Genomic DNA, 72,089 nt, shown 5'->3' with positions numbered 1-72,089 from the left:
AACTTGTTATGAACTCATTATTGAAACAAATTCACCTAGTAGAGACATCCGTAAAAGTATCAAATTAGTCATGGACGTTCAATTCTGCTATTCATTATTTGGGACAATCTATGCGTGAGAAAATCTCGCATAATATCGAAAAAGTACCAAGATGACATTATTTCCACCATTCATCCGTTTTGAACAAAGAATTGTAACTTTATAGAATGTAAATTTTTGTATAAATAATAGTAGACTAGATAGGTCTAGCACCACTTCTTCCCGAGCTGATGATGCGAGGTCCCTATGCTGACGGAGAGGACGATGACTCTACATGACGACAGAAGACTCTAATTCTTCTACAGAGGACCAGTTCTGACTTAGGATCTGACATTTAGACAGAATAGGTAAATATGAGAGAAATGAAATTTGCATTTAATTGGCTTTTCCTACAAATTTTAGATAAATGAACAATCTGTTTGAATTTCTGTCTCAGGTGGTTATTTCTTGTCATGTTTATTGAATTTATTTGTGTATTCTATGAAATGTTCTCGTTAGATCTACAAGCAACTAGCTGGTCGCATTGACCTCAAAGTACAGGCAGATTGGATAAGTGTTCAGGAAAGGTGTTTCTCTTTTACAGGGCACGGATAGAGTGATTTAGGGTGAATGTTGGTGTAATGGGCCCCACCAGCGTGTGATGTGTGTATGTGTGTGACTGTGAAATCATTCCGTCCGTGGAAGTAGAGGGGATTCGGAAGCTCTGATCTGCACCAGCATCGCCCGCACGGCCATAATGTTGGTGCTGTAACCTTCTGCAAGCATATCTTAGAAACCCCTCACCTTTGGTTGACTCCATCTATAGAATCCTAAAGATCATCAACAGTTGTGATGGTTTACTTTTTTCTGTCTCCTTTCTAGAAAATACAATAAAAAAATCCTAAAGATATAAACTCCATGTCAGAAAAACATTGAGGGGCAGATTTATGAGGGACTTGCGCCCCTTTTACGCCGCCGTTGCGTCACTTTTGTGATGCAGTGGCGGCGTAAACCCTGCGCCATGTTGCGCCCCATTTACGTCGTGACGCATCTATGGAGGTGCGTCACAGTGTAAAGCCCAGCGCCACATGAAACCTGCGTCAGGTTTCATGTGGGCGTTTCAACTCAGGGGGGGGTGTTCCGTCACAGGAACGCCCCTGAAAAGTGACTCAGTGAAATCTATAAGATTTCACTGAGTTACTTTCCCAACGCTGATGCGTTAAAACCCTGCGCCTGCTTGAAGCACCATGTTAGGGATAGGGTAGGTTGGAACAGTGCTGGAGTTGCGTTGCGCTTGCGACCTTACGCCGGCAGATGTGTCACGTATCTGCTTGTCCTTGCACCACGATGCACCGCATTGTAAATGCGGCGCATCTGCGGTGGCGCAAGGGCAAACTTGCGTGACGCATCTTCCCTGGCGCATCCCTGCTGATTTGCAGGGATGCGCCAGGGAACATAGATCTGCCCCTTAGGCTTTTACCATCACCAAATAGATATGTATAAAAACGATGGGGCAGATTTATGAGCCCCTTGCGCCACTTTTGCGTCACTTTTCCCATGTTAAAAGTGACGCAAAAGTGGCGCAAGGGGCTCATAAATCTGCCCCGATGTACTTTACCATGTTGATCTTTAGCAGGGAGGAACATTGGAAAGTTGTTAAAAATGGGTGAGGGTTTGAGTATTATCAATTTTGTAATTCCAGACTAACATCTCAAAATCATCACACCTCTCTTGCATTAAATTACAAAAAAAGGATACTGCCCACCATAAGTCAGTGGGCCTCCTGCCTCGATAAACTAGCCATTTCTCTGCTCAGTTTTGAGTCGAAGGAGACTACCTGTTTACACTAGTGGACCTGCCACTTGCTCCTCCACATACCCTTTAACCTGGTGGGTCATGTGTCAAAGGAAGGCTATGTCAGAGTGACAGCCATCCCATCCTATTCAGAGTGGGGCAACCATCACTGATCTTCTTAGCCACCATGCCAGACAAGTTGGATATGGGCATGGAAAATGGATAATGGCCCCTCATGCACAGGAAGAAAACGTTCTGCTTGTTAGGTAATTTAACATTTCCACTGAGAAATCAAACTCATGCTTTGGGAATGTATTTCCTCAATGCAAAAAAGTTTGCTATGTAGTTATTTTAAACTTGGCACTCACTTGGGACGTTTATAATGCTGGGAAGGGAGCCCTTCCGCAATCGCGTCCTTCACAGTACAGAGATTTCTCACAGGCAGACGACTTACGCAATGTTAGCGCCTCCGCCACCTTAGTGGGTGGCAGGCTGTCCACCAGTGCCTCCTTGACTCACTAAGTTTTCTTTTTGTCCAGAAATCAAAATGCAAAATTATTTATTCCAGTCAAAGAGCATTTGATTTGCCACAGACTGAACTTACCTGCCCTTTGCTTTGGAAATACAGAAGTCAGGGCTAAAGTGATTGCGTGTGTGAGTCTTGAGACAGGGCACTACAATGTTTTCAATGAACCAACATGGGCAATCCCAAGTATTGTGAATTTGTAGAAAGAGGTGGACTAATCACAGAGCTGGGGGTTCAGTATTAAACTCGGTACAGATTAATGGGAATCTCAGATGTGAGGCTAAGGGCCTGATTTATATATTGGCAGAGATGGTACTCTGTCGCAACTGTGATGGAGTTCCCCCCAGGGGCGTAACACAGGCCCCGCATCCCCCGCGGTGCGGGGGGCCCCCAGCTGCAGGGGGCCCCCTCAGAGCAGAACTACGGTCTGAGGCCTCCGGATAAAATGCGGAGTGGGGGCCCCTCTGTGCACATTGCAGGGGGGCCCCTTAAACTTTCGTTACGCCACTGGTTCCCCCACCACCAATATAGTGGCCACCCACCAAATTTAAGTGAGGGCAGAACTTAAGTTTGGCCATGGTGGAGAAATGGCTACGTGTCCACCCACTCAATTTAGATGGGCAGACATGTAGTCATTTTTTACTGTAAAATCTTGCGGTAAGGAACAGTAAAACTATTATAATGACCCCCCTCCATTATGGGAGAATCTTCCCATGGCAAGGTGAGGATTATTTTTTACTTTCCAGAAAGGAAAGCCCATTTCGAGATTTACTTTTTGAAAAGAAAAACAAGAATACTGTTAGCTACAAGGCTGTGTCCTTCCAACACAATCCGGAAGCAAGCAGTAAAATGCATTGACATGAACCACCGCCCCGGCAGTTGCTGCCAATTCCTTGGTGGTCGTTTATAAATTAGGTGGGGAGCCTCTCTACCATGAGGATGGAGTAATTTACTCCATGCCCATGGCGGGATGGCATTCCACCAACCTAACTATAAATAAGGCCTTAGTACTTGTATTTTTGTGAGTAAATTGAGCTGACCTGATTCTGAAGTAAAGTCCTAAATTGGAACCTGCAAATGTGTGCTTTTATGTTGTAGTTGGTTTATTAATTTCTTGAGTTCACAAATGTTTCCAGAAGTACATTTCGAAACATGCAGAAGTTACATACATACATTAGGAAACTTGCATAATTCACATACAAACTGCACACTCTTAAAAATCTGTGGTGAATTCCATTTTTGCATGAAAACATATGGACATGTATAATTGCAGATGCAAAAATGCTCTGATTAAGTTTAAACAGGAAAACTATTTTTCTCATAATGAAACGTATGCATGTACACTCTGCTATTTGTAGGGTGTTTGATCATCTTGTTAGTTTATGGACACCCACAAACTTACATATTTGTGGGTATTGACTAAGTCCTCTCCTGCACCTTTCTCCCCTGGAAAATTTCCCAAACAGATTCCTGACAAGAGAAAAAATCGGCCTCTCAGCAGAATGGAAAGGCAGCAGCGACCACAACCCTTTAGATGTACAGTGTAGTTGTTTTGAGGTGGGGGCAAGTCAAATACGGTCTTTAAGGAGACCCTGAAACTGAAGGCCAAAGGCCGTAAGTTTAGATGGGGTAAAACTGTTCCGGATCATTTGGCTTCCAATTGTGACTTCCAAGAGTGAGGCCGCTTTCTTCCGGTGAGGCCTGGACAGAGTCAGGGGTGTTCTCCCTTATCTGTGCCCCCACCTGCTCGGAGACATCGGGAAGTCATGAATCTCGCTGTTCTGCCACCCACTCTGAGGCCTGTGCTGAAGTGTCAAAGAAGTAGGTCGTAGAATTGAAAAGTATCTTTAACTGGGCTGGGAAGAGGAGCTTATACTGGAGTTTGAGTGTATGAAGCTTCTGTTTAACGTTCTTGAAGAAGTGTCTGAGCTGTTGGACTGCGTGTCTGTAGTCTGGTAAAATCATGATTTTGGTGTTTTGGAAATGGAGGTCCTGATGATGTCTGGCCTGGCAGAGAATGGCGTCATGGTCCGGATGATTGAGGATGGGAGCAACAACGGGATGAGGAGAGGCGGTTGCTTGGAGAGGCAGTGATGTACCCTCTCCACCACAAAGCAGTGAGACAGTTTGTCGGCAGGAATCCAGGACCAGAGCCACTCCTCCAGGAGGCAATCTGCACTGGATGTCTCTATCCCCTGATGAATTGCAGGTTATTCCTTAGTGAGCGGTATTCAGGATCTTTGACCCGTTCCTCCAGGGATACCGATACAGAGAGCATCATTGAGACCTTGAGTTTCAGGGCCTCCATCTAGGGTCTCCATCTCGTTCTGTACAGCTGAGACCCTGGTTTCACACAAAACTATCATTCTTCCAACATTGATTTCAGAATTCTTGGATCAGCGTACAACTAAAATAGGTGACTTGCTTTTAGACAGTGACTTGCATTAGGGCTCACCCCAATCTTAACAGCATGCCACCCAATCGGTGGTTTTCTCTCACAATTACTGGCCTGTGTGTAACACCTGATTTCAGGCACCCATCAAAACAATTTTCCTTTTCCCCTTTTGCTACCTCTATCTATCACGGGTTGCACTTTCACCCTACCCCTCACTAGTGATATACACTTTGTGATACAACATGATTTTTTTCTGGTATCGCATGTAGGTATCACATGTACCGCAAAACTTAATAGATTAAAATTCACTTTATTTTCACGTCTCTTTTACCTAACACAGCATGCAAACACAATCACTGTTTTTTGTTGCAATGATATGTTGGTTGAGAATTGTCTAAATATTGTATATGATTTCGCAGCCTTGAAGAAGTCCTGTGGACGAAACAAGTGTCGGCTGCATGTAACATCAAACTATGCACACTATGATATTTTATGAAACAATAAATGAAGAAACTGCATTGAATCGTCAAACTTTTCAAAACCCCTTCTTTTCAAGGAAGACTTTAAGATACAAGTGTATGTCCCGAGTTCTAGTGCCCAAAGGTTTGTCCCACTGTTTTTACACAGGAGGGTGTACTGCTCCCTGGATGGCTGGGTGTTATTACCGCATGAGCACCATAATTGGATTACCTACATTTTCTTCTTTTCCTGATCATCAGCCTTTACATATGTCACTTTAATACACTGATCTGTTTTGTATAACCTATTGTATACTGTTGATGGTTATGCTGACATTTGGTATAGCCACTACATATTGTGTATTTGAGACCCTGGTTTCAGCTTCTCTCATCTGGCCAGCCACATTAAGAAGATCATAGTGTAATAAGAATACGTCCAGTTGGACCTCATCCACCTTAGTCTCGACCGCTTCCTTAGCATCTTGGATAGGATGATGGCCAGATACACCTGCACCTGGGTGCACGGCACCCATGGAAGCGAGAGCATCAGCAGCTCTATGGGTGTTAGCAGCAAGCCACAACCCCAGATTTTCAAAACTTTAAAGTTGTATGAAAAAATTGGTAATGGAAACTGGTACAGGCAAACATGTAAGAGCTAAATTCAAATGGGATTACCAGTAAGATAAAGAATACAGTGTGAAGCTGTGTACTAGTAATGCACTATTTCTAGTCGGATCTGGATACTTCTAGCCCCATTAGTTTACAACTTATAGAGGATTGCTCACCTCTTTTAGTAATATAGCATAAATTGAGACAAGTTACATGATCTACTGAGTTTCTAAAGTAATTTTCTTTCTTACACAAAAGGCCGGTTTCTCAAAAAATACTCTTAAATCTGTACCTGTAGGTTTATTACCTTGCAAAAAGGCTGGAGAGGAGTTTGCAAATTCACACAAATTCTTGAAGGTACAGGTGTTCTCAAACACGACCATTCATTGCTCACTTCCCACCACTTTTATGGGATTTACTCAGGTACACTATTATACCATCATAGGCAATACTGTAAAAGAGTAAGGGGGCTTGCGGGGACCTTTTTGTGAATAATCTGCACTTGTAAATTGAGACATAGTTTCCTGGTTATGCCAAATTTATGTGCACAAACGGCTCCGTGAAGCAGGCCAAATGAGTCTGAATGCTTATACAACACACACAAACATTTCTGATGTACCTAATCTTAATGGAAGGAGCATAGATGATGTAGCCAGAATTGCCTAGTAAAGTTAAACAGAAGCAGAAAGTAGAGGTATGTATGGGAGGAAGAGCTCAAGGAGGAATCCTAAACGTAAAAATTGCAGTGTATAAAAATAAAGCTAAAGACCTCCCAAACGGATTAGGCGAAGGAGATTGAAGACGCCGAAGGAAACAGGAGTCAGCTCGAGTGAGAGTAAATCAAAAGCACAAACCCGGCCATCCGTAAGTGTGGATAACACGGAACTGGAAAAGTATTGACAACCACAGCATGAGTCAAAGTGAATGGCAATCAAAATGCTGTCCAGCTAGAAAAAAGCACTCTTAATTGGAGACGACGCAGAGTATACAAAAGATCTGATAATTCCAGCATATTTGAGACTCGTATGGTAATAGCTTCACCCTACCAGTGAAACTCTCCACAAATTAAGAAAAGCGTTCTATGAGCCACATCATTTCAATTCCACATTTACGCCTAAGTCCCTAGTGAAAACAGGAATTCTACGTAAGCTCGTTCCAGGTCCTGATGAGATCACGCAAGAAAGCAGTTGTTTTCACGCACATGCGCTATTTAACAGAAAGTAAAACTTTCAACCTCCTTCGCTGTTGGGGGACACGCCGACATGTCGAGTGAAGTCATTTGAGAAGAGGTTACAGCAGAAATCTTCTAGCTAGAAGCTGAGGAAGGCAAAGTGAATTGTATTGGACGTTCAATTTTGATGCCTTGTGGCCGCTGCATAATTTACGAAGGGGAAAGAACAGAACTACTGACTGTCTTTAGGGATAGAAATGGTTGTGCATTTGCACATTTGGTGACATGCACAGAGTCACCCGAGATGGTTGATCCCCTGTATGCCAATATACCTGTGAAATAAATAAACTGAACCAGATTAACACCACCCAACACAACTTTTGAAATCAAAATGAACTATGACTGGTCCTGATGAAGGTGGTTTTTACTTATGCTCCACCGAAACGTGCGTAGACCTACTTGATACAGACAGGAATCCAACCTGAGATACAAAAATACAAAAACAAAGAAGAAATTGCTGTGACATATCAGCACATCTCAGCTACAAAGTTAATAATTGCATTCACTGGATCCCTCATATGTTTATGAATAGTCATATGTATTAGTTGTTGGTGTAGTATGTATGATAGTATGGATGAGGCATGTGATGTACTTGAATGTATGTTTGATGATTGAGTGTGGGGTTATTTTCATCTGAATACTTAAGTTGATGCTATGTTGTAATTACTTCTTTCTATGTGTATGGTTATTTAGTGATTTATATTGAAAGTGTTATGTTTGCTTTAATTAATCATGTTACAGTAATTGAAATATTAAACTGTTCATGAAATTAAGTATATGAACTGTATTGAGAAAGTGATATAACAGGACTATTTTGCTTGCGTGTCTTTTGTTAAACTTTGTGCTAATTTATAACAATGAACTTTTTTGAAAAAGAGAAAAACCAAAAAAAAAATCTTTACTAACAATAAACATGGTTTTATGAAATAATATGGTTGAGTAAATATTTTGGGGACATGTTTCATGCATGAGCCTGAGTGGCCAGCTACTAAAGTGATATAGGTCAGCTTAGAGGTTTTGCAGTCCTAAAAATAAAGCTAGTGCCAGAATGTAAGTTATTGTTTTAGAGGCACGTTAAAACCATTGCAAACATTGCACCACTTTGTCAAAGGAACTTTCAAATCCTGTAATGATATGAAAGGGTGGAGTAGTAGTCTACGTGTCAACATACACAAGCATGAATGAGGGAACATATGTTGTTAAAGAATGCTGAAGAAAGCTCCTAAGATGTAAAAAGGGCCAACTCCTCTGTGGGAGCTCACCATGTCCGATTTTTATCTAAACCAATGTAAATGAGCTCCATTAAGATTAATTATATAGCAATGTATTACATGGTGAACCTTAAACTCCACATTTATGCCTAAGTCCCTAGTGAAAACAGGAATTCTACGTAAGCTCGTTCCAGGTCCTGATGAGATCACGCGAGAAAGCAGTTGTTTTCACGCACATGCGCTATTTAACAGAAAGTAAAACTTTCAACCTCCTTCGCTGTTGGGGGACACGCCGACATGTCGAGTGAAGTCATTTGAGAAGAGGTTACAGCAGAAATCTTCCAGCTAGAAGCTGAGGAAGGCAAAGTGAATTGTATTGGACGTTCAATTTTGATGCATTGTGGCCGCTGCATAATTTACGAAGGGGAAAGAACAGAACTACTGACTGTTTTAGGGATAGAAATGGTTGTGCATTTGCACATTTGGTGACATGCACAGAGTCACCCGAGATGGTTGATCCCCTGTATGCCCATATACCTGTGAAATAAATAAACTGAACCAGATTAACACCACCCAACACAACTTTTGAAATCAAAATGAACTATGACTGGTCCTGATGAAGGTGGTTTTTACTTATGCTCCACCGAAACGTGCGTAGACCTACTTGATACAGACGGGAATCCAACATGAGATACAAAAATACAAAAACAAAGAAGAAATTGCTGTGACATATCAGCACATCTCAGCCACAAAGTTAATAATTGCATTCACTGGATCCCGCATATGTTTATGAATAGTCATATGTATTAGTTGTTGGTGTAGTATGTATGATAGTATGGATGAGGCATGTGATGTGTTTGAATGTATGTTTGATGATTGAGTGTGGGGTTATTTTCATCTGAATACTTAAGTTGATGCTATGTTGTAATTATGTCTTTCTATGTGTATGGTTATTTAGTGATTCATATTGAAAGTGTTATGTTTGCTTTAATTAATCATGTTACAGTAATTGAAATATTAAACTGTTCATGAAATTAAGTATATGAACTGTATTGAGAAAGTGATATAACAGGACTATTTTGCTTGCGTGTCTTTTGTTAAACTTTGTGCTAATTTATAACAATGAACTTTTTTGAAAAAGAGAAAAACCAAAAAAAAAACTTTACTAACAATAAACATGGTTTAATGAAATAATATGGTTGAGTAAATATTTTGGGGACATGTTTCATGCATGAGCCTGAGTGGCCAGCTACTAAAGTGATATAGGTCAGCTTAGAGGTTTTGCAGTCCTAAAAATAAAGCTAGTGCCAGAATGTAAGTTATTGTTTTAGAGGCACGTTAAAACCATTGCAAACATTGCACCACTTTGTCAAAGGAACTTTCAAATCCTGTAATGATATGAAAGGGTGGAGTAGTAGTCTACGTGTCAACATACACAAGCATGAATGCGGGAACATATGTTGTTAAAGAATGCTGAAGAAAGCTCCTAAGATGTAAAAAGGGCCAACTCCTCTGTGGGAGCTCACCATGTCAGATTTTTACCTAAACCAATGTAAATGAGCTCCATTAAGATTAATTATATAGCAATGTATTACATGGTGAACCTTAAACTCTGAAATATCTACATAAGATAACTGGATCTGGATCTACATTTAACACACCAGCACTAATTGTTAGTGCTTAAACATAGTATAACCGAAAAATTGATTTGTTTAAAAAAAAGAATGCCATTTACATTTCCAATACTTAAAAGTGGTGGGTATGTTACGAAATAAATACAATTCTTGGATTTGGCATGTGGATGACACCATTAAACCTTTGTCTGATATCCATAGCATCTTTGCTCAGATCCTGATAAATCAAAACGTTTCTGATCTCGGGCCCCAAAATAGCTCTTCTCTTCTCTTCTCTGGATATTCACAAGGCTTTTTTTTTACATAGAATCTCTAATTCGGCCATAATATACCTTGATTTCACTTATTTTATAGTCTTAGAAAACCTGAGATTCATTCTTAAATTATTTTGCGTATAAAAAAGATTTACATGCACTAATAGCCTTTTTCATGAATGCAAAACTAATTAAAAATTTTGAAAAGTGTGCTTTATACTTGTAAATGGATTTACTCACAGAGTTGTGTCCATCTGAGTAAATGTACTACTACGGGTGGGGAGCAGTTATTCCAGGAAGGTATTGGCCTGGAATGTGTGCACGCCCATGAACATACATTTCTGTACGTATTCAGAAAATATTTTCTGATTCTGTCTGCCTTGTAAAAAGACAGAGATATACTCCTATAAAAGGCAGGAGTAAATCCCTTTCAAAGGTTTGAAGGGGAAAGGAACACCCTCCCAAATCAGGCGATCCAGTAAAATGCTTTTTTCCATGAGAGAAAAATATTTTCAAAATGTAGGAAACAGTTAGTATATGCTTGATTAAACAAACATATAAAAATGGGGTTCGCAATACTTTTCCAGACTTATTCCTGGAAACTAGCAACTGGGACTGTCAGTCAGTTAATTCACTTAATTATATACTTATATTGTAAGATCATAAAAGTACAAATGTGCACAAAAAACATTCGTCCAAGTACAAAATTTAAAAGATCATATAAGAACATCCATTAAAAACATACAGAACGTTCATCATAACTAAGCAATCAATTTAGAAGAATTGCTAAAAATATAGCATGAAATTCTTGAGTATTATACAGTTGCCTAGTTTTCCATGATAAGGATAGAAAGGACGCCACAGTGTAACAAACAAGGGGATCAGGCAGTGATTGTAAAAAATACATTCCTATACGGCATTGTGTGAAGTTATATTGGCGCATGAGGGGCAATATAAATTGTTTGCTGTGTACCACATAAAATTTAGAAAAGCAAAACATTTGCAAGTTTGATTCTGGGGACACACTTTCACAGGGAAAAAATTAAAGATCATGGATAGAAAACATTTCCGATGGATGGGCCAACATACAAGGGATGAGATTCAGTCAAAACATAAGTAAGAGAAATTTGTGACGTAAATTTGACACAGTAAATAAATATGAGGATTTTCCTTCCTGGACAATCAGTCCCTCTAAGTAAGAATTTATTGATACCTGTAGACAGTTAGTTTTGAATCTTTCGTTTGCCCTATGTGTGAGAAAATTAGTTTTAATCTCATGTTTTGAAATTTTAGAGCAATCACTTGGCAAGACAAATAGGTGCTCTAAACCAAGGGAGGAGAGACTATTTTTGATATATGTTGTCCATGGAATCCTGTTGACATGTTCCAGAGAGAGACAGTTTTCTATTAACTTCTGAGTGATGTGAACAGATTCGCTTCTCCAGATGGAATGCCAGAAAATGATTGGCACCAGGCTAATTATATCATTAATATATGGAACATCGATTTCTGGGTGACATATAAACTTTTAGCAACTTACGGGGAGGCCCACTAGTTTTTTCCAGAAGGTATCCTCCATAATCTAGAGAGCTGAGGAGTTAGAATAACCCCAGATGCCTGCCCCATAAGTTGCTTCAAAAACAGATTTGGAGGTGTAGACTTTTTTCACCATATCAATAGGTTTTGCTCCTGTTTTTTTTCTAAAAGAGTGTAGGGCGATTTTTCTAGCAATAAACCTCTTGTAGTAATCATGTAAGACCAAGTTAGTTGTCTATCAAAGGTCACCCCTAGATAAGAGAAGGCATTAGTTTGGGCTACCCTCTGACCACCTATATAAAAAACTTGGAGCCTTCCTGTCCTTTCGTCCGGTAATTACAATTAAGGACTTGGCCTCGTTGGTTTTTAAATCCAAATTACTCATACATTTTACATAAACCTCTGATAACCTTTCTAGGGCCTGGCCCATGCGGGCAATTATCACTGTATCATCTGTGTAGAGAAAGATTGGGGTGCATACATTGTTAATCTTAGAGACAACTGGTGTTGAGTCCGATAGGGGAGATGTTACCCCATTAGTATAGATGGAAAAAAGAAATGGGGTGAGTACCCAACCTTGTCGGATGTCCCTGTTGATTGCCAACGCCCTGGTATACTCTCCTTACCTCCCGTATCGGACACAGGCCGAGGCTGAGGAATAAAGCTGCCTTATAAAGAGGGTAATTGCCTCATCGATACCCATTTCCTTCATTATCCTCCATAAATAGTGATGTGTCACGCAGTCAAATGCTCCAGATACGTCCATAAAAGCCAAGTATAACTTGGCCTGCTTGGCTTGGGTATACAGACTTAAATTGGGGCACTGATCCTGAGTGCCCAACCACTGTTTAAAACCGTATTGGACCCGGATCAAAACGTTATTGCTGATGGCCCATACCTCAAGTCTGTTCCATAAAACCCAGCCTATAAGCTTAGCAGTACTAGGCAGGAGAGAAATTGGTCTATAATTTTTAGCCTCGGATTTATCTCCTTTCTTGTGGATGGGGATTAAAATAGATTTGATCCATGAGTCTGGTGGTCCCACTATAGCAACTGCGTTAAAAACGTTTTTTCAACACCGGTCCCCATAAGTCCGGCTGCTCAGTAAAGAAATCTATTGGCATACCATCCTGGCAAGGGGCTCTATTAGTGGAGAATTGCATAAGGGCCTCTCTGATCTCATGATGGTTAAAAGTGAGGAGAGGATTAGTGGAGGGAGAAATAGCTGCCCGCTGTGTAGTCGCTTCCTCAGCTTTAGGGTCAAATATTGAGGAAAGTATACAACCCAAGATTTCTCATCCACATGACAATCCAGACTTGGGGCTGTAGATGGTTTAAAAAAAAGGAGCTTTGGCAACTCTCCAGAAGTCCCTGGTGTTGTTAAAGATGGCAGCTAGGTGTAGTTGTTCCCATGCGTCTTCCTTTAAGGTGTTAATTCTGGTCTTCCTGGCCTCATTATACTGGAGGCGGAGAAGTTTGACTAATTCCACATCTCTAGGCGTAGCTCTGAGAGCCTGATGTGAGACTGATAGGGACTTAGTACAAGCTTGGTCGAGCTATCTATGGCCTGAATTTTTGGCAGTAGGATTTTTTTAGGTCGGAGATTTTTAATGTCAGATAGTATCTATCAAGCCTTTTCATAGCACATATCCAAGATACTTCACCTTCTGAAAGGCAAACTGGGATTTCTTTGCATGGATATGCAAATGCACAGCTCAGAGTTTTGAAAATATAGCCTCTAGATGAGCAATATGTTCCTCCATGTCTTACGGTACACACCACTATATCATCTAGGTAGGCAGATGAATAGGCCAGATGTCGGGCTAAGAGAGTGTCCATCAGTCTCTGGAAATTGACTGGAGCCCCTTGTAACCCGAAAGTCAGGACGGTGAAATGGAATAGACCGTCAGGTGTGGAGAAAGCTGTTTTCTCCTGATCCTTGGGATTCAGGGGGATTTGCCATTAGCCTTTGGTGAAGTCGATAGTAGAGATGGACTGAGCCTCACCAAGGCGCTCTATCAGTTCATCCACCCTGGGAAGGGACCAGCCATCCTGTTTGGATATGTGGTTCACTGCTCTGAAATTGATACAGAACCGGATACTGTCATCCGGCTTCGGTACCAGCACGATAGGGGAGCACCAGTTACTATGGGAGGGGACTATGATCTCGGACTCCAACATCTATTTCACCTCCTTCTGGAGGGCCAGACGTCGGGCCTCAGGGACCCTGTAGGGTCGCTGTTTCACTGTGAATCCCTCTTGGGTGGGGAGGGAGTGCACTGCCAGATGTGTACTTCTGGGTTGGTCAGAGAAAATGTCCTGAAAGGAATGAAACACAATATGGTGGTCTCCAGTCAGCTCGTTATTGATTATGGTGGACTCGACGCTGTGCGATCGAGTTTACACCGTGGAGACCGTGTGGGCCTTCTTTGGTGGAGGCCCCAGTCACTTCTTAAGAAGATTTATATGATACATCTGGGTCTTGTTTGATGAAAGGCCTAATATATAAGAGGTTTTTCCTACTTTCCGTACCACAGGAAAAGGGTCTTGCCACTCCTTTTTTAGTATTTGTGTGGACGAGGGAAGCAGTACCAACGCCCAATCGCCTATCTTCAACTCTCTCAAATGTGTACCTTTGTCGTAGGACTGTTTCTGCTTTACTTGGGCCTTCTCGAGGGCTTCATGGGCGAGGGCTCTCAATTTGTGAAGACGGCTTTGACTTGGTTGGCGTACTCCAACAAAGCCTGTGCCTCATGGGCACTGTCCTTTTCCCAGCTTTCTTTAGTGATTTCTAGATGCGTACGGGGCTTCCTCCCAAAGAGGAGTTCGAACGGGGATACCCCTAGGCTGCTTTGTGTCAGAGGTGCGCTGGAATCTCCACGGAGGCAGAATGTTGCTTTTTCCCAATGCCCGCCTCCCAGAGCTCACTGCGTTAAGCAGCTTCTCCAGGCCGGGGGAAAGGGGAAGTGGACAGAGAAGAGACACTCGTGCTGGACCTGAACTCCTTCGTCGCCTTTCTTAGATGATACGGGAGCACCTAATGCACAGAGGGAGACAACACTTCAATACTACACTTGTACCTACTTCTGACTTCTTCCTCCTTATCGAGCTCTCTCTCACTCTCTTGAATCCTACCAGGTTCTGCGTGAGTATTGCTTCTCTTCTTTCTTTTTCTATATATTCAGAAGATTGCAGCTGGGATTGAGGGACAGCTACTTCCTAGTGCACATGGGAGAGAAAAGTAACAGTTAAAACTCCCTTCCTAACCTACTTCTCTAATTCTTCTATGGGCCTCTCTTCCTACCTTCTCGCTAATTCTGCGACTACCTAATAAAGGAGTCTGGTTTACAACATACAGCAGTTTGAGTTGTCTTCTTGATGAAACGATAATCAGTACTTCTCATTGCATTCCAAATCTCTGGGAGGGAAGGCGAAGCCTTGGGATGAAAGCAGATTTCCTTATGCTCAGCTCCTAGGACTGTACGCGCAAAAAGGAAGCCAGGTAGGAAAAAAGGGTGGAGGTAAGAAAAGGGAAGCACGCATGAAAGGCGGGGGAAAAAAGGAGACTGAGCATTTATTATCACAGAGTTGTAACTTGCTGTGTTCTCGACGCAGTCTTTACAAAGTCTAGCTCTTACTTGTCTCTGGTCACAACGGTATTTCACTGGCTCACCTCGTATTTGACGATAGCCTACCGGAGCCGTGAAACAGTAGGGAGCTTCTCAGGAATTCGACGAGCAGAGGGAAGCTTTGAACTTCTCAGCGGAAGGGGCAGCACAGTTGACCAACTGCCCAAAACGAGGAGCTGTGATGAGGACGTACTAGTCCGAATGCTACTCTACTCTTCTGAAGAGAATGTGCATTAACTATGAGGGACGCTACCAGTTTTGACAAAAAACTGTAGCGCGACACGAAAATAAACTTCTACTCCAGTCAAGACTCAAATTGAAGTGCGCAATGGATTGCGCGCGCGCCGAGGATGAAATCTCGGATCACGTGATATCCATGCCTTAGCACAAGTACATCAGAAGAATTAGCAAATAGGGCGGCCATCTTAAAGGGATCAATTCCGCCTAGACGTTTACCCAACAATTGCAACTAGAGGGCTTCACAATAACCCTACGATTGCAATTCTGATTCTCCATTACAGAAATGACGTTCACTAGGTTCCTGACACTTTGGATTTGGCTTCTGATAACAAACAGGGCCAAGGGAAGGAGCTGGTCCCAGTTCTTCCTGTCTCCTGTAAGGAGCTTCCTCAAGGGTGAGCTTGAGATTGCCATTGTACCGTTCCACCAGACCAACAGTCTGGGGATGGTACACAGATGTTTTTATGTGTCTGATGTTTAGTTGCCTACAGACCTGTTTCATTAATCATGATACGAAGGGGGTTCCCTGATCTGTGATTATGTCCTGGGGAAAACCCATCCTAGAGAACACCTCTTGAGTCTCTGGGCTATGGTTTTGGTGGTTGCTGAGTGTAAGGGGAGGGCTATCAGGTGAATAGTCAACTATCACAAGGACATATTGATAGCCCCTGCTCGACTTGGGGAGGGGTCCTATAATGTCCATACCCACCCGGTCAAAAGGTTTGCCGATAATAGGGAGAGGGTTCAAGGGTGCCTTTGGGGAAATGTAAGGTTTTTTGCGGGGCAAATTGTACACTCCTGACAGTACTTTCATATCTGGGCATGGACCCCTGGCCAGAAGAAACTGTGGAGTATGGATTGTGATGTCTTTTCTGCTCCACAATGCCCTGCAAGGAGGTGAGAATGCGGAAAGAACAGGGTCTGGTCTTTAATACCCATGGGCACTAGCAGCTGGGGTTCTTCACCCTCCTTGCTCATTCTGTATAGAAGGCCATTCTTCTCAACAAAGCAAGGATATACCCTCTTTGGGGACAAAAGGGTGTTCTTGGCGCTTTGCCAGGCGTTGCTGAGACTGCTGTTGTTGAGCTGGGCAGTCCTAAAGTGGGTGTCCATGGCCCACGGTTCGGAGGCCATAAGGCTGTTCTGGGGTTTTGTGTAGCTGAGCAATTTTTGAGGTCCTCAAACAACAGACCAGGAAACCAGGGATTGTCTATACCTACAATAAGAGGCTCAGGGAGGTATGGTAGGGCTCCTACATCAGCTGTGACTTCTAGACCCTGCTTGGTTTGGAGTCTTATCCTGGCTAGGGAATAACTCTTAATGTCACTGTGTACACACCTAATGCTGACATATTTCCCTGGTAAGAAAGAGGACGGGGAAACAAGCTCAAGCCGTATAACTGAGTGTCTACAGTCAGAGTCCCAGAGGGCGATTATGGGGTGATTATTCAAATGCAAACTCACTTAATACACTGGACCAGTCTCCTGGGCGTACATTATGGACTGGGGCAGGTAACTGACGTCCATGGGTTCCTCTTCTGCTTTTTTTCTTTCCTCTTCCTGCAGAGCTAAGCGATGTGTCCCCACTCTCCACACTCGAAACATTGGGGACCAGTCGAAGGAAAAGCTTCTGGTCGTCCTGACCGTGGTTTTGGAGGACCAAAATAACTTATGGTTATTTTCTTTTTGTTTCTGCCACCTTGTAGGGGTATTGGGTTCCCTCAGGTTCTTTCATAGGACCTCGGTTCTGTGCCTTGGCGTAGGACGTGGCCATTTCCACCGCATGCACAAGATTCAGACCTGCATGTTGGCGCAGCCCCCTCTGGGTCCCAAAGGGTAGTGCCTCTAGATATTGCTCGAGGTAGATGTTATCCATGATCTCTTCCCGAGTGGAGTCCAGAGGTTTAAGCCAATGGTCTGCTGCTTCCTGTATTATATAGGAAAGGGTTTTTGGGGTGTCTCCTGTCATGCCCCTTTCTTGTCTGAACCGAAGGCAGTGTGCCTCATCGTTGAACCCCAGTTGGTCGAGTATGAACTGTTTCACGGGCCCATAAGTGGCGGTACCATCCCAATTGGCTATTTGATAAGCCGCCTGGGCTTCACCAGTGAGTAAGGGTACCAGGTAGAAAGGCCAACGGTCTGCAGGCCAGGCACTGGCCCTCGCAGCCCGTTCAAAGTTCAGGAAGAAAGAAACAGGGTCATCCCCGGAGACGTATTACTGCTGTGGTATCACCGTTCTTGGCAGGGTAGGAGCCCTCCCTTGTCCCAAGACCTGCAGGAGTTGTGTCTGTCCTTCCGCCAGCTTTGTGACGTTCTCCGCCTGTGTTTGCATAGCCGAGGTAAATACTGCCCGATCCATCGCAGCTTGGTTAGCATTCTTTGCCATGGCCCACTCGAGTTTACTCTGGGCCTCTCTCATCTGGGCTATAACTTGTTCCATCTTGTTTCAGATGGGACTATGCCTGCATTCTCCACCACTTTGTCGTATCCCAAGGGTGGGGGGCTAGCTTTTCCCAAAGGAAGTGCTCGTATACTCTAGATTCTGGACAAGTTTGGTTTATTTCTCAAGTCTATTCCGGTAACACCAAAACAAAAAACAACAAAGGGAGTTGCTACTGTAAAGCAGTGGTTCCCGGAAAGGCAAGAGGGGCTGGATTCCCACTCGTACTCCAGAGAATTCCAGGAAGTTGCGGGAAGGGAGAAAACACAAAACAAACAAACCACGGGTCAGTGGACGTCGTTTGATATCCTGAGACCCGTTCCCTTCCCGTGTTTTTGTGAGACCCAGTATACGATGACGTACCTGCTCCAGCCACCCTCCTCCTGGAGTGTGGTGGGGCGTAGTGCGGTGCTGATGTCCTCCGATGGTGTCTCCGTGTCCAGGGACCTTCGGTGCGCCGTCTGGATCGCTGGCAAGTGGGCCGTCTTCAGAGAGCTCCTTCAGCATCTTCTTCTCTTCCCCGAACACTCCTGTTGGCTCCTCGGTGTGTACGCCTGCAGTACCGGTCACTTGCTCTTTCTTCACGCCGGCTCCTTCTGATAGGCTCCTCGAGGCTGACATCATGCCTTCGAACTCCTCCTCTCTTCGCCTCCAGGAAATGTTGAAGGGACCCTCCTTGTCCCGTAGCTGTATCAGCAGGACATTGGCGTCAGCGAGAGTCCCTGAGTCCTGCCCCCCTGGATCCTCCCGACAGGGACATTTGCCAGAATTACAACATAAGGACAAGGTGCTAGAGGAAGGGCCAGTCTTGTATGGCAGTTGGTTCCACCCCCTCTTTTCGATGAATTCACGTTGTCAGGTTTTGTTGGTGGCAATGACAGTCTCTTGGATATCCCCTGTGAGGCATTAAGCTTGGCAAAGGGTGGGTGAGAAGGTAAGTGATTGGGTTGCTGCATTGGAAGTTGAACTGGGGTTATGTGGGCCCCCCTGTCACACCTCCTGGGTAACAACATTTAAGCCTTTCACTACAGTCCACTCTTGTAGAGCCCAGGTAATCCTTACGATGTGTGGGGGGGCACGAGGATGCAGAGGTTGGATCATTAGGGATAATTGCCTCTACTGCTTGAGCCTACGAATTGGAAGAAGTTGGGCCTTCCCCTGCCAAACAAAGAGTTGCTATGTTAGCCTAAATTCTGGTTTGTCTGTGTATAAGCGGTTGGAGTAAGACTGTGATTAACTTTTCAATTTTTTTAATCAAAATATCCAAGATAGGCAGAGAGGTCACAATAGGATCATGAAGAGCGATTGAAGTTGGCTGACTTAATCTCCCTCCCCTTTTTTCTTATTCGTTCAGAAACAATAAAAATGTCATGATAACTTCGGTGATTAATGTTCTTCCTAGAGAGAGATCCGAGTTTTGTCTAGTGGAAGGGTTGACTCCTGGAAAGGTAGCACAAAGGGTTAATGTGCCTGCTGCAAAGAACATGTACCATGCAGATCACAAAGTGCACTGCTTGAATGGGGGGATCATGATGAATGGTCATTTAATGTCAGCTGTAGATGATGGATCCCTGAACAGTGTCATGTATGTGCTGAGGGGATTACCAGGTAATTTTTCACGCAGCTCTCTGATGGATGTCACATGCCGTTTTTCTGAGTGCCCAGATAGATCATGCAGTCTGTGTGTTCTCTTTTGTACTGCAAGTCACCGGTGTATTCAACTGTGTAGCCTTCGACCGTGTCATGTATGTGCATGTAACTTGCATGATCGAGGTAACTATTAGCGGTGATACTACGTGTCTCTCGGTCCTCTTTCAAGTGCTTGCCGTCCTTTTTCCCCAGCAAACCCCCCCCAGCCCTGGGGCGGCAATCTGAGGGATAGCCCAGGGCGCCACATGCTCTAGCTACGCCTCTGGCCTATCCAGCGTGGCATGGGGGCACTGTATCAACGCACAGTGCTCCTGCCATGTTCCTAGCTATTCTACTTATGCAGGTGAAATGAAAAATAACATGCAGAAATCACTGTTTCCTTGCCGATTTCCTCAATGTATTCCTCATTGGCTATGTCGAAATGTCAAGTAGTGCAAAGGCTACGACAATAAATTATAATATCCCAAAAAAATGCTAAGTGGGCTCTACACAGGGTAATATTATCCTACCCTATACTGAAAAAAAACATTGGCGTTAGAAAGTCAGAGAAACAATGTTGAGTGCCCTGAGAAGTATAAGCAGAGAAACTTGTCTGGATATTTTAAAAGAGAGTTGGTCATTTTTTGGGTCTCCTACCTGGCTGATTTTAAACCGAGTGAACAATTAGGAGGACAAATTACCAAAGAAGTTAGTAAATGTGCACTAAGAAGTTTATACCTCACATAGATGTAGGTTTACTTATTTTCAGAATTTACAAACCGATTCAAGGGCACTGTTAGAAACCAGTCCCAGTTGGGGAAGCCCGGCACCTTTGTTTCTGGTGATGGGAGGCAGGAGCCTACAACACCCAGCAATGCCCGTGCAGGACCTTGTCATTGCACAGCAGGAGGCGCTTTTTAAACAGTGCGGGTCTCCCGCAGCACAGGGAAGCCCAGGATCTTTGTTTCTGGTGAGGGGAGGCAGGAACATACAACCCCAAGCAACGCCGCACAGGACCTGGTCATTCCGAGCCCAGAGGTGATTTTTACAGAGAGGGGTCTCCCGCAGCCCGGGAGGCACGCAAGTCGCGCCCGGGCAAAGCCCAGGCCAAGGGCTTCCCAGTATAAGAATTGGCTTGGTAGTTTGGTTTGCCCTGTTCCCATCATGCACTGGGACAGGTACAGACTAATTTGCATGTAGCCAGGTTCTGAGCTGGGATGGTGCAGTGAGCTAAAAAAGGTGATGGATTAAAACCATGATCTCTTGACTTGGTAAGAGTATTCTGCATCATTCAGAAACTCTGTCCATCACCACCCCCTTTTTCCCAAATCGATTTTATCCACACTCAGTGTGGGAGGGTATGCTCAGACGTGAGTCCCTTGCTCATTGCACCATCAGGATTCAGGCAAGCCGGGCCGACGAAGGCTGTGATGCCAGAAACCGGTCCCCGGAAGCTTGTTTCCTTCCCAGTATAAGAATTGGCTTGGTAGTTTGGTTTGCCCTGTTCCCATCATGCACTGGGACAGGTACAGACTAATTTGCATGTAGCCAGGTTCTGAGCTGGGATGGTGCAGTGAGCTAAAAAAGGTGATGGATTAAAACCATGATCTCTTGACTTGGTAAGAGTATTCTGCATCATTCAGAAACTCTGTCCATCACCACCCCCTTTTTCCCAAATCGATTTTATCCACACTCAGTGTGGGAGGGTATGCTCAGACGTGAGTCCCTTGCTCATTGCACCATCAGGATTCAGGCAAGCCGGGCCGACGAAGGCTGTGATGCCAGAAACCGGTCCCCGGAAGCTTGTTTCCTTCCCAGTATAAGAATTGGCTTGGTAGTTTGGTTTGCCCTGTTCCCATCATGCACTGGGACAGGTACAGACTAATTTGCATGTAGCCAGGTTCTGAGCTGGGATGGTGCAGTGAGCTAAAAAAGGTGATGGATTAAAACCATGATCTCTTGACTTGGTAAGAGTATTCTGCATCATTCAGAAACTCTGTCCATCACCACCCCCTTTTTCCCAAATCGATTTTATCCACACTCAGTGTGGGAGGGTATGCTCAGACGTGAGTCCCTTGCTCATTGCACCATCAGGATTCAGGCAAGCCGGGCCGACGAAGGCTGTGATGCCAGAAACCGGTCCCCGGAAGCTTGTTTCCTTCCCAGTATAAGAATTGGCTTGGTAGTTTGGTTTGCCCTGTTCCCATCATGCACTGGGACAGGTACAGACTAATTTGCATGTAGCCAGGTTCTGAGCTGGGATGGTGCAGTGAGCTAAAAAAGGTGATGGATTAAAACCATGATCTCTTGACTTGGTAAGAGTATTCTGCATCATTCAGAAACTCTGTCCATCACCACCCCCTTTTTCCCAAATCGATTTTATCCACACTCAGTGTGGGAGGGTATGCTCAGACGTGAGTCCCTTGCTCATTGCACCATCAGGATTCAGGCAAGCCGGGCCGACGAAGGCTGTGATGCCAGAAACCGGTCCCCGGAAGCTTGTTTCCTTCCCAGTATAAGAATTGGCTTGGTAGTTTGGTTTGCCCTGTTCCCATCATGCACTGGGACAGGTACAGACTAATTTGCATGTAGCCAGGTTCTGAGCTGGGATGGTGCAGTGAGCTAAAAAAGGTGATGGATTAAAACCATGATCTCTTGACTTGGTAAGAGTATTCTGCATCATTTAGAAACTCTGTCCATCACCACCCCCTTTTTCCCAAATCGATGTATGTGCATGTAACTTGCATGATCGAGGTAACTATTAGCGGTGATACTACGTGTCTCTCGGTCCTCTTTCAAGTGCTTGCCGTCCTTTTTCCCCAGCAAACCCCCCCCAGCCCTGGGGCGGCAATCTGAGGGATAGCCCAGGGCGCCACATGCTCTAGCTATGCCTCTGGCCTATCCAGCGTGGCATGGGGGCACTGTATCAACGCACAGTGCTCCTGCCATGTTCCTAGCTATTCTACTTATGCAGGTGAAATGAAAAATAACATGCAGAAATCACTGTTTCCTTGCCGATTTCCTCAATGTATTCCTCATTGGCAATGTCGAAATGTCAAGTAGTGCAAAGGCTACGACAATAAATTATAATATCCCAAAAAAATGCTAAGTGGGCTCTACACAGGGTAATATTATCCTACCCTATACTGAAAAAAAACATTGGCGTTAGAAAGTCAGAGAAACAATGTTGAGTGCCCTGAGAAGTATAAGCAGAGAAACTTGTCTGGATATTTTAAAAGAGAGTTGGTCATTTTTTGGGTCTCCTACCTGGCTGATTTTAAACCGAGTGAACAATTAGGAGGACAAATTACCAAAGAAGTTAGTAAATGTGCACTAAGAAGTTTATACCTCACATAGATGTAGGTTTACTTATTTTCAGAATTTACAAACCGATTCAAGGGCACTGTTAGAAACCAGTCCCAGTTGGGGAAGCCCGGCACCTTTGTTTCTGGTGATGGGAGGCAGGAGCCTACAACACCCAGCAATGCCCGTGCAGGACCTTGTCATTCCACAGCAGGAGGCGCTTTTTAAACAGTGCGGGTCTCCCGCAGCACAGGGAAGCCCAGGATCTTTGTTTCTGGTGAGGGGAGGCAGGAACATACAACCCCAAGCAACGCCGCGCAGGACCTGGTCATTCCGAGCCCGGAGGTGATTTTTACAGAGAGGGGTCTCCCGCAGCCCGGGAGGCACGCAAGTCGCGCCCGGGCAAAACCCAGGCCAAGGGCGTGTCCGCCCACGCCCATCGGATTCCGTAAAGTGAGGCTGATGTATTTGGATGTGAATAAAAACCAATCTGGCCACTTTGCAACCACTCTGTCTTGCTTTATTTAGTTATGTATTTATATCTCATATTTTAATCCTTCTATTTCTCTCCATCCTGCTGCACTTTGGAATAGAAAAATGTCAGAAAAAGGGCATTTCCCGCAAGAGTGTTTTTCTTTTTTGGATCCATTTCACAGGGAAGCAACTAAATTAAAGAAGGAAAGAGAGGTTGTGAACCGTTTCTTCAAGCTACGGTTTTCAGTAAGTGAGGAGCAAGACAGGAAGAGAGGGAATAATAGGAAGAGAGGGGGGGGGCAGCTGCCAGCACAGAAAAGAAGAGGACATTGCCCGAGTCCTATTCCTTCTCTGCCCGTCCACGAAAGCAAGCCGAGCCTTATCTGAATGCCTTTGTCTGCCCCCAAAATAGTGCCGCCTGATATAGGTCAGCTTAGAGGTTTTGCAGTCCTAAAAATAAAGCTAGTGCCAGAATGTAAGTTATTGTTTTAGAGGCACGTTAAAACCATTGCAAACATTGCACCACTTTGTCAAAGGAACTTTCAAATCCTGTAATGATATGAAAGGGTGGAGTAGTAGTCTACGTGTCAACATACACAAGCATGAATGAGGGAACATATGTTGTTAAAGAATGCTGAAGAAAGCTCCTAAAATGTAAAAAGGGCCAACTCCTCTGTGGGAGCTCACCATGTCCGATTTTTATCTAAACCAATGTAAATGAGCTCCATTAAGACTAATTATATAGCAATGTATTACATGGTGAACCTTAAACTCCACATTTACGCCTAAGTCCCTAGTGAAAACAGGAATTCTACGTAAGCTCGTTCCAGGTCCTGATGAGATCACGCGAGAAAGCAGTTGTTTTCACGCACATGCGCTATTTAACAGAAAGTGAAACTTTCAACCTCCTTCGCTGTTGGGGGACACGCCGACATGTCGAGTGAAGTCATTTGAGAAGAGGTTACAGCAGAAATCTTCCAGCTAGAAGCTGAGGAAGGCAAAGTGAATTGTATTGGACGTTCAATTTTGATGCCTTGTGGCCGCTGCATAATTTACGAAGGGGAAAGAACAGAACTACTGACTGTCTTTAGGGATAGAAATGGTTGTGCATTTGCACATTTGGTGACATGCACAGAGTCACCCGAGATGGTTGATCCCCTGTATGCCCATATACCTGTGAAATAAATAAACTGAACCAGATTAACACCACCCAACACAACTTTTGAAATCAAAATGAACTATGACTGGTCCTGATGAAGGTGGTTTTTACTTATGCTCCACCGAAACGTGCGTAGACCTACTTGATACAGACGGGAATCCAACCTGAGATACAAAAATACAAAAACAAAGAAGAAATTGCTGTGACATATCAGCACATCTCAGCCACAAAGTTAATAATTGCATTCACTGGATCCCGCATATGTTTATGAATAGTCATATGTATTAGTTGTTGGTGTAGTATGTATGATAGTATGGATGAGGCATGTGATGTGTTTGAATGTATGTTTGATGATTGAGTGTGGGGTTATTTTCATCTGAATACTTAAGTTGATGCTATGTTGTAATTATGTCTTTCTATGTGTATGGTTATTTAGTGATTCATATTGAAAGTGTTATGTTTGCTTTAATTAATCATGTTACAGTAATTGAAATATTAAACTGTTCATGAAATTAAGTATATGAACTGTATTGAGAAAGTGATATAACAGGACTATTTTGCTTGCGTGTCTTTTGTTAAACTTTGTGCTAATTTATAACAATGAACTTTGTTGAAAAAGAGAAAAACCAAAAAAAAAACTTTACTAACAATAAACATGGTTTTATGAAATAATATGGTTGAGTAAATATTTTGGGGACATGTTTCATGCATGAGCCTGAGTGGCCAGCTACTAAAGTGATATAGGTCAGCTTAGAGGTTTTGCAGTCCTAAAAGTAAAGCTAGTGCCAGAATGTAAGTTATTGTTTTAGAGGCACGTTAAAACCATTGCAAACATTGCACCACTTTGTCAAAGGAACTTTCAAATCCTGTAATGATATGAAAGGGTGGAGTAGTAGTCTACGTGTCAACATACACAAGCATGAATGCGGGAACATATGTTGTTAAAGAATGCTGAAGAAAGCTCCTAAGATGTAAAAAGGGCCAACTCCTCTGTGGGAGCTCACCATGTCAGATTTTTACCTAAACCAATGTAAATGAGCTCCATTAAGATTAATTATATAGCAATGTATTACATGGTGAACCTTAAACTCTGAAATATCTACATAAGATAACTGGATCTGGATCTACATTTAACACACCAGCACTAATTCTTAGTGCTTAAACATAGTATAACCGAAAAATTGATTTGTTTAAAAAAAAGAATGCCAGTTACATTTCCAATACTTAAAAGTGGTGGGTATGTTACGAAATAAATACAATTCTTGGATTTGGCATGTGGATGACACCATTAAACCTTTGTCTGATATCCATAGCATCTTTGCTCAGATCCTGATAAATCAAAACGTTTCTGATCTCGGGCCCCAAAATAGCTCTTCTCTTCTCTTCTCTGGATATTCACAAGGCTTTTTTTTTACATAGAATCTCTAATTCGGCCATAATATACCTTGATTTCACTTATTTTATAGTCTTAGAAAACCTGAGATTCATTCTTAAATTATTTTGCGTATAAAAAAGATTTACATGCACTAATAGCCTTTTTCATGAATGCAAAACTAATTAAAAATTTTGAAAAGTGTGCTTTATACTTGTAAATGGATTTACTCACAGAGTTGTGTCCATCTGAGTAAATGTACTACTACGGGTGGGGAGCAGTTATTCCAGGAAGGTATTGGCCTGGAATGTGTGCACGCCCATGAACATACATTTCTGTACGTATTCAGAAAATATTTTCTGATTCTGTCTGCCTTGTAAAAAGACAGAGATATACTCCTATAAAAGGCAGGAGTAAATCCCTTTCAAAGGTTTGAAGGGGAAAGGAACACCCTCCCAAATCAGGCGATCCAGTAAAATGCTTTTTTCCATGAGAGAAAAATATTTTCAAAATGTAGGAAACAGTTAGTATATGCTTGATTAAACAAACATATAAAAATGGGGTTCGCAATACTTTTCCAGACTTATTCCTGGAAACTAGCAACTGGGACTGTCAGTCAGTCAATTCACTTAATTATATACTTATATTGTAAGATCATAAAAGTACAAATGTGCACAAAAAACATTCGTCCAAGTACAAAATTTAAAAGATCATATAAGAACATCCATTAAAAACATACAGAACGTTCATCATAACTAAGCAATCAATTTAGAAGAATTGCTAAAAATATAGCATGAAATTCTTGAGTATTATACAGTTGCCTAGTTTTCCATGATAAGGATAGAAAGGACGCCACAGTGTAACAAACAAGGGGATCAGGCAGTGATTGTAAAAAATACATTCCTATACGGCATTGTGTGAAGTTATATTGGCGCATGAGGGGCAATATAAATTGTTTGCTGTGTACCACATAAAATTTAGAAAAGCAAAACATTTGCAAGTTTGATTCTGGGGACACACTTTCACAGGGAAAAAATTAAAGATCATGGATAGAAAACATTTCCGATGGATGGGCCAACATACAAGGGATGAGATTCAGTCAAAACATAAGTAAGAGAAATTTGTGACGTAAATTTGACACAGTAAATAAATATGAGGATTTTCCTTCCTGGACAATCAGTCCCTCTAAGTAAGAATTTATTGATACCTGTAGACAGTTAGTTTTGAATCTTTCGTTTGCCCTATGTGTGAGAAAATTAGTTTTAATCTCATGTTTTGAAATTTTAGAGCAATCACTTGGCAAGACAAATAGGTGCTCTAAACCAAGGGAGGAGAGACTATTTTTGATATATGTTGTCCATGGAATCCTGTTGACATGTTCCAGAGAGAGACAGTTTTCTATTAACTTCTGAGTGATGTGAACAGATTCGCTTCTCCAGATGGAATGCCAGAAAATGATTGGCACCAGGCTAATTATATCATTAATATATGGAACATCGATTTCTGGGTGACATATAAACTTTTAGCAACTTACGGGGAGGCCCACTAGTTTTTTCCAGAAGGTATCCTCCATAATCTAGAGAGCTGAGGAGTTAGAATAACCCCAGATGCCTGCCCCATAAGTTGCTTCAAAAACAGATTTGGAGGTGTAGACTTTTTTCACCATATCAATAGGTTTTGCTCCTGTTTTTTTTCTAAAAGAGTGTAGGGCGATTTTTCTAGCAATAAACCTCTTGTAGTAATCATGTAAGACCAAGTTAGTTGTCTATCAAAGGTCACCCCTAGATAAGAGAAGGCATTAGTTTGGGCTACCCTCTGACCACCTATATAAAAAACTTGGAGCCTTCCTGTCCTTTCGTCCGGTAATTACAATTAAGGACTTGGCCTCGTTGGTTTTTAAATCCAAATTACTCATACATTTTACATAAACCTCTGATAACCTTTCTAGGGCCTGGCCCATGCGGGCAATTATCACTGTATCATCTGTGTAGAGAAAGATTGGGGTGCATACATTGTTAATCTTAGAGACAACTGGTGTTGAGTCCGATAGGGGAGATGTTACCCCATTAGTATAGATGGAAAAAAGAAATGGGGTGAGTACCCAACCTTGTCGGATGTCCCTGTTGATTGCCAACGCCCTGGTATACTCTCCTTACCTCCCGTATCGGACACAGGTCGAGGCTGAGGAATAAAGCTGCCTTATAAAGAGGGTAATTGCCTCATCGATACCCATTTCCTTCATTATCCTCCATAAATAGTGATGTGTCACGCAGTCAAATGCTCCAGATACGTCCATAAAAGCCAAGTATAACTTGGCCTGCTTGGCTTGGGTATACAGACTTAAATTGGGGCACTGATCCTGAGTGCCCAACCACTGTTTAAAACCGTATTGGACCCGGATCAAAACGTTATTGCTGATGGCCCATACCTCAAGTCTGTTCCATAAAACCCAGCCTATAAGCTTAGCAGTACTAGGCAGGAGAGAAATTGGTCTATAATTTTTAGCCTCGTATTTATCTCCTTTCTTGTGGATGGGGATTAAAATAGATTTGATCCATGAGTCTGGTGGTCCCACTATAGCAACTGTGTTAAAAACGTTTTTTCAACACCGGTCCCCATAAGTCCGGCTGCTCAGTAAAGAAATCTATTGGCATACCATCCTGGCAAGGGGCTCTATTAGTGGAGAATTGCATAAGGGCCTCTCTGATCTCATGATGGTTAAAAGTGAGGAGAGGATTAGTGGAGGGAGAAATAGCTGCCCGCTGTGTAGTCGCTTCCTCAGCTTTAGGGTCAAATATTGAGGAAAAGTATACAACCCAAGATTTCTCATCCACATGACAATCCAGACTTGGGGCTGTAGATGGTTTAAAAAAAAGGAGCTTTGGCAACTCTCCAGAAGTCCCTGGTGTTGTTAAAGATGGCAGCTAGGTGTAGTTGTTCCCATGCGTCTTCCTTTAAGGTGTTAATTCTGGTCTTCCTGGCCTCATTATACTGGAGGCGGAGAAGTTTGACTAATTCCACATCTCTAGGCGTAGCTCTGAGAGCCTGATGTGAGACTGATAGGGACTTAGTACAAGCTTGGTCGAGCTATCTATGGCCTGAATTTTTGGCAGTAGGATTTTTTTAGGTCGGAGATTTTTAATGTCAGATAGTATCTATCAAGCCTTTTCATAGCACATATCCAAGATACTTCACCTTCTGAAAGGCAAACTGGGATTTCTTTGCATGGATATGCAAATGCACAGCTCAGAGTTTTGAAAATATAGCCTCTAGATGAGCAATATGTTCCTCCATGTCTTACGGTACACACCACTATATCATCTAGGTAGGCAGATGAATAGGCCAGATGTCGGGCTAAGAGAGTGTCCATCAGTCTCTGGAAACTGACTGGAGCCCCTTGTAACCCGAAAGTCAGGACGGTGAAATGGAATAGACCGTCAGGTGTGGAGAAAGCTGTTTTCTCCTGATCCTTGGGATTCAGGGGGATTTGCCATTAGCCTTTGGTGAAGTCGATAGTAGAGATGGACTGAGCCTCACCAAGGCGCTCTATCAGTTCATCCACCCTGGGAAGGGACCAGCCATCCTGTTTGGATATGTGGTTCACTGCTCTGAAATTGATACAGAACCGGATACTGTCATCCGGCTTCGGTACCAGCATGATAGGGGAGCACCAGTTACTATGGGAGGGGACTATGATCTCGGACTCCAACATCTGTTTCACCTCCTTCTGGAGGGCCAGACGTCGGGCCTCAGGGACCCTGTAGGGTCGCTGTTTCACTGTGAATCCCTCTTGGGTGGGGAGGGAGTGCACTGCCAGATGTGTACTTCTGGGTTGGTCAGAGAAAATGTCCTGAAAGGAATGAAACACAATATGGTGGTCTCCAGTCAGCTCGTTATTGATTATGGTGGACTCGACGCTGTGCGATCGAGTTTACACCGTGGAGACCGTGTGGGCCTTCTTTGGTGGAGGCCCCAGTCACTTCTTAAGAAGATTTATATGATACATCTGGGTCTTGTTTGATGAAAGGCCTAATATATAAGAGGTTTTTCCTACTTTCCGTACCACAGGAAAAGGGTCTTGCCACTCCTTTTTTAGTATTTGTGTGGACGAGGGAAGCAGTACCAACGCCCAATCGCCTATCTTCAACTCTCTCAAATGTGTACCTTTGTCGTAGGACTGTTTCTGCTTTACTTGGGCCTTCTCGAGGGCTTCATGGGCGAGGGCTCTCAATTTGTGAAGACGGGCTTTGACTTGGTTGGCGTACTCCAACAAAGCCTGTGCCTCATGGGCACTGTCCTTTTCCCAGCTTTCTTTAGTGATTTCTAGATGCGTACGGGGCTTCCTCCCAAAGAGGAGTTCGAACGGGGATACCCCTAGGCTGCTTTGGATTTGGCTTCTGATAACAAACAGGGCCAAGGGAAGGAGCTGGTCCCAGTTCTTCCTGTCTCCTGTAAGGAGCTTCCTCAAGGGTGAGCTTGAGATTGCCATTGTACCGTTCCACCAGACCAACAGTCTGGGGATGGTACACAGATGTTTTTATGTGTCTGATGTTTAGTTGCCTACAGACCTGTTTCATTAATCATGATACGAAGGGGGTTCCCTGATCTGTGATTATGTCCTGGGGAAAACCCATCCTAGAGAACACCTCTTGAGTCTCTGGGCTATGGTTTTGGTGGTTGCTGAGTGTAAGGGGAGGGCTATCAGGTGAATAGTCAACTATCACAAGGACATATTGATAGCCCCTGCTCGACTTGGGGAGGGGTCCTATAATGTCCATACCCACCCGGTCAAAAGGTTTGCCGATAATAGGGAGAGGGTTCAAGGGTGCCTTTGGGAAAATGTAAGGTTTTTTGGGGGGCAAATTGTACACTCCTGACAGTACTTTCATATCTGGGCATGGACCCCTGGCCAGAAGAAACTGTGGAGTATGGATTGTGATGTCTTTTCTGCTCCACAATGCCCTGCAAGGAGGTGAGAATGTGGAAAGAACAGGGTCTGGTCTTTAATACCCATGGGCACTAGCAGCTGGGGTTCTTCACCCTCCTTGCTCATTCTGCATAGAAGGCCATTCTTCTCAACAAAGCAAGGATATACCCTCTTTGGGGACAAAAGGGTGTTCTTGGCGCTTTGCCAGGTGTTGCTGAGACTGCTGTTGTTGAGCTGGGCAGTCCTAAAGTGGGTGTCCATGGCCCACGGTTCGGAGGCCATAAGGCTGTTCTGGGGTTTTGTGTAGCTGAGCAATTTTTGAGGTCCTCAAACAACAGACAAGGAAACCAGGGATTGTCTATACCTACAATAAGAGGCTCAGGGAGGTATGGTAGGGCTCCTACATCAGCTGTGACTTCTAGACCCTGCTTGGTTTGGAGTCTTATCCTGGCTAGGGAATAACTCTTAATGTCACTGTGTACACACCTAATGCTGACATATTTCCCTGGTAAGAAAGAGGACGGGGAAACAAGCTCAAGCCGTATAACTGAGTGTCTACAGTCAGAGTCCCAGAGGGCGATTATGGGGTGATTATTCAAATACAAACTCACGTAATACACTGGACCAGTCTCCTGGGCGTACATTATGGACTGGGGCAGGTAACTGACGTCCATGGGTTCCTCTTCTGCTTTTTTTCTTTCCTCTTCCTGCAGAGCTAAGCGATGTGTCCCCACTCTCCACACTCGAAACATTGGGGACCAGTCGAAGGAAAAGCTTCTGGTCATCCTGACCGTGGATTTGGAGGACCAAAATAACTTATGGTTATTTTCTTTTTGTTTCTGCCACCTTGTAGGGGTTTTGGGTTCCCTCAGGTTCTTTCATAGGACCTCGGTTCTGTGCCTTGGCGTAGGACGTGGCCATTTCCACCGCATGCACAAGATTCAGACCTGCATGTTGGCGCAGCCCCCTCTGGGTCCCAAAGGGTAGTGCCTCTAGATATTGCTCGAGGTAGATGTTATCCATGATCTCTTCCCGAGTGGAGTCCAGAGGTTTAAGCCAATGGTCTGCTGCTTCCTGTATTATATAGGAAAGGGTTTTTGGGGTGTCTCCTGTCATGCCCCTTTCTTGTCTGAACCGAAGGCAGTGTGCCTCATCGTCGAACCCCAGTTGGTCGAGTATGAACTGTTTCACGGGCCCATAAGTGGCGGTACCATCCCAATTGGCTATTTGATAAGCCGCCTGGGCTTCACCAGTGAGTAAGGGTACCAGGTAGAAAGGCCAACGGTCTGCAGGCCAGGCACTGGCCCTCGCAGCCCGTTCAAAGTTCAGGAAGAAAGAAACAGGGTCATCCCCGGAGACGTATTACTGCTGTGGTATCACCGTTCTTGGCAGGGTAGGAGCCCTCCCTTGTCCCAAGACCTGCAGGAGTTGTGTCTGTCCTTCCGCCAGCTTTGTGACGTTCTCCGCCTGTGTTTGCATAGCCGAGGTAAATACTGCCCGATCCATCGCAGCTTGGTTAGCATTCTTTGCCATGGCCCACTCGAGTTTACTCTGGGCCTCTCTCATCTGGGCTATAACTTGTTCCATCTTGTTTCAGATGGGACTATGCCTGCATTCTCCACCACTTTGTCGTATCCCAAGGGTGGGGGGCTAGCTTTTCCCAAAGGAAGTGCTCGTATACTCTAGATTCTGGACAAGTTTGGTTTATTTCTCAAGTCTATTCCGGTAACACCAAAACAAAAAACAACAAAGGGAGTTGCTACTGTAAAGCAGTGGTTCCCGGAAAGGCAAGAGGGGCTGGATTCCCACTCGTACTCCAGAGAATTCCAGGAAGTTGCGGGAAGGGAGAAAACACAAAACAAACAAACCACGGGTCAGTGGACGTCGTTTGATATCCTGAGACCCGTTCCCTTCCCGTGTTTTTGTGAGACCCAGTATACGATGACGTACCTGCTCCAGCCACCCTCCTCCTGGAGTGTTGTGGGGCGTAGTGCGGTGCTGATGTCCTCCGATGGTGTCTCCGTGTCCAGGGACCTTCAGTGCGCCGTCTGGATTGCTGGCAAGTGGGCCGTCTTCAGAGAGCTCCTTCAGCATCTTCTTCTCTTCCCCGAACACTCCTGTTGGCTCCTCGGTGTGTACGCCTGCAGTACCGGTCACTTGCTCTTTCTTCACGCCGGCTCCTTCTGATAGGCTCCTCGAGGCTGACATCATGCCTTCGAACTCCTCCTCTCTTCGCCTCCAGGAAATGTTGAAGGGACCCTCCTTGTCCCGTAGCTGTATCAGCAGGACATTGGCGTCAGCGAGAGTCCCTGAGTCCTGCCCCCCTGGATCCTCCCGACAGGGACATTTGCCAGAATTACAACATAAGGACAAGGTGCTAGAGGAAGGGCCAGTCTTGTATGGCAGTCGGTTCCACCCCCTCTTTTCAATGAATTCACGTTGTCAGGTTTTGTTGGTGGCAATGACAGTCTCTTGGATATCCCCTGTGAGGCATTAAGCTTGGCAAAGGGTGGGTGAGAAGGTAAGTGATTGGGTTGCTGCATTGGAAGTTGAACTGGGGTTATGTGGGCCCCCCTGTCACACCTCCTGGGTAACAACATTTAAGCCTTTCACTACAGTCCACTCTTGTAGAGCCCAGGTAATCCTTACGATGTGTGGGGGGACACGAGGATGCAGAGGTTGGATCATTAGGGATAATTGCCTCTACTGCTTGAGCCTACGAATTGGAAGAAGTTGGGCCTTCCCCTGCCAAACAAAGAGTTGCTATGTTAGCCTAAATTCTGGTTTGTCTGTGTATAAGCGGTTGGAGTAAGACTGTGATTAACTTTTCAATTTTTTTAATCAAAATATCCAAGATAGGCAGAGAGGTCACAATAGGATCATGAAGAGCGATTGAAGTTGGCTGACTTAATCTCCCTCCCCTTTTTTCTTATTCGTTCAGAAACAATAAAAATGTCATGATAACTTCGGTGATTAATGTTCTTCCTAGAGAGAGATCCGAGTTTTGTCTAGTGGAAGGGTTGACTCCTGGAAAGGTAGCACAAAGGGTTAATGTGCCTGCTGCAAAGAACATGTACCATGCAGATCACAAAGTGGACTGCTTGAATGGGGGGATCATGATGAATGGTCATTTAATGTCAGCTGTAGATGATGGATCCCTGAACAGTGTCATGTATGTGCTGAGGGGATTACCAGGTAATTTTTCACGCAGCTCTCTGATGGATGTCACATGCCGTTTTTCTGAGTGCCCAGATAGATCATGCAGTCTGTGTGTTCTCTTTTGTACTGCAAGTCACCGGTGTATTCAACTGTGTAGCCTTCGACCGTGTCATGTATGTGCATGTAACTTGCATGATCGAGGTAACTATTAGCGGTGATACTACGTGTCTCTCGGTCCTCTTTCAAGTGCTTGCCGTCCTTTTTCCCCAGCAAACCCCCCCCAGCCCTGGGGCGGCAATCTGAGGGATAGCCCCGGGCGCCACATGCTCTAGCTACGCCTCTGGCCTATCCAGCGTGGCATGGGGGCACTGTATCAACGCACAGTGCTCCTGCCATGTTCCTAGCTATTCTACTTATGCAGGTGAAATGAAAAATAACATGCAGAAATCACTGTTTCCTTGCCGATTTCCTCAATGTATTCCTCATTGGCAATGTCGAAATGTCAAGTAGTGCAAAGGCTACGACAATAAATTATAATATCCCAAAAAAATGCTAAGTGGGCTCTACACAGGGTAATATTATCCTACCCTATACTGAAAAAAAACATTGGCGTTAGAAAGTCAGAGAAACAATGTTGAGTGCCCTGAGAAGTATAAGCAGAGAAACTTGTCTGGATATTTTAAAAGAGAGTTGGTCATTTTTTGGGTCTCCTACCTGGCTGATTTTAAACCGAGTGAACAATTAGGAGGACAAATTACCAAAGAAGTTAGTAAATGTGCACTAAGAAGTTTATACCTCACATAGATGTAGGTTTACTTATTTTCAGAATTTACAAACCGATTCAAGGGCACTGTTAGAAACCAGTCCCAGTTGGGGAAGCCCGGCACCTTTGTTTCTGGTGATGGGAGGCAGGAGCCTACAACACCCAGCAATGCCCGTGCAGGACCTTGTCATTCCACAGCAGGAGGCGCTTTTTAAACAGTGCGGGTCTCCCGCAGCACAGGGAAGCCCAGGATCTTTGTTTCTGGTGAGGGGAGGCAGGAACATACAACCCCAAGCAACGCCGCGCAGGACCTGGTCATTCCGAGCCCGGAGGTGATTTTTACAGAGAGGGGTCTCCCGCAGCCCGGGAGGCACGCAAGTCGCGCCCGGGCAAAGCCCAGGCCAAGGGCGTGTCCGCCCACGCCCATCGGATTCCGTAAAGTGAGGCTGATGTATTTGGATGTGAATAAAAACCAATCTGGCCACTTTGCAACCACTCTGTCTTGCTTTATTTAGTTATGTATTTATATCTCATATTTTAATCCTTCTATTTCTCTCCATCCTGCTGCACTTTGGAATAGAAAAATGTCAGAAAAAGGGCATTTCCCGCAAGAGTGTTTTTCTTTTTTGGATCCATTTCACAGGGAAGCAACTAAATGAAAGAAGGAAAGAGAGGTTGTGAACCGTTTCTTCAAGCTACGGTTCCTTCTCTGCCCGTCCACGAAAGCAAGCCGAGCCTTATCTGAATGCCTTTGTCTGCCCCCAAAATAGTGCCGCCTGGGGCGGACCGCCCCCACCACCCCCCCCCCCTAGCTATGCCACTGGGATAGGCCCATCACTGGCTTCTTGCAACGTTGAGTCAATTGTATCACATTCAACAATCATTTCAGCTCTAGCTGCTAAGATTTCTCAACAATTGGGCGTTGATGCTCAAAGAATAGCCACTTTAATCAATGTCGGCTTCTTTGCCCGAAGGGGCATATTTACAAGGGCTTTATCTCTGCAGAGATAAAACTATCGCCCTATTTACAGGAGGGTGCAAACATGCATAATCACATTTTAACACCCTTTTTCCCAGCGCCTCCCTTTGCATCTCTAATGAGATGCAAAGTGGGCGTCACTGGGCATACCCCGGATAGACTACCTTGCAAATATTGCTGATGTTCACATTGCGATATTTACAAGGCAGCCCACAGGATTTTAGCAGACGTTAGATTTTGGCAAAAAATGCAGTTTTCGCGAAAATCTAACATCTGCTAAAATTCTGATTTACCTATGTTTGACATAGGGGGTGGATTATGCTGATACGACCACAGGGTCATATCAGCAAGGTTATCGCCGTTTTGCAGGGAACATCACTGGAAAACCAGCGATGTTCCCTGCAAAACGGCGATAACCTCGCTATCTCTGTAATTTTTATCGCCCTGGAGAAACGCGTTTTTAATAACGCCCTACCAGGGCGATACATTCCAGAGATAGCCTGCGATAAGAAATTTATCGGTAAGCACGGCCAGCAATAATATGCCCCGAAGTTGTTCCATTACAAGGACTTTGTCAACTGCTGCTAGTATGAATGTATGTATTTGGAGAGCTACAGAGTATGCAAACTCGGGCCATCCACATAGATCTGCATAGAGGACACTCTTATACTTTCATGTTCCTCAGTGAGGAGAGCAAGCAGCGACCTGTGCCCTTTGCCTTGTGATATGTGGTGCAATTGAGCGGCACCTCCTCTGCATGCTCCAGTGGTCCCAGGTGGAGTTATAGATGAAGGGGCAGATTTGCAAGCCCCTTGCGCCACTTTTGCATCACTTTTAACACAGGAAAAGTGACGCAAAAGTGGCGCAAGGGCTTCTAAATAAGCCCCGACGTTTTTTATGCTGTTTCAGATGACTGCTTTGCTTTGTGGAGCTCAGGTCCTTCAACCAGGGTAAAAATACAACCCTGATCATCCATCTTGTATTACAGTGTACTCTTCTCCTTACATAGAACTATCACTGGCTCACTTCAGTAGGTCTAGTGCCACAAAAAGACAGCTGGGCAGTTTTTATGTATTTATTTTAAATAAATGTGCTGACTATAATCCACCGGCCATGTTTTATATCTGCTCCCAAGTCTCCCAGAATTTATGAACAAGTGGATGTTAAAAATAAACCGCAGGACTAATAGCTCGTCGGGCTGCACCAGATGCGCCAGCGAGGAGGTGTGAAGTCGAAATGAGGAAACTCCACATGAAAAAGCTGGGCACACTGACAAGGCGGAGGCGGGAGTTGGTGCCCAGCGTAGAGTAGCAGAGGAGCCCAGCAGTCTACTATCAAACGTGAGAAACGAAGGCACACGGATGTCAGGAGCAGCGGCTTAACTTCCTACACAACAAACCTGAAGACAGAACTCAGACTCGTCTCGAAAATACAGATCAGAGACACAACTAAACTACTGCTATTGTATTGCGTGTTGTTTTCCACTCTCTGGTTAGGAAAACTCCTTAAGCATTGATCAATGCTTGGTTGTAATTCCTTGATTTTCCTCAAAAATTGCTAAACTGAAGTATTTGCATAATTATTGCTCGTATTACTACTGACAAACAACATCGTTAAAGGACACTGTGGGGCATATCAGCAACAACCGGCGATAATTATCGCTGAGCGCACTTAGCGCTAGGATAATTATCGCTGGCTAGCGTGGATTTTTATCGCTGAGATAGCATGCTATTAGCAACGCTTTTCTCAAAACCAATAAAAATCCTCGCGCTAACTGTCTAACGTGAGATTATCGCTGGAAACCCAGCGATAATCTCACGCAATGTAGCATTAGCTTGTTGATAGGACCCCACAAACTTAGCCATGATATCCACCTTCCATAGGATATCATGGATAAGTCAGTCCTGAAGCAGGCGCAAGGAAAGTAGCGATAACAGGGGTTATCGCCACTTTTCTTGCCGCTATGCTTCATAGCGTGGGGCTTGATGATAGGAGAAATGTCGCTTAGCGACATTTCTCCTGTCATGTCAGGTCAGGAACGCCCACTTTGCATCTCATTAGAGATTGCGTGTTAGGAACTCCTGCGCTAGCGCAAGTTTTCACGCGTTAGCGTGTCCTTCCTAATTAGGCGATAAAATTATTACAAATAATTCTATCTCCTCGCCTTGCTGATATGACCCTATATTCTCAGGAGGTACACATTATATGTTTCATGGTCCTAAAAGATTGACAATAAACCATTTTAAAGACAATTTTTCCATATTATAGAAATTAAGGGGCGTATCATCAACAACCGGTGATAATTATCGCTAAGCGCACTTAGCGCTAGGATAATTATTGCCGGCTGTCGCTTGTTTTTATGGCGGAGATAGCGCGCTATCAGCGACGCTTATCTCCAGAGCGATAAAAATACCCGAGTTAGCTGCCAAATGTGCAATTATCGCTGGGATTCCAGCGATAATCTCAAACTAAAAGCAGGCGTAAGGAAAGTAGTGATAACCACGGTTAGCGCTACTTTTCTTATCGCTATGCTTGTTAGCGTGCCGATTGATAATTGGAGAAATGTCGGTTTGCGACATTTCTCCAGTTATTTTCAGAAGGATCGCCCACTTTGCATCTCATTAGAGATGCAAAGGGTGGCGTAGGGAAAAAGGGAAGCTAAAGCCCTTGCTGATATGCCCGATAGTTTTATACAGCGACATGGTGTTTTCCAGAGGGAATTAACCAACGTAAAGCTGCAGTGTCTATGTTAGTCTTTTTCTTGGTCGGTTAGCTGCAGTTCTGTGGACGATGTCAATGTCCTCGCTCCGACGTGCTGAGAAATATTCTCTGTAAAAGGGGCCTGTGCTTCATCCAGAAAAAAACTGATCTTAATTCAGGGGTATGCTAACTGCAAGTGCAGTTAACCAAAATGGAGAGACGGAGCTTTGCTAGTTGGCCTGGGTGACCGATGCACTTCTGTGTTCTATGCTTTTTGAAGACCTACAATTACACATTGAGGCAGCCGAGCTGATGACTGCTGAAGCAAGCGTTTATAGAGGCAACAGTAATAGCTTTGACAATTAATTTCAGGGCAGGTGCAGGTTAGGACTACCTTCTGAAGAACCGTGAAGTGGCAAAGTAGGTATAATTTCATGTTGTCTGGGGTACCACCCGTGTGCCACAGTCCACCAAAATCTCTAAGTTCTTTATCACCGTCATCATCAATCTTTATTTCCCAATGTTTCCAGTGCATATAAAGTGCATAAATAAAAAAGAACACCTGTAATCTTTATAGCGTAAGTTTTATTTCAAAGTCTTATTTCAAAAGACAATAAGGCCCTCATTTTGATGTAGGGCGGACTGCTATCGACAGGCCGTCAGAGGCGGTCCACCCGACATCCAGGCCAGTGGTCTGACTGCTGGGTTACAATGCTGGTGGTCTGAGTGATGATGTCGGGGGGGAAAGACTGCCGCCTCCGACAGGCCCAAGGAGCCCATCAGGGATGCGGTCAGACTCCTCTCCCTACCATGAGGGCAGTGCCTGCACAGGCACCACTGTAGGGATTAGAATGTTTCTTCCTGACTGCCTTTTCATGGCAGTCCCACCGCCATGGAAAGGCAGCCGGAAAGTGGCTTTGGGTGCCCCAAATAGGGCTGCTGCTAAGTGGCCGGGGGGGAAGGGGGGGTCACAAGTGATGCCCCACCAGACAACCTTGCACTTATGCACAAAAAAGAGCCATGCACCGTGTGCCAGGCACCACATGCTGCCTGACACACAGTGCATGGACGTTTGAAAAATGCCTTTTTCTACTGTGGCTTGTTCTGCAGCCCATTTCTGGGCCACAGCACAAGCCGCAGTAAAAAGAGAGTTTCTGACTGCCTGGAAGGTAGTCTTATCAAAATATGCTAGGTGGAACCGCCTACTCCTTGTCGGGTGGTCTCAATCGAGCTGTGATGGCGGTCCGACGCTCGTCTGATCGCCATCATAATGAGGCCCAATGTATTTGTCCTGCTACATCCATTTCAGAAAGCTTCACTGCACTGGTGTTTAAACAAAATAATGCATTAAAAAATATGTTGGGATGTCAAAAATATTATCAACAGGAACATCAAAGGCAAAAATATAATTTTGATGTGTTGTTTTTAATATTGGTGAGGAAATATAAATGTATTAAAATATTGATTTAGAACATAATGTTGTGTTATTGTGTATGTAATTTATTGTACTGTGTTTGATTTATATGTTTATAAAAATGGTATTACTGTTTTAGGCAGACAATTTCTAAATTATGAAATGTGTGCAATTCAAGTGTTAATGTATAAAAATGATGGATTGATCATTTTTCCTTAGCAGCGGGATATTGGGTTTTTACGGTCTTAGGTGGGAAGATTTTTCAAAAATAGATATTTGAATGCATATTCAATGTAAAATATTTTGATGAGATGAAAAATAATATTGTAAAATGTTTAAATGTGTTTTTTTACTTTAATAATTTGTATAAATATTAAATCATATTTAAAACAACATTACATAACATATAATAATTATAAGTTTACACATATTTTATTGTAAGTAATTCTTTTAGTTAAAAATGTAACACTATTAAATTTAAAATTAGGAATTAATTTGATTTCTAAAATACATGTTATAATTGATGTGAAAAAATCCATCATTAAAATATTTTTCAGTTGGTTATGTGGAAAATCACAATGTAATTGTAAAAATATTTGGTTTTAGACATTTCATTTTGGATTATGATTAAATTTTTTTGGTTTGTGTTCAAAGTTTAGGAATGATAGTAAAATTTGAAATCAATACATTATTATTACTAGTGATTAATCTTTTTTTATAGGTTAATGTTTAAGTATGAATATATAAGGTTTGAACTTTCAGTTACTCTCATCTTTTATGTAAATCTTAGTTTATTTAATAGATGATAGAGTATGTGGGCGTATAGAGTAATAATTGTTTATATAAAATTTTTAGTCTACATCACCTTGCATAAATTGTTTGCCGCTCGGAATCTGTCTTGGTCCACGAACTTTGTTACCAGCATTCAACTCACCGGAGGTATCTGTTGGGCGGAGAAGTGCGGGAGTGGTGACTTTCTTCTTCCACACGGGTCCCCGGGACTGCGAGTACCAGCAGCCCTACTGCCTTGCTGATTATTTGCTGCAGCTGCTGGCTCTTCCCGGCCCCTCCCTCCCACTATAAAGCGCCTCGCGGCCCCCGCTTCGCGGGAGCCGCTCGGAATCTGTCTTGGTCCACGAACTTTGTTACCAGCATTCAACTCACCGGAGGTATCTGTTGGGCGGAGAAGTGCGGGAGTGGTGACTTTCTTCTTCCACACGGGTCCCCGGGACTGCGAGTACCAGCAGCCCTACTGCCTTGCTGATTATTTGCTGCAGCTGCTGGCTCTTCCCGGCCCCTCCCTCCCACTATAAAGCGCCTCGCGGCCCCCGCTTCGCGGGTGCCGCTCGGAATCTGTCTTGGTCCACGAACTTTGTTACCAGCATTCAACTCACCGGAGGTATCTGTTGGACGGAGAAGTGCGGGAGTGGTGACTTTCTTCTTCCACACGGGTCCCCGGGACTGCGAGTACCAGCAGCCCTACTGCCTTGCTGATTATTTGCTGCAGCTGCTGGCTCTTCCCGGCCCCTCCCTCCCACTATAAAGCGCCTCGCGGCCCCCGCTTCGCGGGAGCCGCTCGGAATCTGTCTTGGTCCACGAACTTTGTTACCAGCATTCAACTCACCGGAGGTATCTGTTGGGCGGAGAAGTGCGGGAGTGGTGACTTTCTTCTTCCACACGGGTCCCCGGGACTGCGAGTACCAGCAGCCCTACTGCCTTGCTGATTATTTGCTGCAGCTGCTGGCTCTTCCCGGCCACTCCCTCCTCGATTACTATAACTGTCTCCCCGCCTACGCGTAAGCGGGACGCGTGCGGGGCGTACCCCGGGGCGAAGACCGGGCAAAGAGCGGGCCGTTTGAGGCCGTTCGAGGTCTGTGAGGTCTGGTCTGGGCTACCCCTTTTTGTATTGTTCAAACTAGTCTGTGCGAGTGTAATTGTTATACAATTTATTATTATCATATCCACACAGTAAGGTTGGGGGTTGCCCCTGTTGGTTGTTGAGCTATGTCTAGCAGGTTAACACGGAGCAAGGCCCCAATTGGTGGTCTTCCTATCAATGGTCCTATGGACGATTTTATTACTCGTACCAATACAGCTATAGACCATGAAATTTCCAAACTCCAGACTCGTGTTTCCCTGGAATTGGCGTCCGCTAGGAGATTGTCCCAGGTAATCGATTTGTCGAAAAAATCTTCCCTGGGCAATATAGCCACAGCGGTTACCCCGCCACGTCCAGCTATCCCCCATTGTGTAGTTACACATGTTGATGTCCACCACACTCCGGCTTTCTCTGTACTACCCCCCACATTGGAGCCACTGATTCAGGATAGTGCTGCGAACCTGTCCATAACCCCTCTCAAGCAAGATACTGGTTCTAATAATCCTACCTCGGCAATGTTCTCCTCTAGGCACACTCTTAGTAGAGCCCATCAAGCTAAAAGAAAATGCACCTCTCGGTCTGCTTACCGTCGTAAGAAGGCCAAAATTGTGATTACTGAACATCTGAATGCGACTAGTGCTCCGGTCTCAAATCCTATAGGAGGGGGTGTGACCGGGGAACATTCACATTTTGAGGGGGTTAAAGATGAGCCAGCTCCTGCTTCCTTGACCACCTCCTTGGTTATTGAGGCAGGAGAAGAGGGCATACATGTTGAGAGTGGGGACAGGAACGAAGGGGAATTTATAAGTTTAGTTTGGGAAACCCTTAAGAAACTTCTTTCTCCTCTTGATCTTAGACTCTCACGCATTGAGAACCATTTACTCGAGATGGAAAAGAGCATTATTGCTCTGGCCACTCTCGGTCTGAGAAGTCTAGAAAACCAGGGTTTTCCTGTTGCTGAGCCTCTTCCCCATGATATGATCCCTCAAGTTCCACAACCTTCCCCTCCTTTACCAGTTATCGCACGATCGGTGCCTACATCGGGGCCCGCGGCTGGGCATCATAGCTCAACCGCCTCTATACCTAAAGCTCCTAAATGTCCCACCCCCCAACCAGTAGTTAAACCTAATATAGGTGTGTTGCATAGACCCCCTCCTAGGGAAGCGGTGCTCCAATCAACCAAGAGCCCTCCTGCTAAGAATAACTTTAGAGGGGGTTTTATCGATCTCCCTCCAGAGGCTAATGATTATGTGGTTGTGCTGACGAATGTCCCCCAGTTAGGAAATGGCCAATACGAGAACCATTGGTCTCTGAAGAATAAGACAATCCATTGGCTCAATGCGAATAGACCAATCCCTAATGGTCAGAGAAGTAGAATTTTAATGGTACGTAGAACCCCCTGGGTGGGCCCCTCAAGGAAATCTAGCGCTGGGGATTGCATAGTGGTGACCTTTGAAGATCCTTTCATGGTACACCACATCTGTTCCTGGCCCATTGGCGAAGGTTCTCTCGTTATACCTAGGCCTTTGTCCTTCTTTTATCCACCGTGTCTTAGATCTACACGTGATGAGGACTGGTCTCTAGTACACCACCGCAACTGGAGGAGCCACCCCAAAAAATCCCAAGTTTTCCCCATAAATTGGAATGTCTTTTCCACTTCTAATCGGTTTACTGGGCTTGAGGAGGTAGATTGACTGGCATGTCAACCTGTTCCCCAGGATCCTTTACCACTGGTACTAGGGCATAATGAACCATCTTCCTCTCCTTGTGTGACCGAACCCTCGGCTGTTAGCCCACCAACTTCAGAGGGAATGCTGTCTGTTCCATCTATGGAGGCGGCCTCGATTACGCTGTATTCTTCTGATTCTCAACCTGTAATGGACCAACTGGCCCTACCTTGCCCGTTTCCCACGATCTCAATCCAGCATGTTCCTTTAGCTAGGAAGCTGACTGATGTAACAATGGCTCCCTATTACCATCAGATTGAGCCATTATCTAGGCCAAATAGATCTGCTGCGGGGGGGGGCAGGTCCTGTGATTAAATTGGCCACATTAGATGACCCTCCAAGACAGACTACCTCTGCCGACCCCTTGATAAAGATCATATGTTGGAATGTGGCAGGGCTCGCCCGTAACTTCGAAATTCCAGAATGGAATGCCTTTCTGGCCCCCTACAACATCTGTCTTTTGCAGGAAACCTGGTGTCTTGAGCCTAGGCATAGAGTGGGCTTCACGACTTACTTTGTTCCAGCTTCCCACCAAAATGGAGGTAAAGGTCGCCCGTCAGGTGGCCTTCTCATATGGGTTAACATTGCTCTAGGTCTAAGTGTCACTCAAAAGCCCACGCATTCTCCTGATCTCCAGAGGATAACCATTCTATGCCCAGGGGGTAGGAAGTTGGAAGTCTTTAACCTTTATCTAAGGGGGGCCAGGGGCGGGTCATCCACATTATCCTCTACAGGTCTGGGCAGCGATTTAGCCGCCTGCAGTATCGACTCTTATGTTCTTCTGGCAGGCGACTTCAATTGCTGTTTTGAGCCATTGGCTGTGGAGGATATACTGGATACTTGGGATGAGGACACAAGGAGAGGTATTCCCATCCTGACCCTAGATCCGATTCCCAAGTGGACCCAGAGTGCGGTAGACATCAACGCGCTCTGTATGGAACATGACTTAAGACCAACTAACGGCCGATCTAAATCGGATATCCTGGGTGCGCACACTTACAACCGGATAGGCCGTACCTCCAGAATAGACTATGTTGTGCTGAATTATAATTTGTGGGCATTCCATTATGATATGGAGGTCATTGCGTCTTGTGATAGTGACCACAATCCTCTCTCCTTATCATTGATTCCGCCCTGGCAGGTGGGAAGTCAAAATAAGATTCCCTACAAGTGGAAAACCTCCCATGAGCTTGTCCCCTCGGCCTGTGGTAGGCGCCTAAAATGGGCTAAAGTAGAAGCGGATGAGGGAAGGATGGCACAGGCAGGGACCGCAATGTTAGCGGCAGGGCAGCGCCTGGATGCCCTGGGTGTCTCCAGCCAATCTGTTTTACCTTTATTCACAGAAACCATTGTGGTGCTAAGCGATTTGTTTATTATACCTCAATCCAGCGCAAAGGTTTCTGTGAAGGGTGCTCCCAGGGCAAGAAATAAATGGTATTCTTCAAAATGTCGGGTTGCCAAGGGGGAACTTATTACCGCAGTTAAAAACAAGGATCCAGGCACCATCAGATTGGCGAGGAATCTCTATAAAAAAGTTGTGGCAGAGGCGAAGGAGGCCCATGACTTTAGCTTTTGGTGGGATTTAGCGGAGGCAAGTACCAGAAAAGACTCCAAAGGGTTCTGGGATCTGCTAAGAGCCAGGGACAAACCCCTTGATTCGCAGTTCACTTGTAATATTTCTGGCGATCTCTGGTTTGCCCACTTTTCCAAATTGTACTCTGTTCAAAGTGGGGTACCCATCCTTAAAACGGGCCTTCATGCCAGCCTACCACCTGAGATTTCTACCAATGCCTCCCCCTTCAGCATAGAGGAAGTTGAAGGGGCAATCAGTCGTATTGTTTCTAGTAAGGCTGCTGGTCCCGATGGAATTCCGGGGGACTTGTTGAAGAAATATCCATCATTGTGGAGTAGATTAATTGCCGCTCTTCTGAATGAGGCGGTGTTGGGTGGTTCTCTTCCTGACTCATGGAGTGGTGCTGAGGTCGTCCCCATTTTTAAGAAAGGCAGTCGGGACGACCCAGCTAACTATCGCCCTATTAGCCTGCTTGATTCAACGCAAAAGGTTGCGGGCAAAGTGGTTCTAGGTAGGATCCTGCAGTGGGTTGAAGAAAACCAGGTTTTGTCAGATTTCCAGGCAGGTTTCAGATCTGGGATGGGTACTATCGAGCAGACGTTCCGTCTTTTAATGATTTACTGGAAGGTGGTTGTGCTGGGTGGGGGCAGCTTGTACTTGGTCTTTATAGACTTGCGAACTGCCTTCGACCTGGTCCCTCGAGCCCAACTATGGAATGTCTTAGATAGGTTGGGCATACCTCCCTATTTGCTGGCCTTGCTTATAAAGTTTCATGAAAGCAACTTTGCCCAGATTAGATGGGGTACCCAGGGGGATAAAACATCTCGTATCTCCGTAGACAGGGGCGTCCGCCAGGGTTGCGTGCTCGCCCCCACTCTGTTTTCTCTATACGTTAACGGAGTGGTGGAGCATCTGCTTCAACAGCCGTCAGATGCACCATCCTTGGCTGGTAGGAAAGTTCCTACGCTCCTGTTTGCGGATGATACCCTCCTAATTTCCAAGTCACCAGTAGGTATCCAAAAGTTGCTTTCTAGCTTTAAGGCCTTTTGTGATACCAAGGGCCTGTCTATAAACATAAGCAAGACCAAATTCCTCGTTCTTAATCCTCCCAGGAAAACGGTTGTTCCCCCTACCTTGGACTCTGTTCCTTTGGATAGAGTCAATGAATTTGACTACCTTGGTATTCGTTTGTGTGCCAATATGAGTTGGAAGGCGCACCACCAGAAGGTGTTTCTGACACACAAGAGAGTTTCAGGGGCCCTGCTCAAGGAACATCGTGCCTCAGCTTTAAAACCTATAGGGGCACTGCTTGATATCTATAGGGCAAGGGTGGTGAGTGCAGCATTGTATGGTGCTGAACTGTGGGGTATACAGAGTGTTGACACCTTGACATACCTCGAAAATAATTTCCACAAAGATCTTATGAGGTTACCCCATAGCACCCCTACTATTCCTCTTTTGTTAGACGCAGGCACACGCCCAATTTGTGAGCAAGCTAGGCTACGTCCTCTCTTATTATGGGCCAGGATATGGAATGTCCCTGAACTGAGTAGTTATGCAGATGCCCTTAGCGAAATTCTATCCTTATCTGGCTGGCATAAGGTTACCTGGCTCAGGGAGGTTAAGCGTCTCCTTTTGGACCTGGGATTAGGAGATGCCTGGGCAAATAGAACAGCACCCTCAAAACAATTGCTTAAGAAGATCTATTGGCTCTGGGTGGATAATGAGAGGTTGTGTAACCCTAACCATTGTAAATCTGTCGCCCAGTTTTTCTTGGTTAAGGAGATCCCTTGCAGAGAACCCTACTTGGATTCAATCCTTAACCCGGGTGACAGAGCATTATACTTTAAATTTAGGGTGGGCGTTCTTCCATTAGGTCTGTTCACGTCTACTTGGGAAACCTCCATACCAAACTATACCCTATTGCCCCTTTTGTGATTCTAGGGTCGAGTCTACAGCCCATTTGTTATTTGAGTGCTATGCTTATTCTGTGCCCAGGTCGAGATGGTTAAAGCCCTTATGTAGGTGTCTAGGCACAAGATCCTGTCTGGAAGCTTTACGCATATTACGTTCAGACGCCCGTCCCTTCTATGCCTGTTGCTTGGCTAAATTTTTGGGCTGGGCTTGGAGGATAAGATCTGTAAGAAAACAGTTGTTACAGTAATGTACTCTTCTTAATTTTTTTAGATATTAGACAGTCATCGAATTTAATAACTTTTTACCTTGTAATTGTATATGTGTTATTTATTGATTGTTATGTGTTGTATTGTTGTGCTTTTATGACAAACTGTCGAAATAAAGCTTTGTGAATAAAAAGATATTAATGGAAATAGAAATTTTCACCCATTGGGGGCCGATTCCGATCCTGGAAAAACGCTGTACAAATCGTGGTATGGAGCGTTTTCCCCATACAACTCGTACTTGTAAGGATTCCCCTATAACCTAGGAAGTACGATCCGTACAAATAGACGCTCTCCATACAAATTGCCCTGTACGCGACGTTCACATGTATTCCTGGCAGCAGTTTACAACCCGTCAAGTACGATTCGTACAAACGGCACTCCGTACGGCTCTTTTTTTACAGGAGCCAAAAAGTGCCGGGAAAACATTGTACGCCCCGAAAACAGTACGAGGCGGACCCCCCATGTACGCGTCGTACACCCCATGAATACAGGGGTACGGTGCGGACCCCAAAATCGCGTATGTACGGTGCGTACATGCGCGATGTTGGGGTATGCTCCATACACACACCTCGCATGTGGGGGGACCCCTGTACGCCTCATAACCCTATACGACCCGTACCCCAGTACGAGTCGTACCACCAGAACGAGTCATACCAGGGTACGAAGCGTATAGGGGTTCGCTTAGTAGCCCGGTACGTGTCGTTCCTCGTATACAGGCCATTTTCCATACAAATCGCATGCTGACAACCCGGTACGAATCGTACTTGACGGGTTGTACAGCCTATTTACAAATTGTATGGTCTTTTTTACAAGTCTGTGTCGTACAGCTTTTCCCAATCTGATTTGTAAGGATCGGGCCGATCTGTATGTATTTTTCCCGTACGAATCGTACTACACAGGTTGGAAGGGACTTGTACGATTTGTATGGAAAAAAATACGGATCCGATTTGTATGTAAAATAAAAATCCAGGATCAGAATCGGTCCCTTCGTGTCCAACACCTTCCCCAAATTCATATAGATTGGCGCTGGAATTGTAAATGTTATTCCTTCAGTGTGCAACACCTTCCTCAAATTGGTTTAAATTGGAATAGTCATCCTTTCATTGTCCAACACCTTCTCCAAATTGGTATTGATTGGAGTGGGAATAGTAAATGTCACTCTTTAGTGTCCAACACCTTATTCAAATATTGACAATAAAAAAATGATTTTTTAAATGTATAATTGATATATATTTTATTTCATTATAAATAATAATTAGTAAAAATAGTAATGTAAGAAAATACTTTAAAAATGTTTAAATATTAATATGTATATAATTAAAATAATTAACATTACATATACATTAAAATAATTCTCCAACCTTATGCCATAAAACCCAATATCCTGCTGCAAAAAAACTATAAATTCCATTATTTTTATGCATGATACAAATAAAATACACATTTTGACAATTTCATATTAAAATAATGTATCTTACTAAAAACACACAAAAAATTAAAAAACATATAAATGACTCACAGTACAATAAATTACATACAAAATTCTTTTCTTATGACTTTCTAAAGCGAGTGGCTATTCAAAAGTGCCTCCCAGCGTCGAGGACATCATTTCAGTTGCAAAAACCTGTGCGCACAAAACTAGTTAAAGAGGATGGTTTTCAACATTTTTTAAAACTCAGGGCCTGATTACCATGGCGGACGGACTTAAGTCCATCCGCCATCATCACGGGGATTGGGACCGGCCACCTATATGGCGGCGGCCCCCCAAGTACAGAACTTGTGTGCCCCAGCTGAAAGGGGTCCCACTATGGGCCCCTAAAGTACATTCCCACCAGCTTGTGAATGGCTGTTGAACCGCCATACACAGGCTGGCAGGGATGCAGTATCCTAATCTGACAGATGGCGTCTGCTAGGCACCACCACCATTTTGTGAATGCAGGGCGTGTCCAACAGGCAATCGCAATTATTGCCTGTGTCAGACCCATGGCGGACGTCTTTCTGTCCGCCAGCAATCCGCCCGCCATCCTTATCTGGCAGACGGAGAATGGACACACGATGGCAGTGAATCCACTGCTATCCTAATCAGCCCCTTAGTTCCAAATCAATATTTCTCAGCTCCGCTAGTAAAGCAGTCCATAGCTTAAGAGCTAGGAAGGCAATTGAATGTCCCCGGCCCTAGCCTTTATGATCCTAGGGTCGCAAACAACCTCTGTCCAGTTGAACGCAAGGCTCTCCTGGGTATGTAGGGAGATAGCAATTGCTGTATTAGCCGTGGTCGCTTTTTATGCATCACTCGATGACAAAGCATCTTGCATTGAATTCTCTTATGCACTGGAAGCCAATGCAGAAACACCAAAGCCGACGTAACTGACTGGTTCTTGGGAATTTTTAGAAGGATCCATGCAGCCGCATTTTGAATCACTTGGAGTCTATTTACTACAGATTTGGGACTCCCCAATTAACCCTTTAACCGTGGCGTAAAATCCGCCGCAGTGTGGGTATTTCCATGCGCGGGCAGGGCCGCGTCGGCCAACGGACATGCGCAGCACTATGGAGGTAGTGCTTGCGACGGCTGTTGGCCGACGAACGCAGCGAACGGGTTTAAGAGCGTTTCCACAATCTAGTCATGATATTACCATGCCCAGCACTACAACTCTCCGTGAAAATTCTGGAAGGCATCTTCACACTTTTCTTAGTATCCTGAGTAAACCAAAGCAGCTTGAATCCAATTTTCTCACCTGAACCTCCATAGAATAGAAAGTTTGTTGGCAATCCAAAACCTTAAGCTCTTACCCTCTGACTGGTTATCAGGCCATCTCAGTTCCAACCAGCAAGAAGGGATATTACTGAACACCAGCACTTCTGTCTTCTCTCCATTTAACTTTTGGCTGCTAGAAGATATCCTATCGCTTGTTGAGGTATTGGGGTCCGGTGTTGTGGAGGCACTTGTAGGCATGGGTGAGTATCTTGAAGGTTACCCTCTTCTCAACAGGGAGCAAGTGGAGGTTCCGTAGGTGTTGGGTGAAGTGTTCGTGTCGAGGGATGCCGAGGACGAGTCTGGCTGCGGTGTTCTGTATGGTCTGAAGTTTGTGGAACAGGGACTTGTTGATTCCGGCATAAAGGGTGTTTCCGTAGTCCAGTCTGCTCGTTAGGAGTGCGTGGGTGACGTTCTTCCTTGATTCGGGGGGGATCCATCTGAGGGTCTATCAGAGGATGCGGAGGGTGTTGAAGCAGCTGGAGGTGACGGCGTTGACCTGTTGGGTCATGGAGAGGGAGGAGTCGAGTACGATGCCGAGGTTTCGAGCATGGTCCATGGGATAGGAGGGCTGCCGAGGGCGGTGGGCCACCAGGTGTTGTACCATGTAGAGGGGGAGGGTCCGAGGACAAGAACCTCTGTCTTTTTCAAGTTGAGTTTCAGGCAGCTTCTGCTCATCCAGGATGCAACGTCCTTCATTCCTTCCTGGAAATTGAGTCTGGTTGTGACGGGGTCCTTGGTAAGGGAGAGCATGAGTTAGGTGTCTTCGGCGTAGGATAGTATGCTGAGTCAGTGCTGTCTGACGATGGTGGGGAGGGGGGCCATGTAGATGTTGAAGAGCGTGGGGCTGAGCGACGATCCTTGGGGTACTCCGCAGTTGATTTCCGACAGTTCAGAGAGGAAGTGCGGCAGTCTGATCCTTTGGGTTCCGCCTATGAGGAAGGAGCGGAGCCAGTCGAGTGCTGTTCCCCGTTTACCAGCGTCGTGGAGTCTGGTGGTGAGGGTTCGATGGGAGATGGTGTTGAATGCTGCGGAGAGGTCGAGTAGGATCAGGGCCGCGGTGTGTCCATGGTCAAGGAGGGTGCAGATGACATCTGTGGCAGTGAGTAGAGCGGTCTTGGTGAATTGGTTGCTTCGGAATCCGGATTGTTATCTGCTGTAGACAGTCATTAAACTGGTTAGACGTCCTTTCTGTATGAGGAGTAAGAGATATGACAATCTATGTGACACTTGTGTTAGACACTAGTGAAAGACTTTGGGCCTGAACAATCTCTGCCAGAGTTAGAACACACAAGTTAAACAAAGTGGGGCGTAATGACTATCCTTGAGGAACACCACATTTTAAGGAGTGAGTTACTGACATCAGGTTCTCGTCATAGGTTCTTGGAAAGTTCTATTTTCGAAAAAGGAGGCAAGCCATGTGAGCGCCACCTTGGAGATTCTGGCCTCTTCCAAACTTTGAATAAGGATGGGATGGGACACAGTGTCAAAGGCTGCACTAGTAGGATCAGTGCTGCTGCACCATCATGATCCATAATTGATCACAGTTCCTCGGATCAGTGCTGCTGAGCCATCATGATCCAGAATTGGTCTCATTTCCTCAGTAGCTGCACCAAAGTGTTAAATGGTAGCGGCAGTTTCAGTCGATAACCCTTCAAGTATTGCCCGGCGGTAATCGCCTCTCATACCATTCGATAATTTACCAATGAAAGAGGCAGGCGCCGGAGACTGGAAGGCAGGAAACAAAGTTTTTATTCCGTCGGAGCAGAACACATCAGATCAGACAGCAAGGTATCGTCACGAGGTGCTCTAACTGCATCTCTGAGGCCTGGCCTCTTATACACAGGTTTATGACTTTATTGCAGGGTTATCATACATGGCACATTCTTGAGATTGTTTTGGAACATGAAAGAACATCCTCGGAATCCCCACTTCGAGCTTGTTCCCACACATATCTATAGTGGAAGTTCCCACCTCATCCACAGTAGGAGATGGCTATCACACAGCTGGACATTCCGCCAATTCCCGGGGGTGTGTGCGACCGGCCGGGTCTCAGGGGGTAGGGGCTTTTGATCTACTGTAATCCCTTTGATGTGGGGTGTTTCCCTTACAGTAGGGGCAATAAACTGCATCCGCAGGGCTAGGTGATGGCCTGGGATCGATTCGGACAATGGGGCGCAGAGGAAGGGGGTTATCAAAAAGAGATGCATGACCATGTATGGGATGTCGGTCAGGCGTAGGATGTGGTTCCATGGTCGGGTCGCGCAGAAGGAGAGGGTTTATGGCCCGTGTATGAGAGAGCGGGGGTGGCCGGCGCACGGGGGATGCTTGCAGTGCCAGGGGAATGCGCTGGCGATCGACAATGAACGGGGGAGAGAGTGGGGTGCCTAAAATGGCGGCCGTGCGTTCGCTGTGCGTGGCGCTGGGGAGAGGCAAGATGGCGCAGATAATGTTCAGTTACAAACTAAATTTCCACAGTCCTCCCTTTTAACATATCTCGCCAGCTTGCCAGGCCGACATTCACCTTCGTTAACCCTTCAGCTATAATACCGTTAATGTTTTTCATACATTTCTTAAAGATACAGAGTTTTTAGGGCAGGCAGGAGTAATCTGACACATTTGTACATAGTTACATACAGTTGATAAAGTAGGCGAGGAGGTAGTACATACAAAATTACATCAGCTGCGCCGCATGTCAGGCCCAGGGATAGGAGGAGGGGAACTTGTTTGAGCACAAACAGGATACTGTAAAGCAAAAAAAATGTTTCTGGCAAAACAAGGGATATTTCGTACATTACTTAAGGCCCAGACTTCGTGTGGATCGAAAATAGTCAGTATAGCCGTGTGCATGGCTGGTGTTGTATGAATGTCATTATACAAAGTTAGACTTTCTTAACTTCTCAATGTACAGTCGGAAGTGATTGATGCAACATCATGAAAACTCGATAGGAAGATAGTTAATATAAAAAGGTGGTTGGGAGAGGATTTTCAACTTAACATGGGTTCTTCTTTCCAGTGTCCTTTTATAAAGAGCCATCACTGGTAAGCTCTTATTGTTGTTCTTCTTTCGTTGGCACTGTTGAGCACCGGCGGTGGAGCTAAGGTCCAGCTCAAATCCAATTTCTCATGTGGCAGGGTGTAACCATTCGCTGTTCTCCGATCACAGTCCTGTTCCTTAACACAGTTCGTCATAGGTACTTTGAGACAGGGTACCTGCTTTTTGTTCTTCTGTAGTTAAGTCAAATTCATAATCCATATAAAAGAGGGAGAGAGAGAGAGAAGGGTGTGACGTGCTTCGGGATGCCGAGGGAAGAGGGGGTGGAGTGGGATCGGATCAAAATGCGGACCAAGGAGAGCAGAATCTTCCAGCACTGGGCCCATCAATCGGGCCCGATGGGTTGGGACTTCAGGCACGCTGGTCAGTGAGCAGGGGGCCTTGATATAGCCCTTCGTTCTATCGCTTATCATCCTGATAATGGTGCCTCGTCTCACGCCCTTTTTGTTTCGATGCTTCCCCCTTGGTCGATGCCATAGATGTTCCATGGTCCGCAGCCAGGCTGTGCGTCACGTCCGACCCCTCTCTTCCGATGGCCGCAGGTTATCTTTGAATGGGTACAAGAAACAGAAATCTTAGTGAGTTGGCAGGGAAGACATTTACATACTTCATCCTCTCTCCCAACCACCGAGTAGTTGCGGAAATGCTTTTATCGGTTGCTGTATGATTGGTGTCTATTAACTCTGATGTTAGTGTGCGTGTTACCAATCTATTAATCATTGCTGTGGTGCAGGTTTCTGTGGGTGTCCCTGTCCATCGTCTGGCCTTCTAGGTGTCGATTCCTGCGTCCTATAATCGTTGCAGGAAGCCTGACATCTGTCAACCTTCTGGTCTATTAAAAAAATATTCGAACCGGCTCTCCGGTAGAGACTCGTTCATCTCAACACAAGTTTTGTTAATACACATTTTCCTCCGAGGACTGCTAAGTTTATGAAAAGTGCGAGGTGCTACTGTCATGCGTTCACGAGTATCCATTTCGGGGAGGAACATAAGCTAAGCATTATTTTTGCTAGAGACAATAGGTAACCCTTTATCAGTTTAGGCGATGTATTATTAGAGAATAAGGTCATCAGCTGTTTCGTTCGAAATACTCTGAGACGGCTAGTATAGGGCTGGGGTTATTTTTGGGAGAACGGGGTGCTTTAGACATTCTATTTCGGGGTAATTGGGCGGGAGTAATTCTGGGCGGTGGAGATGGTGTCTTCTAAAAACAAAAACCACTGACATATAGTCCCCGTGATGAGGTCCAGATTGGGAGACATCAGTCGTCTTACCTGTCCTTTCTTTTTCAGCCAATCAAGCTCAACATTTGCAGAAAGGAGAGGTAGTAACGTGGTAAAGTATGGTCGTTTTGTTTCTGTCAATTTGTTCGAACACCACCGTGTTTCAGGCCAATTATACACTTACCGAAGAGGTATGTGTCGTTAATTTATTCAAAAAGAAAGAGGGCAAGAAAGCCTTTAGTGAGGGAGGGGGAGAGAGTGAGAGAGAGAGAGAGAGAGAGAGAGAGAGAGAGAGAGAGAGAGAGAGAGAGAGTGAGAGTGAGAGTGAGAGAGAGAGAGAGACGTGTGCATCAAGTAGGCTATTTGGCATATGTACGACACAAAACGAGAGAGAGAGAGGGAGAGACATGGGTATGATAATAGGCCACTTGGTGCACACACAACATGGAGTGGCATGGGTCTGTTCTATGTAAGAAAACACAAGCGGGGAAAAGACATAAATTCGGTGATCACGTACACACAAATACCGGATAGGGTGTGACAGTACATGCATGAAGCGCAGAAACTTAAGACGGAGACTCAGGGCTACGTTGAGTATGGGGACCTCTCCTTTCCTGTCCTCTTTCCTATGCATGCTGCGTATTTTCAGTATTTTGTAGTTTATCTTGGGGGGGTGTCGGACCTTTTACCCTCCTCCCTTTGATCGATGGACGAGCACTTCAATCATACGGTGACGCTCTCTTCAAGTGACCCAAGCATGAAATGCATACACATTCATACCGTATAATCGTAGCACACACGCACAATCATACCATACAGTTTCTCATGTTCCCAATGGTGGTCTGCACTTTACGCACTATCCCACAACGTTTGTCTATGTTTTTCCTGATATTGAACACGGTGCGGTCCATGCCCACTCCATTCTTCAGTCGGAACTTCGTCGTGACCTATAGAGGGGAAAAAGAGGGGAGGGGATGTGCAGTATTCGAAGTACCTTAGCGCGCTTAGACACGAAAAAGTTCTACTTACCACGTACCAGGCTAGCCGCAGGAGTGGGTAATACCACAGACCTATTATTCTTTTCTTCCGAGACAAAGATGCTCTATTTCATTCATCTCCTAAATTCGGGTTCCCTGGTCGTGCATGCATTTCTCAATCGGTCGTGTATTATGGTGCAAGATACCATACCTTGCATTCGGCATACACCTTAAGCTATGGTTGACCATTTTCTGATAATTCTTGGAAAAGACAGGTGTGACGGGCACAAATTCCGTTAAACAAAAAGATTCATGTAAATGGGGTCTGCATTATCTGTTTCCTATTGATTGGGAATAACAATCATTTATTCAAAAGAAAAATCTTTATCAACCTATATGATTTGTCATGACACTGATTCAGTAATCCTTTCAAGAAGCCCTTTATTTAAAACAATGTCAGTATACAAATACGGGCCTACAACCGTTCAGGCCGGCCACGGCGTGAGAGGCGTTGAATATCATGAGCAACACTATCTTAGCTAAATAAAAATGGGTAGGTCAGCAATCAGTAAGGTTGTACGTATGCTCGGTCAGTACCCTTCCCATCCCTCTGCTCATCATGTGTGGAAACATCACATACATATCCTTTTAACACAAATGCCACGTGACTGGAACGCCACAAGGAGTTGTAGGCCTCTCCTACATCGGCGCCATTTTGGGGCGAGGTCGGGCCAGTTTACAGTCTAAGTTTTTCCATGAATTAGCTGTTGGACCAGAATTCCTTTCGGTAGTTCGAGAACTTTCGTTAGCGTCAGCTTGCGTCAGCATGGCGTCACCGCGATCTTGTAGCAATGCCGTGGTCCGTTCTTGGGGCGGGGCAGCAGGCGGGTTCTTCCGCCGACGTCTTGAATCAGTCTTTCTCACTGCACCAAGTGGAGGCAAGGTGGCTGCCGCCCGGGGCAAAGAACAATGGCGGCGGTTTGTCCCTACCGGAAGTCCGCGGGAGTCGAGTGCCAATGACTCCCAGAGACTCTGCAAAGCTGAGGGGGGCGTTTTGTCAAGGGTGGGGCCCACGCCCAAGCAGACAAGCTTTCGAGTCCAGAATTGTCTCACGGTGGGCTAGGCCTGGATCCGGAGGAACCGACCGCCGGAGTCCAAAGGCAGCAGTAGCAGCAGCTCTTCGGTACAGCCACCGGAGAGGGGCCAGCAGCAGCAACGACAGCAGTTCGGATGGTATCGCCACCGGGGTGGGTCCAGTAGCAGCGACAGCAGCAGTTTGGATGGTATCGCCACCGGGGTGGGTCCCCGATTACTCGGCTGCGGGGGCCCACTCCTCGCGTCGGGCGCTAGTGGCAATCCTGGTGAACCCGTGCTTGGGTGGTTGTCCGGCGGTCGAGTGCAGGGGCGCCAACTCAGCCGAACGGCGAATGAATGGTTGGGGTGCCCTCATCTGCTGGTGAGCCTCCACCTGGGGAGGCGGGGGAAGCCCGTCCGCGTCGCTTCCCCCCGCCAGGGCACCCTTCGTTATTGAAGGAAGAAGAAGAAAATGGGAAGATCCGCACGGCGTGGCAGACTCCGCCTTGGCGCTGCCAGAGCTTCGGCGCTTCGTGCAGCCTCCGGCCTATTCGCACAGTCGTCCGCTACTGATGTCAATGGATTTTTGCATGGTTTTTATAGCCCAAAACCGACTAAAAGGACCGCCCAAAACAGGCCAATGTTGCAACTTCGAGGAAGGAGAGGCGAGGACGGTGTCACGTGGACGTAAATGCTTTGGGATGCAGGTCGCAGCAGACTGTCATGTAAATAGTTGTTTAAAACGTGTTTTAACCTGTTCATCTTGTCGGAATGTTGTTATACCTATAAGTTATTAAAATGTTTAACCATACTACTTTGTTGGAGTGTTGTACATATTTGCAATCTAGTTAGTGTAATCGGAAAATGGCATTGTCCAATTGCGCGTGATCCTAGTCAAGTTCGGTGACGTTGATGGTGGGTATCAACGGACTTCCGGTTGTGTCTATTGGGTGGGGTGGGTGGTAGGGCAGACATGTTTAGGCAGTGAGAGCGATGGGGCCGGGCTACCTCGTGGCCGTCTTGACCGTGAGCTTGGTTCCTTCCCCTAGTTCCATATATCCTACAAAGGGCTATTTCCTAGCGTTTCTTTAGTTTTGTAGGGTCAAAAAGGATCCTACCAGTGGCCACTGACTCTCGGGGTCCCCCTTTGTATATTTTATGCCATAGCTTGCTATAAACTACGGCGATTAGTTCGTATTTTAGTGAACATGTCCTTATTAGGGGTGCCTTCCAGAGGAGCCGGATGGTTCACCTCTAATAAGCGGTCCGGGCAGAACCAACTACCAATCAGTGGGGAGAAGATAGGCATGACGGGTTTCAACGGGGACAAAAGTCAGCACTACCTATCTTTTCACTGCTTGCAAAGACTAGACAGAATATCTCTATTCCTCGTTATTTGTAAGCAGAGAATACCTCCAAAGAACCAATATCGAACAACTAGTGTTCGGACAATCAATCAATCAATCAATCAATGGGGAGATAAAGATAGGCACGACGGGTTACAACGGGGACAAAAGTCTGCGTTACCTACCCTTCACTATTTGAAAAGACTAGACAGAATATTTTGTATTCTACGTTATTTGCAAACAGAGAATATCTCAAAGAGCACTATTCTTCAAAACAATCAATGTTCGGACAATCAATCAGTGGGGAGATAAAGATAGGCACGACGGGTTACAACGGGGACAAAAGTCTGCGTTACCTACCCTTCACTATCTGCAAAGGGAGAGAGAGAGAGTATTTCTACTCCTCCCCGTTTGTAGACAGCGAATATCTCAAAGAGAACAATCAATGAGCAATACTAGTATTTCAAATAATCAATCAATTATTTCGCAATTTGTCGTGTTTCACGACCTTACCCGGACCGCGTGGACAGTTTCTCGTCTTCCGCCTCCAGCGCACGATCGTCCTCTACTTTCCGTATTTGCCGCGGCACTCCTGATGGTTCCCAGTCAGGACCGTAGATCACTCGAGAGAGGTCTGCTCGGAACCAGTGAAGTTCGGATGATCGGCTGCCAGACGAGGGTCTATCGGGCAGGAGCTCTCCCGATCGTTGCAGTCGTTCACTCTGTCGTCAGGACCTCTCCCACTGGATCCACGTGTCGCTGATGGGCCCCACGTTTGGGACGCCAATTGTTAAATGGTAGCGGCAGTTTCAGTCGATAACCCTTCAAGTATTGCCCGGCGGTAATCGCCTCTCATACCATTCGATAATTTACCAATGAAAGAGGCAGGCGCCGGAGACTGGAAGGCAGGAAACAAAGTTTTTATTCCTTCGGAGCAGAACACATCAGATCAGACAGCAAGGTATCGTCACGAGGTGCTCTAACTGCATCTCTGAGGCCTGGCCTCTTATACACAGGTTTATGACTTTATTGCAGGGTTATCATACATGGCACATTCTTGAGATTGTTTTGGAACATGAAAGAACATCCTCGGAATCCCCACTTCGAGCTTGTTCCCACACATATCTATAGTGGAAGTTCCAACCTCATCCACAGTAGGAGATGGCTATCACACAGCTGGACATTCCGCCAATTCCCGGGGGTGTGTGCGACCGGCCGGGTCTCAGGGGGTAGGGGCTTTTGATCTACTGTAATCCCTTTGATGTGGGGTGTTTCCCTTACAGTAGGGGCAATAAACTGCATCCGCAGGGCTAGGTGATGGCCTGGGATCGATTCGGACAATGGGGCGCAGAGGAAGGGGGTTATCAAAAAGAGATGCATGACCATGTATGGGATGTCGGTCAGGCGTAGGATGTGGTTCCATGGTCGGGTCGCGCAGAAGGAGAGGGTTTATGGCCCGTGTATGAGAGAGCGGGGGTGGCCGGCGCGCAGGGGATGCTTGCAGTGCCAGGGGAATGCGCTGGCGATCGACAATGAACGGGGGAGAGAGTGGGGTGCCTAAAATGGCGGCCGTGCGTTCGCTGTGCGTGGCGCTGGGGAGAGGCAAGATGGCGCAGATAATGTTCAGTGACAAACTAAATTTCCACAAAAGTAGTGTCTGTACTGTGTCTGTCTGAGTTGGATGAAAGATGGAATTCGATTTTTGTCACGGCTTTTTTTTTTTTGCACTTGCTGGCTTCATCATAATTTTTCTTCCATGCCCTTTCCAGTTTTTTAGATTCTTACAAATGATAGTACTTGCAACAATATTTTCTAAATCTATATATCTATATATATTAAATGATATTAAAATTAACACTTAGGGGCTTATTACTATGTCTGTCCCACCGTGGCTGACACAGGACCGACCGACCTCCGGTCGGCCATTCTGACTGTCTAATTATGATGCACCATTCTACCGTTTCTCTATCGAAGCTTCTGTTATGGCTGTAACACAAGCTCCCATAAAGAAACAGAAAATTGTGTTAATCCCTGCACCCGTGAGGTGCCTGCCGCACGGTGCTGGGATTAACAGGGGGGCACATAGGTGCCCACTTTCCCCCCGACCGGAGGCCGCAAGGGAAAGGGGGCCCTACTAGGGAGCCCTACTAGAGGCCCCTAAACACGCTTTTCGACAGGGTTTCCATGTCGGAAAGGCTGGCATGGAAACCCTGCCGGAAACCATGCATCATAATCCAGACGGCATTCATATGGATTACGGGCTGGTTCCGACTGGATGACGGGCTCCTTGACCGGCCTGTTTCAATTCCGACTGGTTGTATCATAATCAGCCAGTCAAAAGTGAAACCTTAGGTCGGAGGCTTTACGATCGACATTGCAATCAGTCCCTAAAGATGATAAGTTTACCTTCAATATTCCTGTTGATGATATGTTTGACATGCTGATATTCTTGACTCAATATTTTGTATTCAATATTTTGTTCACACACTAATAAATCATTGTCGAGTCAGTGCATTTAAAAAAAAAAAAGGGAAAGTACTTTTATTACACACTCTAATAAATGCTACACAATATGGGCCTCATTACAATGGCAGTCAGACCGCCACCTACAGCTGATCACCCTTTGGGCCAACCGCTACATTAGAAAGCTTCACAGTAGGCCCACAGCAGTCGGCGGCAAGGCCGCCGCCTCCGACACAATCTGGGATCCTGACGGGGAGGCGCTCGGAGCTGCCTCTGACCATGAAGGCGGTGCTGAATCAGATACCACCATCAGGATTTGGATATCGCTTTCTGACAGCCTTTTCATGTCCAAAAGACTGCCATGTAAAGGCAGTCAGAAAGGGATATTGAGGGGCCCAAATAGGGCTCCCATCCATCACTGTAAAGTGGCCTAGGGGGAACATGTAGTTCCCCCACATAACACCATGAACCGTGTGCCATGCACCACATGGTGTATGACACACGGTGCATGGATCTGCAGGAAGTGCTCCTGTGCATGGTGGCTTGTGCTGAGTTCCTTTTCCTTTACCACAGCACAGCCCACCATGTAAAGGAACACTATGCAAATGCCAGCCCAGCAGTCTCATCTTAATGCGGTAGTCAGACCAGAGACTGCTTGTCCGCGGTCTCCTGACCGCTGTGATAGTGGTGGGCGGTACGACCAACCGCTATCAAAATGAGAGCCTAAATTACAAACATGCACAATGAAAATACCTTTGATGACATCTTCATATGACGTTGCACCCTTTGTGGGTCCAGAACCCTAGTATGACAATACCCTATACTTATACAAGATGCAATATCACAATATAAGAGGGTGTCATTATTAATAAGGCAGGCCTACTGGCTTTGTCAGGGTGCCAACAGATCAGTAAAAGCAACAGCATGCTATAATTCACCATTGCAACTCCAGAGAAATCATTGGTGATAGCACCAATATTTAGTGAATGTTATAATCTACCATGAAAGTCAATGAAGGTAGTTCCCACATTCAAAAGAATTCATTACACTGTGAAACCCTGCTTTGTCAATTATCCACACTGTCAATAAAGCATTCAACGAAATAGCATGTCTACCAGAGTTATTGTTCTACTTATACTATGATGCTCAGGGCCGGACTGGGAACCAAAACCGGCCCTGGCAAAGTACTCAGCTGCCCCCCTCCCCTCCCCGGGGGTTGGTGGTGCCGACGATCTCTTTGCCAGGGCCGGTTTTCGGATGATTTTGTTACATGGCCGAACAAAAACGGCCCCCAGGGGCCCAAAACCGGAACCCACCCGTGCGGCGCACCGGGGGATTGCCCGGTGCCCGCTACGGCCAGTCCGGCCCTGATGCTGCTACTTCAGCTTTAGGACAACCAATAGAGGTCCCAGCATTCCATAACCCATATGCTAAAGCACAGTCTCAAGAGCTTTGGAAAGAAGCAAAACCTCTTGCGGGGTCATACATATAACCCCCTGGGGGACTTATAGCAACATTTATTAACCACGGGTGTGGTGTCCCAGCACTCTTTGGTGTACATAAGGGAATTACACAAATCTTTGGGAGTGCCTCAGGGAATTCAGTCATGCTCTTTGACTTTGTGGGGCGAATGTTAAATTAGCTGCCTCCTGCTGTATTTCTTTATTTATTTACCATTTGTTGGGGGGCTGTGAGGAAACTTAAAGGGCCGTGCAGCCCCTGCCGTTGCCCTGCATGGGACTGGCAGGCGTGGGGATACTTTCTTCTGCTCCGAACTTGGGCAAAACCCACAAATGCTGTTTTGGCTCCTGCCCACAGGAGGGGGAACCTTGGTTCTCTCCTGGCCACCTGCATAGCACTACACTAATGGTCAGACAGTGGCACATATTGAGGAAATTCGATTTTCGATCTCGCTTGTATTCAGTAGGGGTGGGCGGAATTTGCGGAATTAACCTTTGCAAATTATCGCGAGAATGTTTAAAATTATCGCAAACAAGCAGAAATATCGCGAAGATGCGGAAGTTTTTTTCCGGCATGTTCGCGAGATTTTCTGCATGGTTGCGGGTCGCCAACTTACCCATGTGGTTGCTTGCGGGCGCGGCCATCTTGTTTTGAGTTGTTCTCGCGGTGCATGATCGCGAGAAGAAAGACGTGATCGCGCGACGCATGACGTCACTGCGGGCGCGAACTGTCGCGAGACAGCGCAAATGGCTAAAAACAATACAACATCTCATGGAGAACGCGACCGGATCAAGAAAACTTGTCGGCGAACGCAGGGATTCAGGTAAGGCGATCGCGCGCGCGCGAGAATGTATCATTTTACAGCGCGAGCAAGAAACAAATTATCGCCAAGCTGCGGAAACCGGAATTTTTGACATTTTCGCGCTCTCCGCGGAACGCAAAAATGTCAAATTATCGCAATTTCCGCGAACGGAACGAAATTTTTGCCCAGGCCTAGTATTCAGCCACCATTTAGTGTTCCACCGCCATTTTGTGTTGCCCTCACTCAGGCAGCACAATGAACGAAGTTGTTCTGCTGATCTTACTGCGACGTGTCAAATAACCTTCTGCCTCTGTTTACGAGACTGATGTCAGGGACTAGCTGAATCCACTAATCCTCGTCTGGTTTGACTAAACCCTGTCTCAACTGTCTGTCGGCTTACACCATTCTTTCCTGACTTTATCTTATCTTCTGGCCTTCGCTATTCTCTACTTGTATTCTCTCATTTCACAACTGTCCTCCAAAGCATACAAATATGTCCTGTCACCTGCAAGTTGAGTTGTAGACACTACCACTGATTAACTTGTGGGGAGGGGTGACAAAAACAGTTGGAAGAGAGGTTTATTTGGGTTACTTGATATCTTGTTTTCAAACTTTTCTCATTGGTTATATCTTGTTTTCAAACTCTTCTCATTGGATAATCATGTATGCATTGGGAGTGTTCTTGGTGAATCTATGCGCTATAAAAGATTGTGCGCCACGGAGTAAAGTGGCAGTCTCATAAGAACATACTGAGTGTACTTCTGGGACAACTGTACTTAACTGCAGCTAATAAACCTGATCTTCTACGCTCAACAGAATGTCCTGTGTCTCTGTTTAACAAAGCAGGTGAACTCAGGAGATTAAGGCGTACCCTGCGCCACCAGGCCCATAAGGCCCTGGTTCTTCAATATGGAGCAATGCAAACGGTCATGCAGTGGCCCTATTGCAGCAATGCAAAGGGCCATGCAGTGGCCTTACTACAGCAACACAAAGGGCCACACAGTGGCAATAGTACCGCAGAGCAAAGGGGCACGCAGTGGCCCTACTACAGCAACACAAATGGCCATGCCACTCAGATGTTAATGTTGTCCTATTAACCAGCACATGGAATAAGCCAATAATATGTGATGGTGTTTTTCAGCAATATAGTTCAGCAGTTATGTCACTATTTACTACATATATGTGAAGAGATACAGATTATAGATATACATGTGACCCAGCACAGTAATGCAAACAAAGAGCCATATGTATCAAACATTCAAGCAAACCACCTTGCTAACCTGCGGTGTGTGAAAGGGCTGGAATGCTCCATATTCATCTTTACATGTAGCATTCCTGTCCTTTTCTAGTGCTGGCACACTTTGGCTACCTAGTGCCAACATATGCACCTTTTCATCATGTTTCAAGGGTACCTGCCTTGCAGGCAGGTTTGTTTTTGTGTAGGAAGTTACACCTTCCAGAACATACACAACCCTCTGAGGTATGTTCCCATTTATAAGTGTGCTGCTGATTGCAGGACATTTCACAAGTGGAAACAAGGAGGAGACAATGCAATATTTTTCTGCCATGGACCTCTGGTGAGGAATCGTACAACTAGTATGTATTTCATGGTCTACCAATATATGTCAACCTGGTGATGAGTCGGAATCCATAGGTGGATGCATGGGAATAGTCACATTACTCCATATGGTACTCTTCGTCGCTGCAGAGTCACACAAGCCAGTGTTTTGTGCAGCCTTAGGTTACTCTAGGTTCGTCAAGCCACTCAGGGCCATGCAAGGTGGCCTTGCATGACTTGATAAACCTCATTTAGCTTTGGCATTGCCCTTGTGTCCCATTGCATGGAGCAAGTGCAACCCCAACTATTAATGAATATGCCCCAAAGTGTAGCAAAACTTTGTGCACAAAATATCAAGCATGTACAGGTAGGCATGTAGCTGACCATTACCTGATTTACAAGTCCTTATGGTGATACAAATACTATTCTAACAATGTGTGGATAAGTGGAATGTGTTACAATCTCCTCACTATTATCACTTTGCAAGGGCTTTGTATCACCGGTCCTGAAGGTACAGCTTTGAACTCGGATCACTTATGGTGATGTGATGGTATTATATATCATGTTCAATATATAGGCTAACAATTTTCAACATTGAGGTTCATGTATTTAAATGGGCTCATAAAGATTGCTTTTTTATACAGATTTTGTTGATAGTGAATCTGATGTCCCACATACCTAATTCAGAAGTTCACAGTTTTGTCTGTACAAAACATTTTTGTATGTCGCATTTCTGTGTGATATATCTTTACAAATATTTGATAACTGACAGAAGTAATTAGGTTCACATTGTTTAAATTTTTTTTAAACTACAAACTTTGAGAAATGTAGGCGTTTGAAAACGCATTTATTCTTACAGCTCACAATTTCAAAATAAGTGAAAGTAATTTTAAAACTAATAAGTAAAGAAATGTACTACAATTTGGTCAAATCTGACATGACCTGCCAAAGAATGCACAATTTCTGTTTCTGATTCATTGCCTTCATCATCTTCAAGTAGGATTGCACAGTCATACTCCCATTGTACATTGGTCTTCAGACATATGTTGTGCAATATTGTGCAGAATAATATTATGTTTCAAACTGGAGGAAGGTGTCGCACACTGCCTCACATCCCAGCACTTAGTTTGCCCCGATGCATCATAATAAATGCAGTGCATGATAACACTTACTTCAGTGACAGACTTTAGTTTTTCACCCTTGTTGGTGCAGCCAGTGCTGTGTATCACTAGACACGTGTTTCAGGATAGTTGTCCTTCTTCAGTAGAGAGCAACATATTCTTTTAGGAGGTGCTGGAAATGCTGCCCAAAGTCTTCTCAGTTCTCTGTATCACTTGCTGGGCACAGGTGCATCACCCAGAGCTAGTCAACTCATTAGCTCAAGGGAGCCTTTTTTTTAAACAGGAGGAAGGTGGGCACAAACTGCCTCACATCTCAGCACTTAGTTTGCCCCGATGCATCATAGTAAATGCAGTGCATGATAACACTTACTTCGGTGACAGGCTTTAATGGTGCAGCCAGCAGTGGCGGCCTTCACTGGTAAGAGCGGTAGGGCGGGGCAGGGCGCGGGGGAACTCGACAGATAATGGAATAGGTATTATTTGTTTATTCAATTATACCTATTCTGTCATCTGTTGACTTCCCCGGCTCCCGCTCCACCCTACCACACCCACCACGTTTACCAGTGGCGGCCGCCGCTGCAGGTAGTGCTGTGTATCGCTAGACACGTGTTTCAGGAAAGTTGTCCTTCTTCAGTAGAGAGCAACACATTCTTTTAGGGGGTGCTGGAAATGCTGCCCAAAGTCTTCTAGTACTCTCGACCACTCGCTGGGTGCAGGTACTGTACAATTAACCCCTGATAGGGGCAAATTAAAAGTCAAGAAGAAAGAAACTTCCGACCCACATTTTGTGAGCCACAGAACTGTGCATACTCCTGGATCCATCACTAAAAATTCAACAGTAGACTGAATAAGAGGACAGGAGCCAGATCAGCCATCTCCTGTGAAAAAATCAGAGGACCAAGAAAGTGGAGTGTCAGCCCTTAAAATTAACAAGCATTGGCAAAGGCTATAGGTCTTGGTTTTTTAAACAAGACTTGGTGAATCCTTTAGGTCTAGCTGCTATGTGATAATGTGACCAGATCTAACATTTTTTTTATTGTTTGTTACTAGAAAAGTCTCCAGTATTATTTAGTGGTTGAATAGACAGGACCATTTCCACAGATTCACTCCTACTTTTAATAAGCCATCATTCTGAAAGATGGTGGTCTCATAACATACATTTTTCATAAATGTACTGATAGGAGAAGCCTACTAAGGTTTTATAGCCACCACCCTTCAACAATAGGAGAGAATTTACAACACAGCCATTTCCTGAGATGTAACTGAACAGAGATTCAGAGGTTTGGTGAACAAGCCCAAGATTTAACCTCTAAGCTGTTACAGCGACAGCACAAAGTAAAAATCATGGACCTCTCTTGGAAAATCACACTCATCTTGTTAGCAATAGATTAAAAAAATGTAACTACATACTCAACATGCTCCACCTGTGTTAGCATCATAAGCAATCATTGGAAAATATTGAAAATAGGCTAAATTAACTTTTAAACAACTTATTTCTCCAACATGAGGAACACAGGCCTTAGAGCAGAGTTCTTCAAACCTTTCAATGCAACTACTCTATGTAAAAAAGTCATCGGGCTCCCTAGTGTTAAAATATATTTTTAAAATTATTGTAGACAATTGGCAATGTTTAAATACACTTAACCATATTTGAACATTGCAGTTATGTTCCATTCTCCCTTTTAAAAATTCAATCAAGTACAAGGTCGCCAACATGCTGTGGGCAGTCTGGTCGTACTAAAATGTAAAACTATTCCTAGTGTGATTCCTTATCTGAAATGAGAGGGTGGGGGAGGAGGTTAAGGATTATTTAGAGGCCCTCCCCCTTTGACACCTACACCCAGCAAGGCTAAGAATGACAAAAGATGTTAGTTATGGCACATTGCAGAGTGGCTTATTGCAGCTCTGCCTTTTTAAGAGCAGAGTTATTCTCTTGGCTGGAGTCTGGCCCCATCCCTGGGACCAATTAAGGCCCCACCCATGGGTGCACCCCCACAAGACCGACTAAAGTACATAGACACCCAGTGGGTACCACACTTTGGGGGTTCCCACCAGTCATAGAACACTTACCCTGAAATAGATGCAGTGTTTGCCCCTATAGGAGTCCAACGGAAAAAATTGCTTTAGGACATGGTAAGACCTGGTAACTTAGATCACACACTAATTACAACACTGTATTGTAACATTGTATATATGATCATCTTCATAGGCATAACAACAAATAAATTGCATATAAGGAGTAGTGAGCACAGGAGTAATATTAGATGTCAGCAAAGCAACACACATATGACTAGTCATTACCCTATGCAATAGCATAATGAAAATATTTTAACATTGGTAGTACATGAAAAACGTAACTGAAGTGAGTGCATGACAAAAAAACAGCAACTCCTAATCAAGGAGCAGAGATGGGGCTACAAGCTGCAGTCTTACTGGGCTGAATAATAATATTTCATGGATCAAGTTTGGACCTCAATGAACTCATTGATTACTCTTTATTCATAACATGTATTTACACATACTGAGATCCATTGGTGGTTGTTTATACCATGATGAACCTGAGTGTTACACATAACACTGCCAGCATAGAAGGACAAGTAGCTCACATTCCATCATCGCTAATATCAACCTTAATAAGGTTGAAGCTGATTTCCTCAGTCAGAGGCACGCACTACGGTGCATAAGTGTTTTATTGTAAAACAAAATGCGTTTCTGCTCTTCTGAGCTTTTTTATGATGCAATGAAAACCACTATTTTTAAACTGCTGACGGGCTAAGTGTAAACATGTGTAAACTTCGTAAAAGGGCTGCAATCACTTTCTTTAATGGATATGAAATTCAATTTCTTCCTCAACTATCATAACAATCCATGAGGATTGAGATTAAAATAATTGCTCAATTTATTCCATTTGATTTGAAACAAATTAATATAGATAATCAAACCACATCACAATTCATAATAAATCATCATTAATTTGCCATACATTTCATTTTTATACATACCTCTTTTATTTAAATGTAGTCGCTATGCTCCAACTGTATTATAGTTTGAATGTATTGGCATATATAAACTATCATTTTTAGCTCATACACATCTGTGATGTCATTATCTACCTTCCAGACAAACCTTGATATTTCTCTTCTAATGTGCCATCTGCATATTGCCCCCCGTGGGCTTTCATTGATAAGTGAAGTTAGTGGAAATTAAAATGGAGGCTTTCAATACAAAAACTGATGTTCTGATAGTTCTGTGTGGTGGTGGTTTAAGGGGATTTTTTCGTTATCTCATGACATTTGCAATATTTATGGACTAATTTACCATAATTGCTTTGCAACCTCACAAGTCATAGATTCCAAGTCAGATTCTATGCATGACCAACTGTCTGTTATCTTCCTTATGGGTTGTGGCTAGTGTAATTGAATCCATTTTCACACCCTTAATGGTACACATATTTAAGCAGCCTTGGAATTTAGTGACACATTAAATATATTTTAGTCCACCGTCTCTTGCTTAGTCATTGTCATCTTTTCTCATGTTGGATCAAGTGATGATGACTGGATACATATTTATGCTAGTTCACCCTTTGCTGATTCTATCCCCTCCTAGTCCTTAGTGGGAAAAGGAGATCTTATGTATCCCCACTCTGCGGCTGAGTTACTCATCATACGTGGACTGCCATCACCTCATCTGTATTTAGACCTTCTGAACATTTGGTTTGCCATCCAGAATATACTTTGGCTCTAAAATACTTAACAGTTTCTCTCTGTCACCTCATCATTCTCTTAGTAGAACCCTGTCTATCCCAAAGAATTTCAACTAATTTCTATTGGTGGTGTGTTTCTCTTTAAAGTGATGGTCTTTATTGCTAATGGCTCGAGAATGTTCCAATACCCTGCATTTAAGGGAGTGTATTGTACTTCCCACAAATCATTTCTCACAATGGCATTTTAAGATATAAATCCAATGAGAAGAACCAAAAGTATGAATTTTTAAAGTTTTTAGTATAAATGAGTGCCTAAAAGATCGAAATGCCAATCGTGGACCTCAAGTCACACATGACGGGGGGCATGGCTTGGCCGGAGTCGATGGCGGACACGTGAGCAGAGAGCTCCGCATCAGCCTAGCTGTTATCCTGTACAAGAAGGCGCCCTGAGCCCAGCAGTGTGTTGCTGGTGACAACCCAGAAGCGGGGGACACGGAGAGCGACTCGACTGGCCCGAAGACTGTGCCAGTTCCCGCCCATATCCCGCACTGGAGGAATTCTCCCGAGGGGCAGATGCGGCCTAAAATGAGTGAGGCGCTGATGCGCAGTTGGACCCAATCCCTGAATCAGGTGGTGATCGCCCTGAGGTGCAGGGTCTGAACAACGTTGAGGCTGGTGGCACCCCACTACTACTCTGAGCGATAAGGGCACTGGATTGGAGGACCGGAGGGGGAACGCATCTTCAGCGTTGGAGTGGGCGGCCCCACCCTGGCCTGACGGACTGAGAGGCGAGCGTGCCCTGATCTACAGCCGACGGAGGCCTGGAACTGCGGCGGGACCTAGCCAGAATAGTGGTGAGTCGGCGTACTCCTGGGGGCACGAAGCCGGCCCGAAGAGCGCACCCAGCAGTGAGGCGGCAGATGGCTGATTGAGAGGCGTGCAGTGCGCGAGGGGGCCACCCGAGACCGGGAGTGGACGGCCTGCTGTAGGGTCCTCCTAGACCCCCAACGCAGCGTACTGGTTGGATGCCGTGAGGGAGGTGCACCGGGACTGAGAAAGCGCATCGGGGAGGCAATGCTGAAGGGCCCACGGAGGAGAGCGAGCGCTGGCAGAACTGTGTGGAGGCCCTCGCCTAATTTACCCGAGTGAGATGCCTGAGTGATCGAGGTTCATGGCTGTGGTGGGGCTCTGTTCTTAAAGCTGGGGCACAACTATGTGTGTGGGAATGGAGACATGAGAGATACCCCCCTGAAGAGAACCTCGATGGCAATTGGGACCCTCGGGGACTATGGTAGCACTGGTTGCCAGACTGATGGTGATAATTCTGGATAAAAGGTGGATCGAGTCTGCATGCTTTCCGGCTTGTTGAGCACATGGATTGCCTGAGGCTGGTCCGGTGGAGGGACCCCCCATCGGAGGATAAGCCCAGTGGGCAGAGGTGGGCCCTGACTCCCCATACGTCAGTGGGGGAACTGGGGCTCCCACGAATGACTGAGGAGAAGGCTGGTGGACCCACACAGCTGGCTTCTCCAGAGAGAGGGTCGGAGAGCAGAGGGTGCCATTTTTTTGCGACCACACTGGTCGAGCGGGTAGGAGCGAGGCCCTTTTGAACCCGGGTTGGATGGTGTTTTGTTCCTTTGCTGGCACGAAGAGGAAGGGAGCGGAGCCACCCCAGCGGCATGATCAGAGCCGGAATTCAGCGAGAGCGGAGAGGAGTGGAGAAGCTAGCTGCTAACATGGGCAAGATCCAGGGTCGATTGGCCGGTGCCACCCAAGAACATGATGATGACCCTGCGCCCCACTCACGGGGTGGTCCAAGATGACTAGATGCAGCAACAGTTCCAGCAGATACTTGAGGTGATTGCAGACACGAAAGCGACCCTCCATCAGGATATCAGCACGGTAGCGGTAGGACTTGGCCTACTGGGGGAAAAGCAAAAGAAGCTGCCGGAGAAGGTCCATAGGAATGAAGCCGCCATAGCAGAGATGGCACCGGTGCAAAAAAGAGTGATGCAGCAGGTGAAGGCCCTGACGGAGAGAGTAGGTGTACTGGAGTGCAGAGTCGAAGATGCAGAAGGGCGCAACCACCGGAACAATGTATGGGTGGTGGGCCTCCCGGAAGAGTCAGAAGGGAGAAAATTGGTTCAGAGCTGTTGTGGCCCCAGAGGGCCTCTCTGCCTTTCATACCCTTGAAAGAGCACACAGAGTCTCGGCCAAGCCGCTGGCCCCAGGGCGGCCACCGAGACCAGTAGTGGCTCGCCTACTCCATTTCCGGGATAGGAATTTGCTGTTACAGAAAGCGAGAATGGGTGGGCCCTTTGCAGTGGACAACGCAAGGCTCACGCTGTTCCCGGACTACACGCTGGAGGTAAAAAGGAAGCGGGCTTCCTATCTGGCAGTTAAGAAGGCGCTGCGGGGCGAGGGTCTCCAATACTCCCTGATGTTTCTAGCACGGCTGCGTATTGTTCTGGATGTTACCACGCATGATGTTGACTCCCCTGGTGACGCATGGGAATGGCTAGAATCCTACAGAAAGGAAGCGCTGAGCGGAGGGAACCCTGGGGGCTCACAGGAAGGAAACACGAACAAGCCAATGAGCTCACGCAGACGTCTCCATAATAGACCTCAGAAGAAACCCACAGTTTCTCAGACGGCCTGGGAGTGAGCAGAGGCACTACGAGCAGTGGTGGCGCAGTCACAGGACCGGACTGTGATGTCGACTGAAGAAGCTGGAACTACAGGGGACTCACTCGGACACATCGCAGGGTAGCGGGAGTCACATGCCCGGGCGACGCCACAGACGGCGGATGGCATTATCTGATTAAGGGGGGTCAGTTTGATGACAAAAGGGGGATTAGCTCACTGATCATGAGGCCTTGCTTGTGCTGGGCTGAGAATGTCCTACCTATGATGGGGCTGATGCGCCTGGGGAAGAGAGTTTCAAGCCAGCCGCGATCCCCATCTTCTCTGTAACTGACAGGGGAATATATGTTTCTTATGGTTTGGATGGGTACTAGCTCCAGAGTAGCTGTCCTGGGGAGGGGGAGTTGTGGATGTTACTTAGTTTTGGGGTTTAATAGGGTCAGGCATGTCGCTAGAGCAGCTTCCTGAGTTGAATTCCTGGCATGGATGGGTTGGGGTCCACCAATAATCTGAAGTGTTTATCATGGAATGTGCGGGGCATGCATTCTATGTGGCGCCGTCAAAAGTTGCATGCATATCTGGTAGGGAGGAGAGTTCAAATTGCATTTTTACAGGAAACTCATTTGCAGGCGAAGGAAGGAGTAGCATTGCAGCGGCGATGGCGTGGTCAGTTGTTTTACACAACCTATTCCA

This window comes from Triturus cristatus, chromosome 6 (assembly GCF_964204655.1).
Source record: "Triturus cristatus chromosome 6, aTriCri1.1, whole genome shotgun sequence".
Taxonomy (NCBI): Eukaryota; Metazoa; Chordata; class Amphibia; order Caudata; family Salamandridae; genus Triturus; species Triturus cristatus.
The sequence above is the reverse complement of the archived record's forward strand: the minus strand, read 5'-3'. Positions refer to the sequence as shown.